Raw genomic sequence first — 72,089 nt, 5'->3', positions numbered from 1 at the left:
AAAATGTAATAACAAAAAATAAAAGTAATTTATAGATAACTTATTACTTATGGGTGACTTTTATTTAAAAAAAAGTTTTAAAAAATGAAGTCACTAAAAAAAGTCTATCAAACTTGTTAGGAATATGTGATGCTTGATGATACAAAGTTATTTTATTCCGTACTTAGAATAAAATCCAATGTAGCTGATCAATGGCTAGCATGCTGATGCAGTAGCAATTGATTAGATTCACTCATTAGCGGCTGATGTGGTACTGTAACAAAGCTGGAGTTCCTTAGCAATTGATAGGCTAATAAAGTAGTAGGACAATGCTTTTGCAGACTATCCCAGTTTGTATTAGTATATATTCACATTGTAATTTTGATTTCAATGTATTCAAACACCTAGAACTGAATAGCAAAGCAATAGAGATAACAAGAAAAATATTGTAAGCTTCTGCTTTTCATTTCTCTTTTGTGAGCAGCCAAGTATTCTACTTAAAGAGTTCTTAATATAAAAATCTCTCAGGTGGATCAAACAATCCACCTGAAAATTTTAAGATCCTTGTTCTATTAACTTCTGTTTAGTTTTTAATATCTATTGTGTTTGAAAATAATCTGTTAAGCAAAAAAATTAGTGGAAATTTTTTGCAGATTGTATTCAACCCCCCCTTCTACAATCTAACTTATTGTTTGCATTGTCAAATAACAAAACTAACATCTGATTTTAAGTTAGGTTCTAAGTTATCTCTAATTTAAGTCAATTTTTGACTTATTACACAAATAGACATTTTCAGTGAGAAGACAAGTTGAAAAATAAAATTTGAGAAAACTAGTGGAAACATAAAACATGAATAAACAAGAAGAAACAAGTAATTACCTTTTGTTGGTCAGATATGAAGGTGTAGCCATAACCCTCTCCCAAGTTCAAGCCATCCACTGATAGCATTAGAAACCAGTTCTAACTATTATAACTTTCAGTCTCCATCCCTTCCAACTATACTAAGCAGTCGTCCACCATAAATTGTTTCCAAAACCCATCGAGACCTAGAATAGGACTACAACCTGTCTTCCAAGATTTTTTCAATCCATCATAGCATACACAAAACCTTTAAAATGAGGGGCATCTTCTTCATTATGTCTTGTTGTACATATTTTGATAGTGTTCTTCTTGTTACTACTAAGAATTTCATCAGTAAACCTCCTTAAACCAACATAATGCTTGATCATCTGTTCTTGCACCCTTTATAATGCCCTTTGGCTGATCTTGCAAGCTTCAGCATCACAAATATGAACTTTGAGAACTTGTTTAATTTCTTCTTGCATTCTGCCAATTTCTAATTAATTAGGAATTCTCCTTATCTTTTTTACCATACAAGTCTTCCAAGTAATTCACTGTCACAAACTTATTATCAAAATGTTAAATGCAATTGTGTTCATCATTTAGTGTCTTGACCTGTCAACCCTCCAACTCTTTCATGTATAGTATCCACATTTTGAAAGGACACCCATTAGCACAGACAACTTGAAGTCTATGTAGGTCATCCGCACCATTGTTAGGAATATGTGATGATTGATGATACAAAGTTATTTTATTCTGTACTTAGAATGAAATTCAATGTAGCTGATCAATGGCTAGCATGCTTATGCAGTAGCAATTGATTAGATTCACCCATCAACGACTGATGTGGTACTGTAACAAAGCTGGAGTACCTTAGCAATTGATAGGTTAATAATATAATCTTTTTAGATTAGTCGTTGATCTATCAATGGATGAGTAGATAGGGTGACATAATTGTAAATATTTGAAGTCATGTAATCTATTCAAGTGAAGTGAAGATCGATCGCTAGTCAAGAAACATCAATGGCTGAATAAACATACCATCGATCGCTACATCAATTCCATCAATGGCTAATCAAGGAGAGCTATCAACCGATAACTGGAAGTGCTATCAACGGCTGATTTATTCTAGAAGTTGTGACTACCAATTGACAGCTACAAGTCAAGTAAAGGACAAAATGCACATGGGTTGATGTGAAAGGTGCTGCACCAGTTTTGGAAGCTAAATTAAAAGCAGTTTAGTCAAATATTGAGAACCTCGAAGCCTTCCATTTCTGGCAAAGCAACAAGAATTTCAAGCTGCCAAATGTACTATCAAGTCTAAGAAATTCTATATTTGTAATAGCTAGAAAAGGTGTAGGAAAATACTTTTGCAGACTATCCTAGTTTGTATTAGTATATATTCACATTGTAATCTTCATTTCAATGTATTCAAACACTTAGAACCGAAGAGCAAAGCAGTAGAGATAGCAAGTAAGAAATTGTAAATTTCTGCTCCTCATTTTCTTTTTGTAAGCAGCCAAGTATTTTACTTGGAAGGTTTTTAATATAAAAATCTCTCAGGTGGATCAAACAATCCACCTGAAATTTTTAAGATCCTTGTTCTTTTAATTTCTGTATAGATTTAAATATCTCTTGTGTTTTGAACATAATCTGTTAAGCAAAAATTAGTTGAAATTTTTGTAGATTGTATTCAACCCCCTTCTACAATCAAACTTATTGTTTGTATTGTCAAATAACAACCATATTTCGGTACGTAGTCTCCCAATAGCTACTGAAAACTCTCTCACTGCACCATTTGTTTCTTTTTTATCCTCAAATACCAAGCCAACTTTCCATTTGATATTCTTTCTAGCTATGTTTTTGTTAAAAACCTCATTTATTTCTACTTTATTCTTTTGTGCTAGTGTTGGCTCTGCGTAAGCATAGTCCTCATCTTGCTTTGACTCATAAAAATAAACTAACTCTTCAAGCAAACTAGAGTCAGTGATCTTCCCCTTACACCCTTTTAAAGAATCTCTTATAGATTGACTATTCTCTTTCTCTAGTGCATCATTTTCTTTTCTAATTTGTGCTCTCATTCTTCTCAAATCAGCTAGCTCAATGTCACTATACATGATATTTCATCATCATCTTCTTCCTCATAGTCATTGTCATCATCATAATCATCATCATCATCTTCTTCTTCTTGCTCGTCATTCATTTCAACAACATAGTCTTCATCACTATCCTCTTCTTCAGTCACTACTATTTTCCCTTTCCCCTTTTCTTGATTCTTCCTTCCAGATGGCTTACAAACTTCTCTTCCTTGTGCATTCTGTGTTTCTCTTATTAGAACTATTTGGTTTTATCATCAACTTCAACATCCTCAAATGGCTCCCCAAAGCTCATATACCTCCCTAAAAAGATCATAAACAGACTCCCTCTTCTATACTTTCACCAACATTGTTACCCTTTTGTTACATACTCTTCCTCCTTCATCAGTTCTAGCTACACTTGCCCCTAGACTTGGACCTAGATAAGCATCATATACATATATATAACTTAGCCATTCCAGTGAATTTTGAAACCCTAGCCAACTCTAAAATTTGTTCATCAGAAGTCAATGATTGATACCCTTTATCTTGAGTTTTCTCATCGTTTATGTAATTAATTATCACCTACAACATCACTAGCCTTAGTTCTAATTTCCTCAACAATCAATGCTAGAATATTAACATTATTCCACACATTCTTAAATTTTCCACAGTAAACAACTAAGTCGGTGGTAACGTGGCACATAATATCTACCCGTTAATGTTTACCGGTTAAACTCGAAGGCTACTTAATTAACGGTGTTGAAATGTTTTTTAAGATTAATCTCATGATTGTAAATTTTTGGACGTTTAAATTATCTGATTGAAAACTTTTATCACTCCATACACTAAACGAAAATTTTGATCAAGTACAGTGATGAAATAGATCATTAATCCATTAAAAAAAATGGCATACGGCTGCGCACAGGTTGGAGCTTTTCATATTCGGTCAACTTAAATTTGATTATAAAATTGTGTATGAAGATAATGTTCGAAATTCGATCACGTCTCAGACAATATGAATCGAGTCATGCTGTCATGGACAAATTTTCATAGTTATTATGTGCATTGTACGAATGAGTTTGTGCTATTGATTAAAATTCTTCAATAAAATATCGCCGACAAATTATATTTGTAGATTATTCATATTGCCCAAATAGAATCCAAGCTAAATTGAAAAATGGCGGGAAGAGAGGAGAAATTAGTCCAACATATGTAGAGCACGTAGTTTAAGTTTTTTGCGGGTTTGCGGGAGCCGGAAGTTCCGAAGCTTTCATCCACGAGCTTAATATGATAGCGAGTTTAAGATCAATACTCATGATCGCTGTTACAGAAATCGGAAATCGGACCTAATCGGTTAAGCTACTGATTCAGGGATTAATCGGAAATCGACGATTAATTGAATTATCAGAGTGAAAATCGAATTTATTTTAATATTAAAATATTATTTAATATTTAGTTATTATTATTTTAGCTATTTAGTAACTAATATATTTACTATATTCATCGACTCTATAATTATTCATATTTAAAGTAATATATATTTTAATTTTAATAATTTATCATATATACTTTGATTAAGAAATATATATAAAGATTAATCGGATTTCAAAAATGGAATCGGTGTCCGACCTTGTAAGTAAGAAATTTTTAAAACACTGCTAGTGATTGTTATAAAACTGCAAAGTAAAGATCAATATAACTACTAGTACTTAGTCTAGTAGAGATCACACCATCGTACAATCAATTATATTTACAATATATACTAGACATAATTATTTATGAACAAAATTCCCATGCAATGATAACATTTTTACATCAATATAACTCCCCATTTCTCATCCCAGAGTACAATTACCAGAACTAATCATGTTTACCATCCATCCATAAGATCATACTCCAAAATTTTAGTAGAAATGGCAGCTGCAAGTGCTTCAGTAAAACTAGGGTTTCTCGTCAAGGACGAAGCCATTTTTTCGACCAAGAACTGTTGAACTAATGGTGCAGTACCTTCCGCGACAACATCGGTACATAATTTAGGTTGATGCATCCTATCAATCTCTACATCTTTGTTGTGCCCTGCTGACACAGACTTCGCCCTGGGGCTCGAAGAAGACGTCGTTGATACCAAATTTTGGTGCGGTTCTCTTGGCGAAGACGAGCTCATGGTATGGTTATGCTCTCCTTCGTAAGTAGCTACTATAATAGAGGCATCTTCGACACTTCTTTGAACCTAAATAATTAAGCAATAACGGGGCGTTTGGGTTAGCTTAAAAACTAAAAAAGTGGAGTAGAAGTGAGAAGCAAGTTAAGACTTGTAAATTATTAAACTGCTTGGAAAAAAAGTAGAAGCCGTGAAAGAGAAGGTATGATTCTCAACTTTTTGTAAGTGTTTCTGGTTTTTTAACACAGTCAGGAGAAACTACTTTTAAGCTCCTGCTTCTTGTAAACAAACAGGCACAACATTAACATAACTTTGAATCTAACGTGTGTTCTTATAATTTTCTAGTCCAGGGTTGAACTAATTAACAAAAAAATTGGTTACCTTCTTTTTGACAGGGCAGTTGGGGGCGAAGGAGCATTTGTAGTAAGCTCTCGGAGATGGATTATCTCTAGTCACCTTCTGACCATACTTTCTCCACTGATAACCATCCTTCACCACCTGCGATTAGGAACCCGAATGAAATGGCAACTCGTAAGTTCACTACAAGAAAAACGACTATTTTCTAATCAAGACATTCAACTTACCAGGCTCTTGTTAGATGGATCAGCTCGCACAAGCACTCTGGAAACATCTGTCTTGATTTCTTTGAATCTCTTATACGAATCTCCCTCAACATAATAATTAGTAGGGAATATATCGTCCTCGGCCACTCTCTTCCTATTATTATCATTCTTCTGCATCACCAAATCTGCGAGTTGGGTTTGTGTGGTTTTGTAATTTTCACAGACCACTGTTAGCAATTTTGTCAGCCTCTCGTTCTCCGTATTCATCCGGTTTAGCTCTTCGACCAAGTGATCTGTCTGCTAACAAATCACACCACGCATCATTAACATCGAAACAATATATAATTTATATTCAGATTGCACGGAGATTACGATATGCTATTGATTTGCATGTAATTGTTATACTCCCTCCGTCCCATTTTAACTGTTTTTGACTTTTCAGCACGTATTTTAAGGTGTTAAAAAAATCGCAATCTCACCATAATTATTCTATATAAAATTTATATCAGATAAAAGTTTAGAATCTACGGAATGCGAGAGTTAAAGAAACTTACCGGATCATCATCTGGATAATGGGGAGGATTGGAGTTGAGATTGATTCCAAGAGACAAGTTAACCGTAGGGGAGTCCATTTGTGAATTAATCTAGTGATGAGTTAGCAAGGAAAGTAATGAAAGGGGATAAGAATGAAGTGGTGATATTATATAGAAAAAGAAAAAGAATGGAGGAAGTAGTAGTCTACAATTAGTCAATAGTCATGTGGTGGGTAAGGTGGAAATTACCAGGAAATTCAGATGGTTGAGTTTTTGGCGTAGCTCGGAGATGCACGCAAGATAAGAAAAGCTTCCAGTTTTAGGGCCGGGGCAAGATGATTAATGACTAGGACCACTATATTAAAAGGATCGGATGAAATTGAACGCTAGCTAGCTCATCAGAACGTTCAATCTTTGTGCAATAATATTAATTGCTGATTGACTTGACTTCTCCTTCAGATTACTAACATGGATTCCTCATTTTTAATTTGGCCTTCCTCATCTCTAAATACAGTATTATTTATTAATCTACAAATTACATCTATATTAATATCACATCGCTTCAAAAAAAAATCTATATTAATATCACATTAATATAATGATCATAAATCGTACTTTTTTTTTAACGTAGGAATCCGCAGCCGCTACCCGACAGGCTCTGGCCAGGATGTATAATCACAAATATCGCTCTCTTCAGGAGTCGAACGCGTGATCAAGAGGATATAAGTCTTTAACCAGCTGAATAACCCTTGCGGGCATCATAAATCGTACTTGAACTGTGATAAAATTTGTAAATCTTAAAAGTCTGACCATTGCAAGCATAATTCGTAAAATATAATTTATAATTTTATAAACTTACATCAAAATCCAAATCAATATCTTATTATCATAATAATCATATACCATCTATCAAAAATATATATATATACTTAAGAGAATGTGGGTGCTCTTAACTCATTATTATTGTATATAATATTCACTTCATCATATTTCTATTCAGTCTCTATCATTTTCTCTCCGATTTTTCTCTCAAACAATAATAAATATGAATATCAAGATATTTAATGTATTAACATATTTAAAAATATGTATTAACTTGTTGAGAATCATATATTATATTAAAATTTTTAAAAAATGACTCAAGAACACCAGAGATGCTCGAACTGTGGTTTAACTTCCCATCCTATTAAACATGTCACTCTGAAATGTTTGTACATGTCATTATTGGGGCAACATATGATGTTATAATCGTGAGCTCATCGAGTTGTTCACGTTAATATCATGAATACATAATATTCTTATGTGTGCAAAATTTCCACAGACTTGAAGTCTTCTGCCATGTTGGGCCGGACAAGTATTAATGAATTCCAAGTAAAAATATACCCGTCTCGGTCCTACATATATAGGGTAGCACTCCATAGCATACCTCTTATATGGAGTTACGTAGCACACCATTATAAATATATACATAATATATATTCTATTATATTTTTTATGAAATATAATTGCAAATTTTGATTATTAAACCGAAAACGAAGTTATACAATTATTTTTTTCCAAAGATCATCTAAAATTATGCAATATCTCAACATGATTCTACAACAGAATAATAATAATCCAGAATTATTCTGTTGTAGAATCAGTTTCGAAAATATACTTTTTTTAATCAAATTTTAAGTGTTAAATTACTTAATATAGATTTATTTTATAGTATTCTATATTAGAATCACGTTTTATATGCATTCTATAAGAGAAATTATGATAAAATTGATTATTTATAGTGGCGCACTATGTAACTCCATATAAGAAGTTTCTCCCTGGAATGTTGGCCTACATATATATATCCCCACCTGTTTATTTATATTGACTAGACAAAACTTAATAAAATTATATATTTTCATCCCTCTATTAAAGTTGTAAGTTAATTTTTTGAACACGTATTTTTAATTATATCTATAACACATAACACCATAACAAAATAAACAGATGTATTTACGACGGACCTACTGGGTGACTAGACTTAGGACGGAAAGTAGGATTTCATCGTAAAAGAAAACACAACCGGCGTAAGTTTTTTTTAAAATATTTTCCTTCAAATAAAAAATAATCAAAAATATTTCAGTCCTCAAAACGTTGACGTTTTGGTATTAGAACTTACGATGACAACACCTTTAGTTGTAAATTCATTTGCATAAATTATTTTTTGATAAAAATAATTCAAAAAATTTCTTTCATGCGAATGACGTCCTTTAGTACGGGAACTAACGACGGCACTCACATTCGGTCGTAAATATATCGTGAATTATAGATAGGGGCGTACATTAAAGCAAAAAATAAACATACGGTGCATGTTTCTATCTAAAATATACAAATGAGTTTCTACCAAACTTTTACTGAATTATTTTCTATGTATATTGTAGGTCAAGACTATCGATGCTCGGGATGAAGATGACGTTGATAAAGACGGAAGTAGTAATGAGAGCACGAACTCTAAAGACCGTGACATGAGTTCTCCCTATGTTGTTGTCTTTGAGGGAGGTTTGTTATTAAGAGTTTATATATATTTGTGTGAATGTAATTTAAATTTGTGGGGATGTTTATGGATGTTTTAGCCTTTTGTTTGTGTATGACTATGTGTGTGTGGGAAGAAAATTATAGTATTATAGATTGATTTATTTGTTTGAATTGGTTTAATTAGTTAAAATGTTTGTTAGGTATTGAATAGTGAATGCATGGATGGATAGGTTTTTGACCATTCTTGAATGGTATAAAATGTCGGAAATATAGAAAACTGGAAAGGGCTAATTTTAAATATAAATCTAAATTTACGATGCATATATGTCGTAATTAGTTTCAGATTTCTCTATAATTTACTACAGATGTTCATAATAAGCTCAGTCGTAAGATAATTGTCGACAAAATTTTTTGTCGTAAGATCAAAACCAAAATTATGAAATTGTGGGTCCACAAATATACATACGTCATAATTTTAACTATAATTATAACAAAATTGTGGGCCCTACTAGGTCAATTTACGACACTTGTTTATACATGCGACGGTTGACCAAATTTACGACACACGGAGAAAAATTGTGACAGTTTTTCGAACTTACTATTTGAGCAAAACCACCAAAATATTCTGTCGTAAATTTATAACTTACTACGGATTTAAGGCTTAATTTCTGTCGTAAATAGCTCAGTTTGTTGTAGTGATACACTTATAAATTTTCTAAAAAAGTTATAAAATAATAGCATATTTGGCAACTGCTCCGCAAAAAGTAAATTCTTATGATTAAACAAAAAATTGCATTTTCTTACAATTTTTTGAATATAAATATTAAATATGTTCTGCATATTCGTTATTTAATAAAAAAAAATAAAGACTTATTTTAAAAAAAATAGAGTTTATATACTATCAAGAAATAAGCGCTTATTCGTGAAAAATAAGAATACCAAACATCGCCTGAATAGTCTCTTTACCTAAACATGTGTATATTAATTGTCTCATTTAATTTTATATGAATGAAATAAAATTATGAAAAATAAAATAAAATTTGTGTTAAATAATATATTCAACACTTTATAGATTTGAAATGCATAAAAGTATAAATTTTTATTAATTTAAAAAAATTGAAACGTGAGTTGAGAAGGAAAAAAACCGGTAAAAATAAAGGTTGGATGTGGTAGCATACTAGCATGCATATATAAAAAACAATAATGTCTTGATCATTTCCACTAAAAAGTTGTTGAAAAATTAGTATTTCTGCACCCACTAGCAGAAATGTTGTATTGAATTTACAGGTTAAAGTATATGCTACCCCTTGGAACAGCCTATCGGGTAGCATATTATCATATATCCCTTGAGGCTGCAACTGATCATCTTTTGTAGTACGCGTATATCAAACTCTCGTTATGAAAATTACTGGGTTAGTTAGCTCCTATATTCAATTACAGCGGCAGTGTTCATTTCATCCTGCCAACAAGTCTAAAGATACACTACAACAAAACATGGTTTTTTAATTACGACCGTCTAATTCATACCAAAAAGAATACTGAAGAGAAAAAGATTTTATTTCATTAAAATCACATACTCCCTCCGTCCCACCCATTTCTTTACACTTTCTTTTTTGGGATATCCTACCCAATTCTTTACATTTCAAAACTTACCAAAAATAGTTAATGGGTCCCACCACTTCTCCACTTTTCTTTCCTTTTCACACTACTTTTACTCCACTATCTTCTTTTTATACATTAAAAATCAATGGGTCCCACCACTTTACCCACTTTTCTTCCTTATTTCTTCTTAACCTCCGTGCCCAACCCATTCGATAAGAAATGGGTGGGACCGTGGGAGTATTATATAATACATAAAATAAAATAATTTTTCAATTTCACTAAAATTCGGGAGCTATAGCCCCTTCGTCCCTTGCCATGTTTTGTCATGTATTAACAATAATTGCTACTCTCTCGGTTTCAATATCGGATCGCAATTCTTTTTATAAATAATTTCAGATACACAAGAGATGTATATTTATATAAAAAAACAATTTTAGCTGTAAACTTCAATATGGAACAAAGACTATATTTATCCAAAAATATTTGAACAAATTTATTAGGTACAAGTAAATAATGAATAGTCCTCGCGGAGAAGCTAGGAATTGTAAAACTCGGGGAAACCCAAGTGTGGATGAAGTGCAGAGAATTACGTGATGGTGGTGACGAGAAGAAGTGATATCATCGCAGATGCATGCAGAAATATATTAGTCTAACTTGACCAAGTGTACCGCGTGTGTGTTGTCACATGAATATTTGAAAACGACGACCAAGGACTTTTAGTCAGTGTTCTAAAAATCCCCGATTTAACCGATAAATCCCCGATTAATCCCCTGCAAGGTCGGTCACCGATCCGATTTTTGAAATCCGATTAATCCTTATATTATTTCATAATCGAAGTATATGTGATAAATTATTAAAATTAAAATACTATATTACTTTAAATATGAATAATTATAGAGTTTATAAATATAGTAAATATATTAGTTACTAAATAGCTAATATAATAATAACTAAATATTAAATAATATTTTAAAATTAAAATAAACCCGATTTTAATTCCGATTAATCCTTCCGATTAATCCCCGATTTCCGATTAATCCTTGAATCGGTAGCTCAACCGATTAGGTCCGATTCCCGATTTCTGTAACACTGCTTTTAGTAGTGTTAATCTCTTCTTTCTTTTCAAAAAACAAACTAATGACGAGGAGAATAATATTTGAGGCTGACGTAGTACGGATGACGGATGTAGTTTAGTAGACAAGAAACGTAGGCTGGTGTAGAATTTTGTGTCTAACCACCTTTGCTTGTCTGTCTCTCCGCTATTTCTATTCATGCACTTATGTGACATCTAAACCATACCGATACCAACCAAACATATCACTGTAAGCTGAGGGAGGATAAAATATACGCAATGCCGTTATTCTAAAGAGAGGAAGACTGTTTCTGTGAAAATCTCTAACTTAATGCAGAATAAAATATTATGTGAAATATATGTAAATAGTATCTTGATCTATAATTTCTAACACAGCTTTATCGCAAATTCATTTATCAATAAATGATACGAGCCTTTTCATCAAAACACAATATCATAATATTTAGAAATCTCTTTATCGTCAATCTATTTGTCAATCAATGATCTTAATCTTTTTTTTAAAACATTTATAATGTTACATCTGATTTCAAAACACTTATGTTAAATCTGATTTCGCCATTTCGCGAATCTAATAACTCTTCCACAGATAACATTTGCAATTGACCTCAAATGACAAATAAAAATTGTCATTTACACTATTCACTGTTCAGTGGTACAACTCAATTCCATCTATAATACCCATTCATTATGGTTAAAAAGATTGTTAGATTCGCAGGTGATGTCCACTTGCTCTTTTTTTTATAAGTTTTAGTCCAACTCATTGTCTATTACAAAAAAAATGGACAATGTTAAATCCATTTATCATATTTTAAAGGTCACATTTTGTTTTTATTATATTATATTAATAATAAAATAGTATTTTATAATTTAATATTTCAAAAACTTTTATCAAAGTAAAAAACATGTCCCATAACTAAAATGAATTCAACTAATTAAAAATATTGAATTTAAAACATCACACGAGAAAGCATTAAATATAAAATATTACAGTATAGAAGAATTAACGATTATTACACAACCACGCGCGAGATGTGCTTAACCAAGTCCGTTTATCACCCATCTGTAATTTATATTGAATATATGTTTCATATGTGACAAACGACTCTTCACCTAAGTTGGTTGTGATAAGTCATCTGTTACATCATCATAAATTGATGATGGGCTAAATTGAGTAGTGTATGTGTCCTTCTCATTTTCAATAATCATTTATGTATAATGATGCATGCTCTCATAATTCTCCCAAGACTTGCCTTGTCCCAAAAGTTTGCAGGATCACAGACAATTGCGAAACGAGACTATAACACATCAAAAGTGCGTTCGATAACTTTCTTAGTAGTTTGAAAATAGTTTTTTTTTTCACCTTGTGGATGTGATATTATTTTAAGGGAAAATAGATTTTTTTACCATCCAACTTATTATTTATTTAGAAACCTACCATTGAACTATATTTTTTTTTCTTTTTTGTCACTAATGTTAGGTTCGGATTTTTTTTATCACTAACGTTATGTTCGGATTTGATTATTAACACTGTATCATTCATTTTAGCATTATTAAAATATATTGGTAGTCTGCAGTATAATGGTGATCTGATTTGTGTCTATATCTTTATATGTAGTACTCCATAATGCTAAAAAAATAACATATTGTTAATAATCAAATCAAAGTTTAACATTTCTGTAAAAGAAAAAAAAATCAAAGTTTAACATTAATGATAAAAAAGCTAACGTTTTTTTTAATAAAAAATAAAATCCAACGTTTTTTTTTTGAAGAAAAAAACCAACGTTAAATTCAAACGTTAAATTTTATTCAAAAAAATAAAATAAAATAATTTTTGAAACCAAATTTTTTAGGAGTCTATAAAGTATAGTTTCGTAACTTTTTTTAAAAAATTTTTCTTTTTTTGAATAAAAGTTTAAACATCAATTTTTTTTAAACTTTTATTCAGAGAAAAAAATCTAAAAAATATATTATGGAACTATACTTTAAATGAGCGTGAAAAAACATATCAAAAGTAACGTAAAGAAATGAGGAGTACAGAGAAAGTATAAAGATAAAGACACATATCAGATCACCATAATATTGCAGACTAACACTATATTTTAATAATGCTAAAAAGAATAACATAGTGTTAATAATCAAATCCGAACCTAACGTTAGTGATAAAAAAAAATCTGAACCTAACATTAGTGACAAAAAAGAAAAAAATTATAGTTCAGTGGTAGGTTTCTAAATAAATAATAAGTTGGGTGGTAAAAAAATCTATTTTCCCTTATTTTAACAAATGTTATCCATTCTGGATATATTTCATCCGTTAAGTAGTACCCATACTATATTTGTTTTCATTTATAGTATAATTTACTTATAGAGCACATTTTTGTAGCATTTCATTATATATTGGTGACTGATCTAACACATTTATATCATTATTTGATCTTACAACTTCAAAAAAATAGATGTCATATCCATAAATCACATGAAGCAATAGCTTTTAATATAAGTGTTGCAACGTTTTTGTGACCACTCATGAACATTCTCTTTCATGCTTTAGGATAAATTTTTAATTGCGAGTGCATGCAATCAATACTACCTATCAAATCAGGAAAGCCACAGTCTCACCCATCTGTAATAGACGTTGTATGTCATTAGAGTCCAGCTTACACAAGTATTCACTCTCAAATGAAAATGACATTAGAGACAAATTTTTTTAAGCAATCAACTGCAGTATCTCTTCAATACGAACGTAGTCATCAACAGTGTCAGCTGATACTCCATATGCCAACATACGCATTGCCGCGGTGCATTTTTGTAAAGACAAACCTTTTCTTTTCACTACATCGACCCTCTGTTGAAAGTATGGATCAAAATTGAAACAACACAATATGCTGAAAAAGATGCCTTCCCATACAAAATCTTCTTTAAAATATTTATTCGAGATAGACTGAATTCGGTGAGAAAGTAATCATTCTCTAAATAATGATGACCTGTCTCATGGTCTCTGAATATACTTTTTCGAGGCATGGATCTTGATCTCTATCCATATATTTCATGATAGAGTTGGAGACGATGATTGTCCTCGGTAGCATCGAAGTAAAACTCATTAATAAACTCTGCAGTTAAATTTGTGATCGCAAAAAACCGATACATGTAATTTATATAGAAGGTAAAACGAAATATATTCTAGCTTCCAATATTTAGATTACAAATAAACAAAGACAAATGCTAGCTTCTAACTGCTAGATTACAAACAAACAAAGACATAAACTAGCTTTCAATTGCTAGATTATAAACAAACACTAGCTTACAACAACCAGATTCCAAATAAATAAAAACAAACACTAGTTCCAATGTTTAGATTCCAAACAAACAAAGACAAACACTAGTTTCTTGCGGATAATTTTCTCAAGACATTAAAATAAGCCATCCACTGAGCATCATTCATTTTAGTAGTATCTGTTAAAATGACTTGTAAATCCATATCAGCTTGCTTTGCCTCAATCTCTTTTTGTAGAGTCTCAATTTCTTTTTTGATGAGTTTCATTTGATACTTCCATGAGGTTCAACTTTATGTTAGTATGTGTGTGTCCTAGATACAACACTATATTATATATTTCTGTCTAAAGATATATGGTTATTAATAACATTGTTCTATTGATTATTCCTTAGAATTTATCATGTCTTTATTTACTATGATATAAATATTAAATTAATAAATGTCCTTGGAATATGATATGAATTCTACATTTCTATGTACGTGAGATAGAAATGAGATTCTAAGAATAATATTGATATTCCTAAACATCACTGGTCGAGTATTATTATTATGGGACGATGATAATACATTATACTAGTATATTTTGTTGACTGATATCGCATTGATTATAGGTATAGTGATAATAGAGTTAAGAACACAAGCGCATGTTTAACCTGTCATAAAAATATAAAACCCTGGAAGACGAGAGTCACATACAGAATCCTATCATACGAATATAAGACACATTCATAAAAATATTCTTATATGGGTTATATAATTAATATTTTTATATATTTAGTTTAGGTATTTTTATATTTTTATATATTTAGTGTTGATCAATATTATAAATATTTTTTACTTTTATAATTATTCTTCCCCTTTTTCTCCATGCATATTTTATCTACTCTTCATTAATAATAAAACTTTCTTCTTATTCTCTATTAAATAAAATATTTTGTTTAGTTTTTAAAATAAAATAAATTATTTGTTTTCATAACAATATATAAGGGTAGCACCCAAAATTATTTATGTCGAAGAGTTATACAAACTTCACCTTTATCTTTCATTAAGTATTTTGTTAAGTGACGAAAAAAGCGAGCACCTGGAATTGTTATAAATTAATAAAACTGTACAACTTTTTTTAATATTTTAATATTAAACCGAAACAAACCGAATCAATCCGTTAAGTATCGGTTTGGATTGGTTTTTATAACATCCGGTTTGAATATGTTTTGTAAATTTTCAAAACCGAAAAAATTCGGTTTAGACCTCCAAAACCGTCCAAACCGAACCGTGCTCACCCCTAATTATATATAAAACCCTCCCATGTAAATACAAAACAACCAAAAAAATCATACAGAGCAGAATTTTCAACATCCGCTACCAGACCAAAATCTTCCAAACATAAAATTCGTCAAAATCTTGAACATAAACCATATCACATCAGGCTCACCAATTTTTCTTCTCATATATGTGAAAATCATTATATAAAATATTGTTAGTATCAAATATATATGTGTTGGAGAGATAAAAAAACAACAAACGGGTTAAACGGCGTTTTGATCACTCAACTGACCGGAAACATGCAGTTGGGTCATCCAACTCAAAAGGCTTTCAGTCACATCATTATACTCTTAAAAATTTTCATTCCGGTCACTAACTGTTACACTACGTTAAAAATTTGACGGTAAACTGATTAAGCTTCGTGACTTGGCTTAAATAAATCCACTGTGTCATGTATAGTCACTTGAAATGGCGTTGTGATCAGTCAACTAGCTCGAAACTTGCAATTTGGTCATCAGACTGATGAAACTTTTATTCTGGTCACTGACCATTATATCTGTTAAAAACTGAAAAGAAACCGGATGAAGAGCTCTCCTACAACAATGTCAAGTATTCTCATACAACACCTCTTTACAACAAAATACACACATTATCATCAATGATTTCACTCACAAAAACTTCATAGTTATCATTCCATTGCCATTTTTTATATCTTTTGGTCATTGTGGAAAAGTCCATTAAATTTAGTTTTTCCAAAAATGGCCTTAAGATATATAAAATGATAAGGGATAAATAAAGATTAAGTTTTTGTGGGTGAAACTATTAATTTTATGTGTGTGTATTTGTTTCATTTGTTAATAAGTTTCAAAAATTTTAAGAGAGAAAAAAAAGTGTTGCATGATAGCTTTTAATCCTATTTTTTTCAATTTTTAACGGATATTGTGATAAGTGACATAAATGAAAGGTTTTTGAGTTTGATGACCCGATTACAAGTTTGTAGTAAGTTGAGTGACCAAAATTTTTAAGATTATAATGATTTGACTGGAAGCTTTTTGAATTGGATGACCCAATTGCAAGTTTCCGGTCAGTCGAGTGACCAAAACGTCATTTAACCCAAAACAAACATATGATAGTTAATAAAAAATATGTCAATGATACATAAGATGATCAAATAAACGATGTCGTGACAATAAAACAGTGCTACTAAATAACACGAAATAAAAAATAAGGCGTGAACCAAAGGACCAGACAAAGCTTAGTACTGCACAAGTAGTTCTGACTTAAAAAAATATTATTTCATATTTTATTTTTATTTAATTATATGATTTATTATTGATTATTTTCAAAAAAAATGATTTATTATTGATAAATATTTTTTTCATCATTTAAGTATATTAAAAATAAAAATTTATAAAATAAAGGTCATGTACATAACACGGGGCTATATGCTAATAATTTTTTAAGATAAATAATATGTTTAGTATGAAATACAAATACATAACCCCCCGCAATTACACACCAAAAATTGGATCAGAATACTAAATAGAACCGTTTGGAAATTTATAATTCATTCGAGTTTTAAGAATTGATCAAGTCTAACGATTAGTAATTACATAAGAATTTGAATTTGGAGTTGATAAATTCCATAGTAAGAAAATTTTAAGTAATTTTTTTGAATTTGAAATGACATACAAAGATAATCATTTGAATATAGCTATAATTTTTCCTTCACTTTCCTTCTCCCGTCAACCTATAGAATCACACTCATTCTTTGTAAGGAAAATTTATCGGATAACTTAGTTCCTCAAAAATTTTATCGTGAAAATTTTTTCGAGATAATTTTTTTACTAAAGATAAATTTTGGAGAAATCTTTTTTTAAAAAAATTCTCTGGAATTTTCCCCCCAATAAATTCTGGAGTTCAAATAAAATCCATATTTTCAAACCACATGATCTTAAAGAAAGTGCAAATGTAAAGTAATAAATCAAATAATTAGCAGTTTAGATATTATAGTATTGCAAAAACATAGAGTGTGTTCATATCTCTTGAAATCTAAAAAGGTTCCTTTTTATGTGTGGTTTCGAGACCCTTATCCCATATACTCTGTAAATTTCATACATGTGGAAACAATCCTGAAATTTTGGTTGTTTTATAGTTGAGGTTCCTTGACGCAAGTCTTGTCCGCCTGATCTCGACCATCTATTCTTAATTTGCATGTCCTATATATGCATGTTCAGAATATTTACACTAATCTGCATCGGGTTAATATGTAAAAAGATAACTGAACTCATGGTCAACTTGCAGTTGGGTTACCGAACTCAAAAAGTTTGCAAACGGATCACAGAACTAGATTTAACTTGCGGTCAACTTAGTGAACTAATAAAATGTTGCATTTAGGTCATTGTGCTGTTAAGTATTAGTTGACTTTAACGGAATCCGTTAAAAAAATTAAAAAGAAAAAACTTTGAAAAAAATTAAAAAATTTTGATTTTTTTAAAAAAACTGAAAACCTAAAAAAATTGAAAATTTTGAAAAAGCTATAAAAAAATCCGATTTCTTTAAAAAACTGAAAACGTAAAAAAAATTGAAAATTTTGAAAAAGCTATAAAAAATATATGGAATTTTTTAAAAATATGAAAAAAATGTTAAAACTTCGAAAAAAATCTAAATTTTTTGAAAACAATCAAAAAAATATGGAATTCAAAAAAGAAATACCTAAAATTTTCAAATTAAAATTATTTCAGAATTTTATCCAATTTTCAAAACTTTTGAATTTTTGAAGTTTTTTCAAAATTTTCAGATTTTTTTCAAAAAAAATCAATTTTTAAATTTTTTTTATTTTTCTTGACGGATTCCGTTAAAGTCAACTAATACTTAACGGTGCAGTGACCTAAATGCAAGTTTTTATTAGTTCAGTGAGTTGACTGCAAGTTAAATCTAGTTCTGTGATCCGTTTGCAAACTTTTTGAGTTCAGTGACCCAACTGCAAGTTGGCCACGAGTTCAGTGATCTTTTTGCCCATTAACCCAATCTGCATCTACAATTTTCACATTATGTTATAGTACACGCACAGAACAGACACAAACACATTTTATAGTTGAGGTTCTTTGACACAAGTCTTGTCCGCCTGATCTCGACCATCTATTCTTAACTTGCATGTCAGAACAGACACTGTTATAGTACACGCACAGAACAGACACACAAACACAAACACATTTATATTAATAATAGCATTAGAGAACAATGTTTGTCATGTACAAGCTACACTAACAAGGAAGTTGATTCCTAAACTAAGTGCTCCCTACCTAAAAAACATTTGCAGACTATCCTACAAGTCACCAGCTTCATCAAATTCCATTTTCCATCTCCTGCTTAATTATATTAAAAATAAATCAGATCATCTAGTCGCAAGTAATCTACATCAGTAATTAAGAAAGACTTGTAAAGAAATCTTACCGCTGCAACTAGTCGCTTTCTTGGTTATCCTACAAATTGTGTTGATTCCATCCTTAAGGTTCTAATTCATATCGTCATACTTCCGAGATCTTGCTATTCCCAGCTTGTAACCGAGATGTAACAGCTTGTGGATATCATCCACTTAGCTAACTGTGTTACGACTACGTTTTAATCAAATGTTCTGCGCACTCCTTGGTCTTCATAGTTTCCATTTCTGGTCTTTTTCTAAGAGTGCTCGATTTTTCCTTCTCCTTCTCCTCTTCTTTCTGAGATTTCTTTTTCTCAAGCTCAATCTGCTTGCAGTTTTCCTCATGTGCTCGCACAAACATTCTCACAAAATTACGTAATGTTGAAACAACTGCAGATTACCATATAAAAGCAAAAACAAAGGTACCCAATTATTTTCGTTATACAATAACCTGTGAATATAAATGGCATTCAGGAGCTCCGTCATATGATACTGTATAAAGATTGCAGAAAAATGGCATGTGTTTTATGTTGCAATTTATTCAGCTGATGTTTCTTCCATGTAAAAGACACATAGTCCCATATATGGCATGTAACAGGTGATAAGGAATAGCTATTGTCATTTCTCCTTAGTTTCTGGATACAAATCTAGATTGATGTAAATATGTAACATTTACCCCGATATTGACTGCAGTAACAAGTATACTTTTGTCTGTCTTATATACGAGTAGCTATTGCATCAGTGGCTAATTGATGCAACAAGAAATGCTTAGATGGACACCAATAAAGGAAGTTACTTTCGAGTCTTTTATATGAGTAGCTACTACCTACTATACTAGAGGCTAATTGATGCAACAGTAGATGATTGGATGGACTCTTTTATAGGCATAAAAGAAAGAGCAACAAAAGTCCTATCTTATGACACAAGGCATATAGATACCCTATTATCAGGTCGCGATTTTCAGAAACCGCTATTTCTACAGAAACCTTGCATCTTGTGTAGGAGAATACAACTAAAAATCAGATACTGCTGCGTCAATCCCAATGCTGGGAAATACGAAAATGAAAAACTTTCCTTCAGCCTAAAGTGGCTGAAGAAAAATTGACTGAATACCAGCATTGCCTTGCCCCAAAATATATGGAACTTAAAAAGAGGCCTAACACTGTAATAGAATGGCAGAACTAGGATGAGCCGCCACTAAAATTCCCTATATGCTCTGTTTAAGTATTCTTGGAGCTGGCCTTTCCCTACTTTATGGAGAGGAAGAAAAAAGAATCCCTAGTACATCCTACCATTCAGTGAAACACCAACCTACCATGTTCAATCACTAAATGTATCTTTTTCATATTCTTATATATGTCCACTGAACTAAAATCATATTAATCCAGGTACACAATAACACAAGATTGACTGAAGTTCTTTCTAGTTTGTCACAACAACAAAACTAACCTCCTGTCACCCCTTTAACATATATTAAAATTGCATCCAATAACTAGAAGAAACTCCCCTACGTAATAACATTCTGACAATGCTTTCAATAACTAATTTACACACTCTGTTTAGTTTTATATTACAGTAGTATAACTTTGAGCGGAACAGAGAAGAATACCTTGCTCAAATGGGCAACGGGCAGGATCTTCACCAAAATAAAGAGCCAGCGCATCAGCATTTTTTCCCTTTAAACAATAAGAATTTAGTTAGCAGGGCTGTTAATTTTTACTATCAGCCATAACAAATGTTTCTGCATACTTAGATACACACCACTACGGAATAAAGAGATGCCAGGGATCTCACTTCAGCTTCAGCAAAACCAAGAAATTCCTTCAAAATCTGAACATGTGAAGAGAATAAATTAAAATTCCTCTTATAGCCACTGTTTCTTTCCAAACAGGAGCCTAAAATGAATGTGGATAAAAGTAGGGTTCAGTTATTAGATCATGAGACAGCAAGATTTTATTGCAATCTCGTATAATGGGTGTAGGATAAGTTTTGTACAGGAGTGTAGGAGCATGACATAAGAAAAGGAGCATGACATGAGAAAAGAAAACATGAAAATTCAAAGCTGATAAAGTTTTCCTTTTTAAGAATTTATGTTCCCCTCCATTTATTCTTATTACATTCTCGATAACATAAACAAGACAAATGCAATCATTATTTGTAAGTTCACAAAATTCATAAAAGCTTAAGCACTAACTAACCTGGCAAAATGTTTCTGAAACAGGACCATCGCCTTCTGATGCAGTAAGTTCCTGAACAATTTTCTCCAGGCCTTTGCTAATGGCTTGCATTTCTTCAGCTAAATATTTCAACTGTATCTGCATCACAGTCAATAATTATCAGAAAGAAAAAAAGAGACGGAGACGATGTTTCTACCAAAATAAACAAATTATAGTACCTTTGTTGATATCTCCAAAGTCACAAGGTCTTTGTGAAAATCTAGAAGTTCGGGAAGCTTCTCAGCTAGCACCTAACAGATAATAAGGTACAAGTTTTTCAGCCGTAAAACAGCTTGAAATTTTCAACCGCCAACATAGCAATTCAAAGTCCTAGTTAGTATTACTGTGATAAAACGATAGCCATGTGGAGACGCATTCAAAGCCCTAGTCACAATTTATTGGCTTGATATTCACAAGAACTTGACATGGATTTAGACCACCACTATTTTGCCAAAGTCAAAGTATTCTTTTTGGAAGTATGGTGACGTCCCGATCAGACAACTTTATGGCGATGACCTCCCTCCCTCCCTCCTCCCTGTGTGCCATGGGTATTAGTGTAAATTCTAAGGTTGAAGATGGCGCTCGTGTGTGTGCCGTTGGTGGAAATGAAAAATTGGGACTTGATGTTGAATATAACATATTTTTCCCAATTTATATGTTAATTGTGTTGCCTATATGGCTTCTCTTGTACTGGTTTATGTCTTCTGCAGAAGAGATATCCAAGTACAGTTGTGAGAGGTGTATTAGATATAGATATTAACAATTTTTAACAGATTAATAATAATCTATAGATTTTAATAGATTGTAGTTGATTCGCCTAGCGGACTTAAGGTAAAATTTCGTATACTTGAAGTAGAGTCTAGCGGAGTTAATGTAAAATTTCGTAGACTTGAAGTAGAGTCTTTAGGATTTAAGCACAAATATTTTAGAATCTCATTAAATTTGGAGAGATTACTAAAAACATAAAAAACACAAATGAATCCCTCAGACTCTATCATTTTAGAAAATCCCAAAAAAAACCATCATCTTCGATCACCATCAAAATTTAATGGATATAAATAATCATAGTTGAATACCACAAGATTCTTAAGAATAATTTAAAATCATGATAAAATTCCCCCAGATTTTCAAAGATATATTAAAATCTTGATTGAATACGTCTAGATTTTAATGTAATTTTTAAAATTTATTGAATACTGTTGGATTTCTTAAATATAAAAGAATCCGGATTGAATACACCCCCATAGCCTTGTGGAACTTAGTAAGTGAAGCATATTTATCCAACAATTCTATCCTGAATAATTCACTTACTCCCTCCACCTCTTATTCCATCCCGTTGTGCCCATATATAATCTTATCTACACATTCTTGGTGCTATGCATCATATTTATGAAGATTACTGCACTTGTAAACAAAATTACTTGATGTTCTTAGTCATAAATCTAGAGGCTGTCGGGCTGACGGACATCATGGTGCTATAAATCAATATCCATGAAAATTAGTAGTGTACTTGTAAACATAATCACATTATGTTTTGTATTTATTAATCCACAGCTGTCTGGCAAACTGCTCCTCGAACAGCCTCTAGATATTCTTAGTCATAATTACTTGATGTTCTTAGTCATAAATCTAGAGGCTGTCGGGCTGACGGACATCATGGTGCTATAAATCAATATCCATGAAAATTAGTAGTGTACTTGTAAACATAATCACATTATGTTTTGTATTTATTAATCCACAGCTGTCTGGCAAACTGCTCCTCGAACAGCCTCTAGATATTCACGTGACCATGTCACAGGTTATCAGCTACACAAATGATATTCCTAGTTCCCCTGAACTTGACTTAATATTTAGCAGAAAGGTGACATAAAGTGATATTCTAACTTTGTACCTTGCAGAGGTAGTGCATCAATGTCAGCTTGTTGTTTCGTGCTCGTGTATCAGTCAGCTTGAGTAGGCTATCCAGTCGAAATCCAACAGCAGAACCTAAGTCATGGATTTATAAATTACTTTGACATATGTAACCAGAAATGCCTTTTTTTGATGTTGGCCTTAAGATTCAGAAAAAGATAATATAATTGAATAAATGAATATAAGATGGTGACAACGAGTCTACAAACTAAAATCTGCAGTGAGTGTTTAGCAATTATAGTGTTTGACAAGCACCAGTCGTTTACAATGTTTGACAAGCACCAACTTTGAAACACTCTATATTCTCTATCGCAAATTGACTTGGTTTAAATTATTTTTGGTCACATTGACCCAACTTTGACTTAAGATCAACATATATTTTTTTGTAAATCTATAAATCTGATAAGTTCATACTAAAACAGATTAATATAGTTTTCTTATAACACATTTTACAGAAATAATAATCCGTAATATAAAAAAAATCCTATAAGATTGGTCAGTTTGACCACAAAAATTCAAAGAACACAAAAGATTTGGAATTGAGGGAAGCATATATGTAGACACAGAGAAACCGATATCACTTCAGTAATGCTCTTAGATCAAGAAGTCTAGTCATCGCTGAATGCAGTGTCTACGAGGTAGAGTGGGGAAATGACTCATTTCATCTTTTTTAGTACTACATGTAGAATAAGGCATATGGTAGATGTTGGGTTTAATGATTGGTTAGTGGAATACTAGTCTCTACCTTCCTATTTATTTATCCTTAAACTGTATTTATGCCCTTTGTTTTTGCTAAATCTATATGTGTGCTTTAGGGTTTACAAAAAATATTGTTGGGCATAATATTAAAACCTTTTCTCTGGAATAGAATTCAATTTAAGAAAAGAACTGTTCATGTACCTTTTATAAATACTAGAGGAATAAAAGAAGCTAGAGGAGCAGATGAAAAGAAAATGACGAAATATATAACATAAACAAGCATCATAGAGATTCCTTTCACATGGGTCTGTATAGTGTATATAGATAAAATATTATAAAAACCTTTCGAAAAAATACTAACATATTTATAAAATCTTAAATAGGATTGGTTCGATTGAACATGTATAAGTATATTATCATATAATTAAATCATACGCTCGAATGGACATATATATAATTGAAGTTGTTTTAGAATTGAAATTATGTCAAATATCAATATGTCTGATATACTGTCAGAGCATCCCCAATGCTAATACGTAAAGTGGTTGTTAAATATTAAAATGTAAAAGATTAATTACGGGGAGTGGTGTGTACTCCAGTGGTGTTATGTATAATTATAGTAAGGTAAAACTATACCCAAGGGCTTTGCTAGTTCGACAAAAACAACCAACCAAGGCTCTTTTTGGCATTGTTGTTGCATATGGCAACAATAGTTTTTTGCTGAAAAATAGGTGAAAAACTGTTTGGTAAATCTAAAAACAGCTTTTCCGAACAGCAGCTTTTCCGAATAGTGGCTTTTAGCTCAAAGGCTGATTTCAGAAAAAGCAGGTCCCCCATGGTTTTGGAAAAAGCTGTTTTTTAACTTTTGCGGGGAAGCCGTTATCAATTTCACTAGCAAACCTCACCAAAAACTTTATTTTTTTATTTTATAACTCAAAATATGAAAATATCAAAAAAATTACCAAACAATAATCTGATTTCTACAAAAACACTTTTTTCCAACAGCACAACATATTTTAACCGCACTTCCAAACATAGTTGTCTACATTTATTGCCAAGGAATTGCACGGTTGGATTGCTATATTTTTTGCATATTCTCCAAATAATGACACATAAATGCCACCTATACTAGTTTAGCTAAGGGTATTATACGCTTGGAGATGCTCTTTATAGAAGTCAATTTTATTTTATACTCATTCCGAAATAATATCCCATCCATATTATAATTGTCTAAGATTTATCTTAATCCATGGTTTATTAGGCCTAATGGCCAACGACCGACTACCAAACCTTTTTGGTAGGTTTATCATAGTATAGAAATGACCAAATGGATGATGATAGAAAAGTTAATATGTATTACAATAGAAGGTACAAATGATATAAGCAAGGGATACTATTTTAAATTTTTAATGAAATTGAATGAAAGGTACATCACGATGTTGTCTTTGCATGTATTTTGAACTTGTAAACACTCAGTCACATCCTTCGAATATTTTTAATCTTTTGAACGGTCTTACATACTTCTAGAGATGTCACGGATTATAATTAGAATTTTAACTCTATAATATAAAGATAGTAATACAACAAATGACATAGTACATATGATCTATCTGAATATTTATGTCCATGATCAGCTATAAGCCAAAAGTTAATGTCATGCTTGTAATCTTATTTCAGTTAAGCAATGGCTAATGTTTGAGTCAAAACTCCAACATTGGTTTACTGTCAGTTATAAACCTTTCAACTTGTATTTTTAACATATTCTTGAGAATAGACCTATAGTGGGATCTAAGTTATATAGGTATATACAAATTGTATAAACTAAAATATGGATGAGGTATACCTATATGTCACGACAAAATAATAGAGGCGCACTTGCTAAAGTATAGATGAGACTAAAAGAATATCCACGTACCCCTTGCAGTTCCCTGATTTAAAGCATTTCCAAGTGACAGAATAGTTTGCATGATTCTTTTTAACTTCATCGAATTTCGGACCTGAAAAAAAAATTGAGAACAATTTATGTTGTTAATTAAGTTCTCAGTAGATAGATGAATGACAAATCAACTAGGCAGATTGCTAATTAGCTTGCCTCTTCCGATGTAGAATTGACAGCATTTAAACTCTTTCTGAGGTCAGAAACCTAAAAAGGAATTGCACATATATTATCATATTGTAAAAAAGCAAAAGAGGGAACAAAAAATACAAGGGTTAGTATATCTTTACCTGAGAACAAAATTGTATCTTAAATGCAAACACTCTTAACTTGGCCTCGACCCGTGGCACTTTCATCAATTCGAGAAAAAACTGTGATAACGATACAATTATTATATTAATATCTCGTCCTTTGTTTCAGGATATCACGACCAAAAAATGTGAAATTGTATATCATACAATCTAAACCAACAGACAGTTGTTCTTTTTCAGTAACAAAAGAAATAAAAAATCTAGCCATATATCCAATCTGATAAAAAGATGCAGCCGCGCGACAAAAATTTCTTCATAGTTGTATCCAATGAACAAACTAATTGCGTAAAAAAAATTATATGCTAGGCAGTGTGGGTGCGGGTGCGGGAGCGGATGCGGGGTACAGGAATTCGGAAAATCCAAAAATATGGGGATTTGGGTGCGAGTCAGCAAATATTAAAATATTACAGATATATATTATATATATAATTCAAGAGTTTGCATATTAATCAAATTAAATAAATCAATAAAGAGTTCACCATGCTTTGTAATTAAAAGACATAATATTATTTTGAAAATAAATAAAATAAAACAGGGTAAGCAACGTAATTCAATCATCTTACACTATAAAACTTTGCGAAATCAAATAATCAAACTAAAGGTTCAAGTCAAAGCAGCCAACTGGTGTGTGTGTGTGTGTGTGTGTGTGTGTGTGTGTGTGTGTGTGTATTAGCATTTACATGCATCAAACTGCATATACACAAAACGGGTGAGGAAAGGATGGGACTAATTGATACATACACATATATACAGATTGATTACAACCAACTGAAAATAGCCATAGATTAACAAGGGCTACTTGTATTGGGTAGAAGTGTTTCAATCATAGTTCCAGTTGTCTGTTTTATTTTTGTTATAAAACCATTTAAAATTACATATCTTAGCCCTCCCGTACCCCCTTCCTGCATCCCAGCTAATCCCTGGGATGAAAACTGTGGAGATGCCATGTGGCACACTCCGTGGCATATCCACATTCCCTACTTAATAGAGGCAACAACCTTTTTAGAAATGTCAGAAATGATAATGAGATGGATGAGACGAACGATTAAAAGGTAAATTAACCAACCTGTTCACATTTTCCAAGATTTTCCTTGTCACCTCTATAATTCTGACAAAAGAAAATTATAAATTCAAAATTAAGAAGCAAACATTAAGGAATCGCTCTTATTAACTAACAAATTATAGTAAATGTATTATTGCAACTTTCTTAGTACGCAGAGGATAACAAAATAATAGATAAAAGTTTAATAACCGGACAAAAAAGAGAAAGAATATGTCCAAAAAAATATTGTTTACTCACCTTGAGAACTTCCATTTCTTCTTTGGTCGGGCAAAACTTTATAAGATTTTCAACCTGATCAATATCCAAAGCGGAATCGTCCAACGCGAGGACTGCATTCTGCAATTCAGATTGGAGTTCGAGCCTTATCTTTAAACAATAATTTGGGAGTAAATTTGATTTCTATGGCATCCAAAGACCTCTCATATGTAAATACATCCTAAAAGTAGGCAATTATAATAAAACAAGATGTCCGGAATCCCACCGAAGTGCATCATGAAACAAATTACAGTGCTCAATGAGAGCATTTACTACATCAACTAAAGAGAGTTATTAATATATTGTCACACTTCCGTTAAATATTGCCAGCATAATTGCCAATTGACCAGTGTCCCATATGTGAGCTTGTGAGTAGTAATATAGCCTATACAATATAGTAATGCCAATTTGGCTAATATAAGAAAATTATTCTCCAACGGAAACGTGTATGTCTACGGGGCCGTTTGACTGGGCTTAAAAGAAGTGACTTATTGCTTAAAGTAAGAAGTGGATTAGAAGTTAGAAGTTGGTTTGGACTTATAAGCTATTATAAGTGTTTGGATACCATAACTTATAAATTTTTTAAGTGTTTGAATAACTGAACTTATAAGTTGGTATAGTTTCGTAATTTTGTAATATAATAATTTGTTTCTTTTAAAAAATAAAGTATAAAAATATAAGACCTTTTATTACTAATAAATAAAATATTTACAAATACAAAATTTTAAACTTTGCATTAAAAGAAAAAATTAATAAATGCAAGAAAGTTATTACAAGACAACTATAGACCAACAACTGTACTACCTAACAGAAGAGCAGCAACGAGAAGAAGAGAAGCTGAGTTAGCAAGAAGTTGAGCCCCAAAAAATAACTAGGTTTAGTAGCTTTTTTCTTGAGCTTCTTTTACTTTAATTAAGTGATTCTCTGATTTTGCCAACGGGCATGAAATAAGTGGAAGTGGGCTTTTACCACTTTTAAGCCGAGAAGTGCCTTACCCAAACACCCATTATATATAGAGAGAGAGACTAGTGATCAAATACAAACCAACTCTTAAATACAAACTAAAAACCAGTTCCACAATCACTGTTTACAACTATAGGAATCACTAGTTTATATTGCATTAATCACTATTTTATACAGTAAAATCAACAATTTCACAATCATTGTTTACAACTACAGGGATCACTAATTTATACTACATTAATCACTATTTATACAGTAAAATCAGCAATTTTGTTTTTCATAATTAAGAAAATATACTTATGTTAACTAATGGCGGTTTATTATTGATGGTCAATTGTTGTTGTAGGAGGTCCATGGAGATAGTAACTAATGAGAGGTGTGTTATGGTGGTAAATAGTTTCTAGTTGTGGTAAGTTATGGTGGCAGGCGGTGGCTATTAGTGACGGTAGAAGATGGTGGCAAGTCATAAAAGATGTTGGTAATGGTGGCAGGAAGCCCATTATTGCCATACGGATGAAGATGATGATCATATACATTATATATATATATATATATATATATATATATATATATATATATATATATATCTGTGTGTGTATGTATGTATGTGTATGTATATGTATATATATGTATGTATTTATATTTGAGAGATATGTTATATATAAGATAGTGATAATGACGTACAAACTAATAACTGGTCAGGGACAAGTATTTAGTTTGTACGCTAATTTGGTTTGTATTAGAGTAAAACTATATATATATATATATATATATATATATATATATATATATATATATATATAATGTCACTGTCCATGGATAACCATTTTAGATAGAGTCCAACAGAGAACACCTCTATATACACACAAATTACATGTATCAATCGCATTATTCATCAAATATTTAGTTAAAAAATAAAAAATAATAGTTTCATTATTTTGTCCAAAAAAGTCGTTGAAAATTATTCATAATATCCCAACTGATTCTACTGTAGAACCATATTCATCCAATGTGATTCTAAAGTAGAACCAAATTGAACAATCAAAATTTTTATTTAAGTTGTAAGTGATTAATTATTTGTCCATGTTATGAATGATTAGTATTTACATTAGAATCAAATTTTATGTATCGGTATGATTAATTATAAAATTATTTATGTTAATTTCAAGTAGACCGAAATGGTTCTCTGCGAGACTCTAAATAAGATTGTTCTTTATAGAACAATGATATATATATATATATATATATAGAGTCCTACTCCAATAAAAACCAAATTAGCCTAAAAACTATAAACCAGTTTCCGGACAGTTTTTTATCACTACTTTTAACTACAGAAATCACTAATTTGTACATAACATATCACTAATTTATATATAGCATATCTCGCGGATATAAATATATAGAGTCATGTTCCACTACAAACCATCTTATTCTACAAACTGCAGCCCAACCCAAACAAATTATAACCCAGCCCACTGATTTTTGAACAGCCGCACCTTTTCTAATGTTACAACCTAATATACACATTCTATACATACAAAACAAACACATGCTGTCGTTCATCTTCTTCATCTTCAAGGTGCGATGACATCCTGTACACCATCACTTTCCATTCATCTCACATTACAATCAGATTATTAATATATCCGAGCTATCTCCAATCATCAATAACACTAAATACAAATCACTAACTTATCAGGAGGAATCACTAATTTCTGTAACACAAATCACTATTTTCCAAACCAAATATCACTAATTTTACAACATATATCACTATTTTCTAAAGCAAATATCACTAATTTGTACGGAAGACATCATCAATTTTTATAAATATATTAACAGCTATATTAGAATTTTAACAACGTTAAAATCCATGAATGCGTTCTAATCATTCTTGAGAGAAAGATTGTTCGAAAAAGATCGAGGAAGGGGAACATAGATGAGAGAGATAGTCATGACGGGAAAAGGAAAAAGAAGCTGATGACAGAGAAAGGATGAAGATGGTGATGGCGAAGAAAGGATGAAGATGGTGATGGTGAGGAGAGGTTGGGCAGAGGTAATAATGGTGATGGTGAAGTCAGGAGCAGTGAGGTAGTGGCCATTGATGGCGGATGTGGAGTTGGAAGAGGGGGAGAGAGAGAGAAAGAAAGAAAATGGGGCTGGTGAGAGACATGTGGCTAAAGTAGTGGCGGTGTGGAATGAGGGCAAAGACCTGGGCAGATTTTGGGGGAGGATTGCTATGCTGGGTTGAATTAGTGCAGGTGAGTGCCTTTAGTAAATTAAGGAGTTTTAATAGTGGTTTTTAGTTTTTATTTTAAGATTGGTTTGTATTTGATCATGAGCCTAAATATATATATACACACATATATGCAACTTATATGACCATCATCTTCACCCAAATCGTAATAATGGACCTCTTACCACCATTACCAGACGTTTCTATGACTTGCCACCATTGTCTATCATTACCAATAGTCACATACACTTTCCATCATAACTTACAAAACTAACGACTACTTACCATCATCATACAACTTCTCTTGCGGCTTCCTACCGCCAAGAACCTTTCTACGGATGAAATTGATCATCTATAATCGATTATCAATAGTTTAGATAAGTAGATTTTCTCAATTTTGATAATAAAAATCGCTGTTTACATAATGTATAAAAACAGTGATTAGTGCAGTATAAATTAGTTATAAATAGTGGTAGGGAAACAGGTTTCTAGTTTTTATTTTAAAAGTGATTTCTATTTGATTATGAGCCTATATATATATATATATATATATATATATATATATAGGGGAGGGATCAGCGAGGAACTCAAGTATCCGGGTAACTTAGGAACTTTTCATCTCAGCCGTCCAACACATGTTTTAGTATAACTGTAAACACTGCTACCCTAATGTAACTCTATATATATATATATATATATATATATAGGATAGCACTCCATAGCATACCTTTTTATATGGAGTTAAGTAGCACACCATTATAAATATATACATAATATATATTCTAATATATTTTTTATGAAATATAATTGCAAATTTTGATTATTAAACCGAAAACGAAGTTATACAATTTTTTTATTCCAAAGATCATCTAAAATTATGCAATATCTCAACATGATTCTATAGCAGAATAATAATCATCCAGAATTATTCTGTTGTAGAATCAGTTTCAAAAATATACTTTTTTTCATCAGATTTTAAGTGTTAAATTACTTAAAATAGACATATTTTATAGTATTCTATATTAGAATCACGTTTTATATGTATTCTATAACAGAATTTATAATAAAATTAATGATTTACAGTGGCGCGCTATGTAACTCCATATAAGGAGTCCCTCTATGGAATGTTGGCCTATATATATATATATATATATATATATATATATATATATATATATATATATATATATATGCTCATGATCAAATAGAAACCATCCTTAAAATAAAAACTAAAAACCAATTCAGTTTAGTGATATTCTCAGTACAATTTAGTGATATTCTCTTTAGAATTTAGTGATATGTGTTGCAAAAATTGGTGAAAATTTCCAGAAATCGGAGAAAATCAGCATATCAGTTCTTGTACTTGAATCTGGTGGTGGTGGCGCTGGTGGAGATGGTGGATGCGGGGGGTGGAGATGAAGGTGGTGGACATGGAATGGTTAATGGAGCAACAATTTCAGCAGATTCAACGGGTTGCTCTGTTCTGTAGTTGTTGATAAATAGATAGAATTAGGTCTTTAAAATTGGAGTAAATCGGGGAAGATGATGGAGGTGAGGGCGACGGAGGTGGAGGTGCCGCAGATGGAGGTGGTGGAGAAGAAGATGAAGAAGGAGAAGGTGGAGGTGGGTTGGATTCGTTGGTTGTAGATACGGTGGAAGCAAACATGGAGAGGCGACGGATTTGGAGGGGCGGTGGACATGGATGGGCGGCGGACATGGATGGGTTGGCGGCATGAAGTTGCTGGAAGTGAAGGTGGAGGCAGGCTGGGTTGGAGGAGAAGGTGGGGTTGTGGGAGAATTTAGTGATACTCTCCTTAGAGTTTAGTGATAATCCAGTTGGGTTTTTAGTTTTTAGAATAAGGAGGTTTGTAGTGGAGCATGACTCTATATATATATATATATATATATATATATATATATATATATATATATATAGAGAGAGAGAGAGAGAGAGAGAGAGAGAGAGAGAGATGACATATACTGATAAATATGTATAATTCAGGTATATGTATTTCAAATACTGATGATAAATTAGATGCTAATTATGAGCCAAAACAGTTCGTGCATATTTAATCCACTACATTGCCCTGTGTCTTAGTTGACCTTGATTGTCCACTGCTTTGTTTGGTGCCTTAGTTGTCACCTTAGTTATCAGCACCTAATATTTTATTGAACTCAAGCGATGACATTGCAGAACTATTGTATTATTTTTGTTTTTTCTTTTGCTATTTTAAAATATAGTCACATTTTGTGTTTAAGGTCTACACTAATGACAAGATTCGACATGTGTGTAACTTACAGGATTTAAAAAGAGATGAACCTCTGGGTTTTTTTTGTTTTTTGTTTGGTAGTATGAACCTCTGGTTTATGGCATTTGATAATGTAATTTAAATACTAAATCTTTATTTTTAGAACTATTACTTTATTATCAGTTGTTCAACAGATTGAATGACTAATATGTCTAGCTATGTAATTATCTTCTTTTGCATATGTTTGGTGGCATAGGATACACAGTCAAGGTACCCACAATGTTTAATTTGGCTAAGGATTTAATTATCATGCCAACAATGTAGTCAACTCTGCATACAATTAGCTTATCAAGATTACTACTAATTGTTCATGTTGCTAATTCTGCATATTCTTAAACATGCAAATTCCAGTTTTTGGTCCTTTTTGTAAGTGCCAAATTTTACAGCCTTTACAGTAAATTGGCATTAATTTGCATTTCCATGTAGTAGTGTTTAGGTGTTGAAATCTAGAATTGTGCTGCAGGTACAAGTGCCCTAGAAAAGACAAATTATCAGTCCAATTTTTGATGATCACACAAAGTCATAAACCTAAACATATTAATATACTGGGTTTCACAGAAACTGATACAGAATTAGTATTTTTCACAGTAGGGGTGAGATAAGTAAGTTAAGCTGCAAATAGTTTAGCTTACCATCATATCAGGCAGAGGGATCTTAACTTTTGAGAGCATGATTTCACAATTATATGCCCTCCTAAAATCAATCTGCATGTATAATGCAAATTTAATCAGGAGGTATAAAAAGTGATGTTAATACAATGAATAATAATATTATATAGAATAATAGCATATAAAGACTCTTAACCAAATCTAATTCATTTTATCTTCATTAAACAAAAGATGATTCCATAGGTCTACTAGCAATAGCTGAATTTTCAGAATTCCTAGTTGCACTGAACTAGAGCACTGATTTTGTGATTGAAATTAGTTAACATACAAATTGCAAGCCATTGAATCTTCTGAAAGAAAAAACCTTAAGAAATATGCCCCCATGTCTGATTATACCAAAGCGCAAACTGGTTGTTAACTAAACAGATTCAATAATTGAAAGAAATTAGAGGACTTGTGTCCTGGATTGCCTGGTGTTGTGAACTGCTATCTAGTGATATCTCAACGACCATGCCCTTCATCATCTAAGGCTATATCTCGACTATTCACCAGATTTGGTGCGAAGAAACAAATTAAATAATATAAGAACCCGTTGGCAGAATGAAAACAACAGAAAAACATGGATTTTTTTAAAAAATTAGAACAGAGATACCGTGAAAAGGTTAAATGGATGTAAGTGTAAGAGAAGAGGACTACTTTACCAGGCTAACTTTCTCTGGCTTGGCTGCTGAGGCCCGACGGTTTGATTTTCCTCTGCTTCCCGTATCAGAATTTGGAACAACTGAGAAAAGACTCTCAAGTTCAGACATGTCAAACTCCGCAGCCCTGACAAAGATATAAGAAAGAAAATATAAATGGAGAAATGTATGTGCTAAATCAATGATAAGTGAGAATAATTGGGAACAGAAGACATCAAGAAAATGTCTACATACTTGGAAGCTTCATCGGACTTCTGTGTTTCAGCCCATAGGCTTCCTTGCATGGCCCTTGTTAACTTTAGCCAGTGATAGGGTTTCAAGTTTGACTTTTTGGAGGATTGGACCTGATTTTTTGAACCTGGACGCAAGTTCAATCTTCCCTTTGCATTTAATAGCGGTCCAGGAATCGGAGGTATGTTTCCATTACTAGAAGCAGTACCGCCGGGGCCATTTCCAGTTGGAGATGGAGGTGGTGGAACTGGTGCTGGAGGAACTGGTGCAGTGCTGGCTTTCAGTAAGCCGTTGGCAGTTGGAGATGGAGGTGGTGGAACTGGTGCTGGTGGAACTGGTGTAGTGCCTGCTTTCAGTAAACCATTCGCAGTTGTAGATGGAGGTGGCGGAACTGGTGCTAATGGAACATCAAGAGAAATCTTATTAGGAGGACCCTTGGAAGCAAAACTGGGAGCTGGAGGTGGTAGTGGCGCTGTAGACATGATAGGTCCGGCTGGTTTCGAACTTAAAGGAGGCAGAGGAGGTGGACGAGGGCAAGCTATATCTTCCAATCGTTTTACAGGCAATGGTGAGGAATCTGATGAATTAACATGATGTGACACAGGAGGCAGGGGAGGGGAAGGGGGGATTGGGGATAGATTATCTGTAGATTGAGAATCAACATGTAGTGACACAGGAGGCAGGGGAGGGGAAGGGGGGGAAGGGGATAAATCATCTTTAGATTGAGACAAAACAACCTTTGAGGTAGGTATAGGAGCGGGAGGACGCATTAAGTTCCTTCGAGTGGCAGACGAATCAGCGGAAGGTTGAGCTATAGTGGCCAGTGAGCTTAAACTCTTGGATGAAGTAATAGAAGATTTTTCTGAAACAGATGAGGGAGGTGGGTGTGGCGGAACAGATGAAGAACGTACTCTACCTAAGACGGAGGTTCCAGAATGTTGAATAACTGAAGTATGCAATGGCTCTGGATCTGGAGTAATATCAGGACGGTGCGGTGGTTGAGGAGCAGTTGCAGAAAATTTTGACAACGTTGCAGTCTCAACCAGAGGCGTCAATGAGGATATAGAAAGTGAAGAACTTGTGTCCATATCTGAGGAGGATTTTATAGAAGACGGGCATAAATCCAGTTCAGAAACAGCTGGAGGTGAATTCAGTTCAGTTTTATCATTTCTTATAGTTGTAGCCTCCGAAGGAAGCAGCGAGAAAGGTGAGCGGGAAGACTCTAGATTTGAAATGACACTAAAGTGGACAGGGGTAGACATTTCAGGAGACGAAGAGCCAGAAGCGACTGGAGATGTTTTTGCTGATAGGTAGACTTCTTTAGCTTTCGGCTCATCATGATCATGAAGTAGAGCTGTTATACCGAGGAAGGGTGCACTGTGGTATCTAGAGAGAGACATGGGTGAAGCTTGCTGGGAACTACTATGAACGGTTGGAGAAGATAAAGAAGTTTGAAGAATCCGCTGAGTTATAATATGTAGTCCACGGGACTCACTCTTCTTGAATGCCAAGTTCAAATCTGGAGATGAACTAGTTATATCATCTTCCAAAACCTTTGGACTTGGTTTCTCCGCATCCTCCGCAAGATTTTGATCATCCCACAAACTGTCGCAGCTATTGATCCGAGAAAAAATATTAAATTGATTATCCGCAGTACCCTTCAGCAAGCTGCTGTCTAATTTCTCTTGCAAAAGATTTGCTGATGTGATCTTCTGGAGCACATTTAGCGCTACATCTTTGCTAGTGTCCACCCAGTCCACAGAGCTAAAAATCTCCTTTACTTTTGCAAATGCTTCAACGGGGAGACCTCCATCCCCATCGATATCAGGCACATGAAGCATAACAGGTGAAGATCTTGAGTCCATCTCTGAAAAGATAACCTTCATCCAAGAAAAAACAGAAAGCCTCTTACAAAATCAGAGACGGTTGTATAATAATATATCACCAGACAAGGCAAAGGATAGGATACCTCTGCTCTGAAATCCTTGGGGAAGCAATCCTTGTCATTCCATGATAAATCAACTTCATCAAGGTTAAGCATCAATATATTTGATCTAATAAACGCTGTATTGAACATGATCCTAAACATCAGCCTTTCACGTTCTAGATCACTATCTAAGCTTATACACTCAAGCACGACATCACCTTGAACATGACAGTTGATGTCTATTTTAACAAGTTGGCAATCTGCCTGCAATGACGTATAGAGAACGATATAATACATAGATTTGATTGTAATGAATTCAAAATATAACACCAGCTTAAAACAGGAATGACTTATGACATGAAGACAGGACACAAGCTTTTTGGGTTCTTTTATATCCACGTATGTCTTCTTCATACAAGACGAAAGTATTGGTGTGATGTTGCAAAAGGTAATACATTACTGTCTGCATCTGGGGCCTAAATAAGTAGAGTTTGATGGAAATTGTGCTTAGAATGGATACAGAGATAAGATCACACAGCAGTGTCTTTTAATTTAGCTTATTATATAACCATTTAAAAATTCCCCGAAATAACATATGCTTAGGATAGTCCTTTTCTTTTGCCCTGTGTTAAATCTTTTATTAAAAGCGCCTTTTATTAATATATCAAATTTTTTGTTTATTTGAGTGAATTGTTATACATATATTCTATATGTTACGACTGCTACACTTGTGTTACACAATCCTACATATATGATAGTTCTAACTTTGGCTTTTTTAGGATTACTCTAAGCTAAGCTAGCAAAACTGGATCTAACATTATATTATCTTTCTATCTGTCTATAGGCCAATACAGATATATTTTAATTTTTACTTTCAACATGTATGCTAACCATCATACGTTGCAGTAGTTATTATGGCTAGATTTTCAGGAAATGATGTCCAATTTGAACGTTTGCACTATGAAACTAAATGAAGAAGCATCTTCATACATTAAATGGAGATGAGGTCAAGACATAATTAACATATCTATGTTTTATCTAGGCAAGCAAACAGATAACTGTTTTACATTAAAAAAAGAACAAATCATATGATGAAGAGAAATAGATTATTTGACCTGCTTATATTGACGGACAACTTTGCTCCTCTTTGGTGTTGAGAACAGCACCTTGGGAGTGGGATCAGCAACCATAAGAGGATCTGGTCCATATATCCTGAAAATGGGACGGCATCCACCCTCTCCGTCCATATTAGGAATAAATCTAAGAATGATGCAATCCATGGTGAGAGCTCTATCTAGAGGAGGCCATTCAGAACCCAAATTTCTTCTCGAGATGTACTGTAGGTACCTCAGCTGTGAAGGAGATGGATCTACAGGTGACATCAGTTGCAAAAGCTCTCGAGGTGCCTGCTTGTATATCATTTCTAAAGTCTTCTGTTCCCCAGTGTACTGCTTCCTATATATTAACAGTGCAGCAAGCATGAATGCTAAAATAGGCCATCCTCCACGCTCACAATGCATTAAGAGCACATTGCGCTGACCAAGTAAGATCCAGCTTTCACATGATCTGAGGAAATGGTGGACCATTTCCATTGTAAGCAATGGGCAAGTTTCATATTGCCGAGGATAATCCATTACAGTCATATCATATTTAGAGAGTATGCTGGCAAGGTGGCTTTGCTTATTTCCCTCTCGAAAATTGAATGCCATAAACGAGGCATCGGTGTAATATTCCTGAAGTTGAGTGACTATGCCTCCCAAATACTTTTTATATTCATCATCATCCATAATATCCGCAGTGAAGCAACAATCGAAGACTGCATAGTAACAGCAAGAACCTTAGAAACTTTGTGTTAAACAAACTACAGCATGATGCATATCTTTATTCTCTTTTTTAAGCAAAATGCATGTTAAAATGCTCAAGTCACAGATAAAGCAGAACTGGAGCTTCAAACAGTTCCACGGTCATGGAAACAGAATTAGGGATCTTCACACAATGATCAAGAAATTAAAATTCCAAGACATGTGGGATGGGAAGAAACACAGCACTCACCAAAATACAAGAACTTGACGAGTAGCTGAATGTATTTATCCATGTGAACGGTACACACACACACACACACACATATATATAATATGTAACAGCATTTAATATTAAATGGCACTTTAGTACTTGAAAACCATCTCAAAACAAAAGTAGTTGAAGACCTTCAATATATATAGTAGTATACAAGCTAGACATGTTCTAGAAAATAAGTTTCCTCATGCATAAATTGGCAGTTACCATATATAATCAGGTAGCCTTTAGCATTGTCATACTTATACGTAATCATGTTGATGTTTTTTAACAGATTAGTGACCGTTAAGTCTCTCTCGGACATTCTTGCAAGTGAAAGGAGAGTTGCGGACACAGGGAAAGTTTATAATTATGCAATTAATGATAGAAACCAGTATCAAACATTAAAATATGTGGATGAGATAATGAAGGGTCATGGTCTAAGAGTGATAGGAAATCTTAAGAGAGAACAATAAACAAAAATCAAAATCTAGCTTGCCTTTATTTTGAGGACAAAATCAATACAAACTCCTTACATTCCAAATTAGAAGCCAATACTATCACACTATCGTAACAAGCTCAAATCATTTTGTCCATCAAATCACCAGCTAAAATGTCGTAATCGAAAATCTTGAACAAAAACAATTACCATTCACAGCAAACTTCATCAAACACTACAAAGACATCCCCCAATACTATAAAAGCAAAAAGATTGAAACTTTAATGTGAAATGAGGAATAATATACATACCAAAGACCCTATCCGAAATCTCCAAGAGCCCGTCTGGCGGTTTTCGATAAAAGAACCTTTTAAACAATGCCATGCCTCCTCAAGATCCAAAGCAATCAATCAGCCACTAAAATTACTCCAAGAAACCCCACATTGGCAATACAACAACCAACCCAACTCAAACACACAGATCCATGACACAATGCTATATATGCAAATACACAAACACGTTATATGTGTTTTGCTGGGGCAGCAAGTAACACTTTATTATACCTGAAATAAATGTAAATGTATATATGTACCTTCACATTTACACTTATACAACAGACTTGCCTTTCAATGGGAGAAATCAGAGCATGTGGGGAAACAGAGGATAGAATATTCTTGTGTCTATATGTGTATGTATCTGTCTCTGTAGATTTTGTTGTTGTTTGAGCTAGTTAAGGTTAGGGATTGTGACGTTTGTTCCTGTTTGTGTCTGTGCCTGTATGTATCAATCTATATATGTGGATCTATACCTGGGTTGGTTTGGTTGTTAATCTGGTAATAAAAACAATTGTTAGGACTAATTAAATAGGTCCTGAAAAAGACACACGTGAGCTCCAGAATTTATCAAACAGATATCTTCAGTTAGGACAGTTTGGTAACTAAACTAGTAGTATGTGGGGGAGAATCTGGGCCCGTCCACATCGCACAAGGTATTTTTGTCATAAAGGAGTGGAATTGTTCGCGAACAAACGCGACTAGACTCGTTTAAAATTCGGTTCGACTCGATTCCATTATTATCAAGTTCGAATTTGAGCAAAAAAGTTCATTAAAAATTTGAGCCGAGATAAATGTTATTAGTGTTCGACTTATAATCGATTCGAGCTCAACTTGTTACTCGATTTGGCTCATTACAAAGTAATATATACAAAATTTTAACTTTTAATGTTTAAAAAATAAGAATAATAAAATGTAATTTTTATGTCATTTTTAATATTTACCTAGCATCATTAAAAAAATCTAGATACTAACTTTCTTAAGGTTAAATCTTCAAGAATATTTTTTTAAAAAAAATATAACATTAATTTGGGGGCACACTTGTTTGAATAAGAGTAATTTTACTTGTTATTTATTAAAATTTCATATCAAATATAGATCTTATTTTTTCGATATTTTTTAACATCATTGAAATAAGTAGATCCCAGCATCTCTATGTTTGGATCATCAAGAAATATTTTGGAAAAAAAAAATCAGTTCAAGACCAAAATTGTTTAAAGTAGTAATCAAGAAATATTTTGGAAAAATTAAAAAAAATCCAGTTCAGGATCAAACATAGTTTAAAGTAGTAGTAGTTTAGTAGTTGACTATTAAAATTAGACATCAAAAACATTTTTTATATTTTAATACTTTTGTAATATTATTAAAATAAGTATATAGCAACATCCCAATAGTTGGGTCGTTAGGAAATATTTTTTTAAAAAAATTAAGAAAACACCTTAAATATTTATGAACTACTCAACTCGAAACCAAGTCAAATTTGAATCGACTCGAATCATTCACGAACAACTCGAACTTAAGTTGGTTATTTAAGAACTCAATTTTGAACAACAAAAGTGTTCAATAAACTTAATAACCAAATTCGACTAGTTAAGAAACAACTTGACTCGATCGACTCAGTTCATTTACGGCCTTATTTTTTCTTTACTCACCGTAAAATCATCTTTGAAAGCTTGTGATTTAAAAATCTAAATTTGGATCACCAATTTATCCAAATTCTCAGCAATTTTTGTAGTCTGGTCTGTTGATCTAAATTATTATTTACATATTATATTACATAATTATGTAAGAGTATTTATTATAAAATTATATGTTTAAGCATTATGGACTATTATTATTATATTTGATAAATTAATTAAATTAAATATAAATTATTTAATATATGTAAATAACATAAATATTATGCTTAATTAACGACAAGAACATACATTTCAATAATTAACATATAAAATATCTTTGATACATATGGTTATTAACTAAATAATTAAACAATCATAAAATCAAATTCAAGTATAATAACCTAAAAAATAAAAATAAAAAACTTTATTTTAATATTAAACCAACTGATTCGAATTTGAATCATTCATTTATCCAAATTTGGATCAATACTGAGGAGAAATTGGATAATCTATTTTAGATTTGGATCTTTGTATAACTATTGGGTCTGTTGAAGTACACGTAACTCTTTTCAGGTATGTGTCTTAAAATTTGTGTAATATAACCTAATTTAATGGGTCATTTTTACAATATATCTACCTTAATTCAATAATTATGTGTGTGTTTTATAGTTCTTGTCAAAGAATAATAATAAATATGTTTTATAATTCATTTTTATCTCATTTTAATAAAAATCATTCATATATATATATATATATATATATATACATATATTTCTTATAATAGAAACTCTGGTTGAAATGAAAACTAGAAATAATTAGAGCATTCTTTTAATTTCTAACTCCATGAGATGTTGAATGATTATTAATTGATATAGTTTGGATGATGTAACCTACTAAAGTGCTTATTTTTCAATTTTGTTTACTGCTACAGTGCTACTAGTGTATTTCATTTTAATTTTTGGATTTCAGATTTCAGATATCAATTTTCGGATATTCCAGATGTTAGATCTAAAAAATCTGGGTTTTGGGTATTACCCAAATACGAACTAAAATCCGTCGGATCAGGTCCAAGTATTCATTTTGGGGTTTTGTTCTGTTCGGATCGGGTTCGGGTTTGACGCCCCCAAAACCCACATCTCGTAGTTTAGGCTACCACACCATCTCTGGGATACCCATCTTCACATACAAACTCTCGCCCCACAAGTCCAGGTTCGATCGTGTTCTAAAAACTCTATCTAATTTATTATTATAATATAATATACATAATCATATATTACAAAAATAACTAACTTCACCCTCATAACGGGAACACTCCAGCTAACCCAATCCTAGCTTACTTGATGCGCCTTCTCCTTGCCCTTGCTGCAATTCATTTTTGTGTCGTCTTTCGGATATGTGTCATGTTCATTCTTTATTGTTCACATATTATAAATATATACAACAATGAACAATTGAATGATCAACAAGTCCACTAGATCGTTGGAATCAAAACAATAAAATTTATTATAATAAATTCAACAGAGTAACAATCAATGCAGATTCACCAAAAAATGCAATTAAGAATAATTAACACGATTAATAAAAAGGAAACCTGATCATCCAACCTGGTGCTAAGACTATATGGTTAGATCACCGCCATATACTGATCCTTGTGGTAACCTCGCGGTCTGATCCCAATCGTTCAAAGATATCACACACCACTCTTTTTTTTCCCCTAGCATAAAGCTTATCACTATTAATCCTTAAGTTGTCTAATCTTATAGACATTAAAGTAATTCTCTTTTCTACCACGAATATTATCATTCGTGTTGTCCAGATATAGGAGTTCCTCAAGCATAACAAATTCTTTTATGAACAAATAAATATCTTCTCTTTCATCAGATGCGAACAATACATCAATCAATTGAGAATCAGTGAAGAGGTTTGAATACGTCACTACCAAATTATCATTTTAATTTAAATTGTGGAATGTTCGCTTTGTTCATCGTTAATCGTAATTAATAACTACGGAAAGTTTGGGGAATATATTTGTATTAATATAAACATTGAGGGTGCTACAAATCTAACTTATAAGTTAGCGACAAGACAACGGTCACTAACCACATGGTCACTCAACAATTTTTATCAATATATATTGCTATTGTTGCCCAAGTAACAATAAACTGTAGAAGGGGATTGAGTACAGTTGTATATAATTTTCGACTAAAAATTAAACACTTAACACAAGTATGAAAATATCAAAACAGTTTCTATTGATCTTTGATAAAAACTGTTACAAAACTCTCTCAAGAAAAACAAATGTTCTTGAGAGCTGTTAGGTTACAATGATACTCGGGGTATAAACTTACATTTGTAAACCTAAAACTGTGTTTATGTAGCACACAACTACACTATCAATTACAAGATATGCTTAAACTAATTTCTATCTGTTTTCATACATATCCTAACTGATAGTTGTGATCCGATAAAGCAGTATAACAAATCAATCCATGTCCTGTTTTCCAACAATAGAATATATCTCATTAAGTATACTGATACTCATCAGATCATGACATACTTACAGTTCCTGACGAGATCAATTACTGACTAGTTTCACATCCGGACCAAGATCAGATCCTGATATCTCCATCAAATCCTGACGCATTAACATTTGTCAGACCTTGATCAGTCTTGTGTTATCGATTCGTGATCATCATTGAATCAGTATTTGTAAGAATCTCCCTCAAAATTATGCCTCATGCAATAAAGCATAAATTCCTAGACTCAATGATGTAAAAAAACTTTCAAAGCACTTGATTTGTTTATCTTCAAGGACCAAGCTCTTCTCCTTCTTTAATAGTTTCAAAACACAGACTTTGACTCAGAAATTTTGTTAACTTTTCATCCTCCTTTGACTGTAAAAGCTTGTTTAGCTTTTCTTTCACCAACCTTTGTTCTTCATCATCCTCATTAATTTGATGCAGAGATGCTCAAATATTCCTGACAACACTTAGACGCAGTTTGTCTTTATCAAGACTTATATAAGTAAACATTAAGCCTCCAGGATTGAGGTCCAATTGTTTTATTCCTTGAAAGTCTATGACCTTTGCGGATTTCTCTTTCATCAATATTTTATTCCAGTGAAAATTAGCAAAACTGGGAACATACTCACCAGTATAAGAGCTTTCTCCAACCATGATTCTCTTCTGGATGGTACTGGACAAAATTATGTCAGACCAAAGGTTAGCTATTGAATTAGTAACTCAGAGTAGATAGTGAATGTATTTCAATTCATTTGTAGACATGATCAGCAAATCTTCCATTAATAGTATTATTGTAGTTCCATCGTTAAGAAAATAAATCATCATTCTTTTAGCTTCATCATAGCTATTTGTGGTAATACTCACAAATTTAACTCTGTTGAGATGATCAGGTGTCAGAACTTCATTAAGAGTTTCAGTTAAAGGACATGGATCTGTTAAATGCATTCTTTTAAATTCAATATTACTAGATCCAATGCCACCTTTGGTTAGGGGCAATCATCTTCAAATCACTTAGACTTTTAGTTTTGCTTGTGAAATAGATTCTCTCTCAAATTTTAGTTGAGAAATTATACCTCCCCACACAAAACGAGAAATAGAAATAGGATGTTTATCAGCAACTCGCAACTTGTCAGCAATTGAATTGTTAGGAACTGAGGTCATATTAGGAGTTGTAATGTCTTTTTTTTCTTCTTGAAATTAAGTGGTTTCTTCTTCTTCAACCACAACTTCATTTTAAAAAATGGCAGTTAATGGGGGTTTTATAACTCGATTTTGAGTAGATACATTTATCACATATTAAAAATTTAAATTATATAAATATAAGAAATTTTATTAATAAATAAAATTTATTACATATTAAAATTTTAAAAACTTAATAATAAAATACAAAATTACTGAAACAGAACAAAAAAAAACTAACTTACAGATTTTGACTTAAAAACCCCAAAATAAGTTTTTGACACAAAGAGTTCACAAGAAGTAGAAGAAATTAAAGTGTTAAAATAAGCCCAAAACCCCTTGTAACCCCTCGGTCATTGGCGGCGTTAAAGTGGGACTTAAAGGGGTAACAATGGAAAGAGGTGAGTTGTGTGTCGATGCAGCAATGGAAGAAGAAGTAAGAACATCAAGTGTAGAGTGTTATGTAGTGGTACACAACATAGCCAAACGACACAACGTCGGAACCCTAGCTCGTAGCGCCACCGCGTTCGGCGTTACCGAACTCATTCTCGTCGGCCGCCGTGATTTCAACTCTTTCGGTAGCCACGGCTCCACTTCTCACTGCCGCTTTCGACACTTCCACTCTCTCGCCGACGCTCGGAGCTTCCTCAAGGCACTTCATTTTTCATTCATTTTTTCTAATTATTATAATTTATTATTATTGTGATGTGACTATAATGTGTGCGAATTTGTTTACAGGAGAAAGATTGTGATATTTGCGGAGTGGAGATCACGGATGATGCTGTCGCGGTTAATCAGCATCCGTTTACCAAGAGCACTGCTTTTCTTCTCGGCAATGAGGTAGTCGTGATTAATAATTTGGGGGAATAAAGGATGTAGTATTATGTACTGGTTGCTTTATTGAGCTACATTCATTTTTGTTTATAATTTGTGTATGAATGGCTATTCATTACGTTCTTTATGTTTTTAGGCTTCGAGACAATAAATATGTAAATCAACTACTAAAATTAAACCTGAGCCTCTTACAAGTGTCTCGACTCATTTATAGTCTTAAGTTCGTATGATTGCTTGCGTGATAACATTTATTTTAAATATAAGCTCGTGTATCTGTTTAAAATCAGCCAGTGGAGTTGGTTTGAGCTGCTTCTTTTCCTTTATTATCTTCCCTCTTTCAATGTTGCTGATCCTTTGCTCATTATTTTAGTACAGTTGCTCATAACTGTGTACACCCCACCTCCAATCTTGATTGGAGCACTAAGTTACTTAGTTTAAAAGTATTAGATTTTTTATTTTTGCAAAATTAGCACCTGACCACTAAATGGTTCCAACTTCTAAATAGTCAGGTTTATTTGTGGTATAGCTCATGCTCATGAAATTAGTTTTTTTGTCTAATTATATTCTTTGTTGTACTCATGATATTAGTAGTGCTTGGGCTCATCTTATTTGTCTTCTTAGTGATTCCGAGGACCTGTTAACAGTACGTCAGTGCTTTGTCACTCAGAAGTCAGAAATTATATTAAAAGTTTGTTCAAATTATCTAGTTATTCTGATTGTGTTTTATTAAAAAGTTGACTAGATACACTAACAAAGAGTGTGACAGGAGTTCTCTTCAGTGCTGGGATTATGTTCTGCTAACCTGCCGGCTGCCACACTTAAATTTTCAAGTCCATAGAACTTAATGTGAAGAGGCTCCACTGGTTTTTGTACTCGCCTAATTGGTTTCAAAGTATGAATTATAGAGTTACTGAGAGAAAAAATCTAGGATAGAGAAAGATGGATAGAGTGTTCAGGGATCCTATCGCAGCTGTCCCATTTCTTTTACAATCTTTGATTGATATGGTACGAAATACGATTACAAGGTAGTAACTAAACATAGTAAACTATAAGAAGGTGCATGTACCGGGTCCAAGATAATTAAGGGTCAATATTTTTGGTACAATTTCTCCAAAATAGCTGGGAAAGTAATCTACTAATCGGTTTATGGTTCTTGTAACAACTCACAAGGGCCACAAATAGTTCATTATTTAGTTATTGTTCACCTTGTATATGGAAACCCATTTTTTTTCCAATAACTGATTGAGTCTTCATTAGATTATATTCTCAGCCTATAGCTTTTTAAAGAGTTGATGATCCATGCTACTGTATATTGTAGGGAACTGGGCTTTCTTCTAAAGAATGTGCAATTTGTGACTTTTTTGTTTATATTCCACAATATGGGTGTGGTACTGCTTCCCTGAATGTAACAATCGCAGCCTCCATCGTCTTGCATCATTTTGGCGGTAATCTTCTAATTTTTGATATTTTGTTCTTACTTTAGAATTTTGCGTACTATTATTTTTAAGTTTATTAATTCTTTCCTAATTGAGATAATTTTAAAGTGAAATCACTTCTAGTAAAATTGTATCACTAATCATTTTCATTTACTATAGTAGTCACAAGATTATAACACATTTGTGTTAGCCTGGGTTTGTATTGTTAAAATATCTTCAATATAGTCTGCCCTGTCTCCCCTTTCCACAGTCATTCAGTTGGTACACTCAACTGGTTGATGTGATTTCCTTCCTAAAAGTTCGAAATTTGCACAATAAGGGAAATACCCCTAGGTAGTACAAGAATACGAGATGATCAAATACTAACTGAAAATTGTCTCTCCATGTGCTTATGAGTGCATCAAAGAGAGAAGAGAAAGTATGAATATAAGAGTTATAAAAAGTTTTTGAAAGTGGATAGAAAAAGGTAATTATTTACAAATGAGAGAATCTCTTTAAATCATCTCGAAAGGGGAAGCAATCTTTAGGAAGATATGTATAAAAAAAATTTCCTCTCCTGTAAAAACTTAACAGCATGTCTTGAAATTTAACTTTTAATAAATTTTCTTCGTTTCTTTTCTTCTCTCTCCATATTAAAGTTTGGAGTGCAGTGAAAGAGATTCTTAAATGCACAAGTCTATGGATACGTGTATAATGGTCTCAATGATGCATCACTTGCCTCATTTTTCTAGCTAACTTCACTCACCTTCTCCTTTAAGTTCTTGTAATTTTGCAAAATGTTCTGGGTACCACAGTAATTTCAGAAGCATCTAATTCATTGTATTTGCAATTTCAGTCTGGGCAGGCTTTTCTGAGAGGTCTCGTGATGGAAATAAGTTTGTTGTGGCTGAGAGACCAGTGAAACAATCAGGACGAAATTATTGCACAGAAACAGCAGAGACAATCATTGAGGAGCGAAAATTAAGAAAAGAAAATGCTTTAAATGGGTTTTTTGATGAGAGTGTAAAACAAGATTCACCTTCTAATCTACTAGATGCATTGTTTGATGGAGAATGATGAAAAAACAGAACATGCACACCAATTGTTTACCTAGGTTTCGACCTTTTGTGTTTTAGTTATAAGAATTTTTTTAAAGGAAGATGTAGTTTGTCTAGCAAATTTGCTTATGTACTTGTCTTGTTGACAATTTATAAATTCTACTCCGACAACCATGAATGTAGATTTTTTAAAGATATATGTATGATTTGTTAGCCCACGTTGCAGCTCAGAGCATAACAAGAGTTGAATATTCTGAGAATTAAACGATATGCAAAAAGAAAAGTAAAGCTTTTGGAAGCTTGTTATCCAGAGACCAGAACATGCTGGCTAATGAAGTAGATTATATATAAGTCAGGTCAGTTTACATTTGTTGGAATTATATGTTACCAGTTATGTTTTATAATTTATATTTGATCTGGGGCTGCCTGTCTCCTCCAGATAATTGGTTCCTAAATTAGTGTTTGAATAGTGATCTGTACACAACTTAAATATGGTTAGTCTCTACTCTCTAGACTTTAGTTTATTTCTTTCTCTTTCAACCGTTGTTGACCTGATGCACATTGAGCAAGCAGTAGGCTAGTGAAGAGTCACCATCCTGAAAAATAATAAACGTTGAGCCTCGAGACCGGTAACTAAATGAATTTCTAGTTCTTGGGAGGCTTCTTCGTTGATAACGCGTTCAGTCTTAAATGATGCCATTTCTACATCTTGGTTCTTAACCAATGTTTTGATCCACTGTGTTCTCACAGTTTATTAGGGGGTGATTTCGTTGATACTATGATGAATCAATACTCGAGATAATCTTGTTTGGTATATAACATGCTTCACAGAAAGCCAACTTATATGGTGTTAAAGAATCAAATTATGTTTTACTATCTTCTTTTTAAACAGTTTACTATCTGCTTTTGTTTTATCAGAAGTCCGAGTTACATAGGTGAGTTATTGTTGTGAAAAAAGAAGCTCAACAAATACTAAGAGATTGATTCATTGTGAACCTGCACATGAATTCTTGGAGCTTTTGTAATGCATTTTTGTCTTCATAACTACCTTTTGCCCTTTCTCTGTCCACATTTCAAAAGAACCCCCACCAATCCCATGTCATGATCTTTTTACATGCTATATAATAAACTTAGTTTCTTCTCATAAATGCTTACTAACTAATGTAATGTAGAAACAAGTCAGTTTCTGTATCTGCACAAGTTATTAAAAAGTTATACACTGTAAACTAAAGATTATCTCCATGTTGTGTCAATTCAGGAAGAAGCTTTCTCATCTGTGCTTGAGGATACGATGGTTGATATGGAGAAGGCCAAAATCTAAAGTTGTTATCAGAAGATTCGGGAAGTTGAATTCTAAAGGGCAGCTTAAGAGGAAACCAAGCAATATAGCTATAGGTCGAAAAAATGACCATATGGACGGTGCTCTGCGGCCAAAATCTGTCCGTGTTGCCACTTTTAATGCAGCATTGTTCTCCCTTGCAGTTGCTGTTCCGGGAGCTGAGAAGTCGGTTGTTTTTCTCAATGAAGATGACCTCTTTTCAACGAGGAGAAGTCTGCGAATAATCTTCCTAGATGTACACTGAAGCAATCACCATTGAACTCTTCTTTTAGTGGCATTGCCCGTCCTGAATATCTATCTCATTAATTGGGATAGAAAATAATAATTGTGTTGATTCGTATTATATAGGGATACTTGATTTTAGATATTTTCAAGTAATTGTTTAATAAATAGTATTTATTTTAGTATAATGTTAGTTTAATAGTCTCTCCAATTTTTATTGCGTTACTTATTTAGTTGAGTAGAATAAGAATAACTAGTGATTTTGTAAGAACGACTCTAACTTACTTTACTGCATAATAAAATGTTACGTGACAGTCTTATCAAAACAATCTTATCAAATATTCCTCCCTTTAATCTTGTGCGGCGATTACATGTCCCCTAAGTATGAACAACATAAAAGTGTTAGAACTTGCAACAAAAAAATCCGGCTATAAAAGGATGCAAACAACCGAAGTGATCATAATTTTCAGGGCCTCCTAATATTTCCAACCCATTTAGGGATGTACACCATGTATAAGCGAGAATTAAAAGAACTCATATCAATACTCTTATCTTCAAAATTTATGCATTCTTTATGGAAAAATTTATGCATTCTTTATGGAAAATACATCTGTCAAAACTATGAAGCATAAGAGTAGAACTCATTCTATCATTGATATGAAAAATTATATACAGAGTTTGTTATAAAAGTTGTTATCAGCAAAGCACTACTAAAGCTATATTTATATACACAACTGAGAGCATCAACTTGCACTATACTACAGCTGGCACTTGCATAGTTGACCTAAGTTGACTTTATATATGTGTAACAGCCCCCCTCAAGTTGGATGGTTGAAACATATCACAAACATTCAACTTGGAGCTAAGCTCAAGCAACTGTTTAGCACCAAGGGCTTTAGTGAACATATCTGCAGGTTGAGCAGATGTTGAAATATGCAATGGTTGCAGAAACCCTTTCTAAATGTTCTCTCTAACCAGATGACAGTCTATTTCGATGTGCTTGGTGCGCTCATGATATACTGGATTAGAAGCAATGTGAATAGCAGACTTGGAGTCACAATGAAATGCAATAGGTAATGGAGGAGATACCAACAAGTCTTTAAGAACAGCTACCAGCCAAATAACTTCACAACAAGTATCAGCCATGGATCTGTATTCTGCTTATGCAGAAGATCTGGCTATAGTTGTTTGCTTTTTGCATTTCCAGGAAATCACAGATTTTCCCAATAAAACACAATATCCAGATAGTGAGTGTCTAGTGATAGGATCACCCCCCCCCCCAGTCTGAGTCACAACAAGCAGTTAAAGTGAGAGGTGAAGTTGCAGATATCAGCAGTCCCTGACCTGGAGATTGCTTTAGGTATCTGAGAACCCTGAAGACAGCATACAGATGATCCACCCTTGGACAGTTCATAAATTGTGACAACACATGTACAGTGTATGATAAATCGGGTCTAGTAATGGTGAGATAAATGAGTCTGCCCACAAGTTGTCTATATGTGGAAGCCTCTGAACATTTGAGCAAAGCAGACTGATTGTCCAGTAAAGAATGATTTTGCTCAATTGGAATAGTAGAAGGCTTAGCAACTGTCATACCAGTATCTCTGAGCAAATCCAGCACATATTTTCTTTGATTCAAATAAAAGCATTTAGCAGATCTAGCTACCTCAATCCCAAGAAAATACTTCAAGGGGCCAAGATCTTTAATCTTGAACTTGGTTAACAGATAGGCTTTGACTTCAGCAATCAACTTGTCAGAAGAACCAGACATCAAAATATCATCTACATATACCAAAACTGCCACAAATTGATCATTCTTATGCAGAGTGAATAGACTGTTATCACTGTGAGATTGCTGAAAATTGTATTCCTTTAGAGCAGTAGAGAATTTAACAAACCACCTTCTAGGAGCTTGTTTAAGACCATAAATGGACTTAACTAATTTGCAGACATATTCATGAGAATTAGATGGACACTGATCAGAAAGATAAGCATACCCAGGGGGAAGTCTCATATAGACAGTCTCAGGCAAATCTCCATGTAGAAAGACATTGGTCACATCAAGTTGAGACACTGACCAATTTCTCACAGCAGCAACTGAAAGAAACAATCTGACAGTAATCATTTTGGCCACATCATAGAATTCAATAGCCAAGACAGAACCATATCATTACATCTTGACCACATCGCAAATTGAGGAGCAGTAACAAGTGGTGTAGGTACAGTTCCATTGATTAAACCTAATTTCATTTTAGCATTAAGTGCAATCGAAACAGATCTACTCCATTGATGAAAATTCTGATCCGTAAGAAGCTGTGTAACTAAGGGAATTCCAGGATTATCAGAATTTTGCAGATAAAGAGGATGATTAGCATCAATTGCAGATGCAGCATGAGATGTGTTACCAACAGTAGCAGCAGCATAAGTCATGATGAAACTAATAGATGTAATTGCAAGTAAAAAATGAAACAAACTTGTATCGATGCGATGAAGATGCGATGAAGCTCGAAATAACACCAGATCGAGAATCAATCAGCAACTTGATGAAGCAAGGACGAAGATTCAGCGATGAATCAACAAACTGAGCGATAAATCCAAAAGATCAGCGAGAATAACAACGATGAATCAAGGAGACGAGCGAGAAGAGCGAAGATCACAGCTCTGATACCATGTCAAAACTATGAAGCAGAAGAGTAGAACTCTTTCTATCATTGATATGAAAAATTATATACAGAGTTTGTTATAAAAGTTGTTATCAGCAAAGCACTACTAAAGCTATATTTATATACACAACTGAGAGCATCAACTTGCACTATACTACAGCTGACACTTGCATAGTTGACCTAAGTTGACTTTATATATGTGTAACAGCATCGTATGTGTGTATGGTGTATGTGTATATCGAATTCTATACTTTTATTACTAGAATCGATCTTCCGTTTCGATTACTTATGTCTATTAACTTGATTCTCAAGCATACATTTTTTTATTGCAATAATTATTTCTTACCAAGCTAAATCTCTAGATAAAATTTATTATTTTTATAAAGAAAAAAAGTTGAGTTTTCGATTTTTTATGTAATACAGGACCCGTAAATGTCAGATAATCTTATGAAATCCATATTTGTCTTCCGTCATGTATTCACAAATGTAAAGACTTATGTACAAGCTACTTTTATGTTAGGCTAATCATCAGAAAGTTTGGACCCCTAATCCCCCTGTAAACCTAAATCCAAACTTCTCCATACAACTGGGATGTTTTAATAAAACGGTAGCATGTGCCCATGGGCACACCATAGAAAAACCGTTAATAAAAATCTACTGTCTAATAGTTATAGAAGTCCCCAATAAAAATATCAAGTTGCCTTCTATAAGGTTAAAGTGAGTCTACTTGCAAAAACCATTCATAGGCATTTGAATAAACTATTCACATTATGCATTCAAAATACAACTGAGGTCTCAAATAACAGTCTTCTTGTTTTCTGGTAGCTGGGTAATGTTTATAAGGGTCAGGGGCTAACTGGAAAAGGATTCATACTCATGGTTTCCCCACGTGAAATGAGCCTTTTGATGCCCAATAAATTTCAACACAACTGAGTTTCGAACTTCAAAGATATGCCCATGCTGAAAAGCTCCTGGGAAAGTAGCTTCGCCCCATAAGGCACACTCACCTTGACAATGGATTCAGCAGACTGGCAATACCGGCAATATGGGCCACGAATCTTGCGCCCACCCGTCACAGGCCTCAGGATAACGTTTGCCGGGTGCTTGCATCTCCGGCAAATATGCATCTGTGAGCAGTCACTGAGTGTGAAGAGACGGTCATGCAAGTTAGCTGAGGCACCATGAGCCATCAGGCAATCTCGCTCCATCTCTCCAAACTTAATTCCTCCGAAACGCTTCCTATCAGCAACTGGTTGTCTAGTGAGGGGATGAACAGGCCCCGTGTTCCTAAACTTTACCTTGTCTTCAGCCATATGGATCATTTCACCATTTCACCATTTCACCAGTTCGACCATTGTAAACTCTTTCATTTCCCCATCTAGAAAAGCCTGCCCTTCAATGCATATACAGAGATACATGAAATCAGAAAACAGCCTCATTCTATTTCTTTGTTGACAATTCAAAGCAATTATATTCTAATGTCACTGTCATCAAACGCATACCCAGTTAATGTATATTACAAAAAGGACATAATAGTAGATACCTCCGGTTAGCAAAATAAATAAAGCAAATACTTCCAGCTGCAGATTCGACTTGTCACTTTTTTCATAGTGCTGATGGTACCCTTTCGATATTAAAGAACTTAATTCAAAGTACTATCCCATGCAGTGACAGAGGCAGAAAGATTTTTTAGGGAGGGGGGAATATGAATACTATTTAAATTCAAAAATTTTATATATCAGATTATCAACATCAGTCATAAAAGTCCTTTTTTTTGAAGTTTTTATGAGGCAGTTTAATCCATGTTCTGATCTTCCATTGAGAAAATGTAATCATTTAATAATCAAGCCTACACGAGTTGCAAACAGAGAGACTCATAGACACGACGACACAACAGTGAGAGTTAAAAAATAGTTTCCAACATCGAAACTAGTAATGTCTCCTGGGCATCTTATATTATTAAAATTTATAACAAATGATATCGTTTTCTTTTATAAATTAAATAAATACAAATAATATAGTATTATGTGTAATGCTACATTCACAAAACTGGATACAAAATTTTGTACAAAATGACATCACAATTGAAGTGGTTTTAATTGATGCTATTGATACATATATACGGACTCATTCCAATCAAAAGTTAACACATATTATTTATTTGTACCTAATGTGTGGATGGAGCACTTTTATAAATATTATATCGGCAAAAAAATCAAATATTACAGGAATTTAGAGACAATTTCAAAAGGTCTGCAGTACTGTAGTGTGAGGCCTACTTCCACTACTTTTAATCTTTAAGCGCTCATTTCTTTTATCTCTGTTCCTTCCATTACTTTCCTAGCCATAATCAAATCCTAAACGAAGAACAAAGATGATGCATCACTTTTCTTTTTCTAGCCTTCACCAGTTTTGTGAGCAGTGCAGAGAAAGATAACATAAGTAAGGCAACAATACAATTACTCATAAATATTGATTGATATTGTATTACTCTCATGCGTTGTTGCTTGAGTATGACATTTTACCTATGAAGTTGATTTGCAATGGCGTCAACAGATGCAGTAGAGAATGGGGTGGCATATATTTCTTTACCCCCAAGAGCGATCCCTTTTCCCAGAGCGGCCTCCAGAAGCTGGCCAGGAGTTTGACGTGAAGGAAATGCATGTGGATTTATGACAATATCCGGAACTATTCCTTGCGAAGTGAAAGGGAAGTTCTCCTGAGATTCAAGAAACCCTAGAACACGCTTCTGCCCATGCATGCTAGAAAACTTGTCTCCAAGACATGGGGATCGAACCTACACAGTTATAGTCAAGTTTGTAAGCCATGGAAATTCAAAATATGCAATTGCTTTTGTCCATGTGCAAGGAAGGCATTTCAAACAGGTGATCCAAAAGGGTACAGGGAAATCAAAGCCACGAGAGAATTATCATTTATCTTTGTCATATTTACATATTTTAATATGCAAACATCTAATATTAGAGAGTGCAAGCATGTTGAATAAATTCAACCATCTTTGGCAGCTATAAGCTACAGAATGCATGAGAACTGCATACAGAAGTGAAAATGATTGGTTAAGCATGTAATAAGACAGCAAGAGTAGCACCAAAATAGGCGTCAGTACAAAAAGGTTTCAGGAAGAATATTAAGAAAAGGTGAATAAGTATATAGTATATACATGTATTAAACTGAAACACTCTCTAATGAACACATACTCACCTGTCTCAGAGATACTACAGCAAAGTTTTTTCCTTCATCATTCGAAGAAAGTATTACTTTCTGAACCATGCCCTTTTCAGTATGCTTCAGTTTAAACCTCTGATCCACCCCTGATTCTGCATGCTTTCCAATGACGATATCACCAGTCTGCAGGTTTGCACCAATGAAAGGAAAACCATCCTCATCTAGGCTGTCAACCCGACCAATTTTACTTGGGATCTTTCCGAAGTTTATCGCATCCTCTACTTTCTGCTTCTTTAAAGTAGCTTCGTTGTTGTTAACATCAGCCTTGTAACTTCTAACATGCTCCGATCGAAACATGCCCCGCTCTAGCGAAGAGCGATTCATAACCAAGGAATCTTCCTGGTTGTAACCAAGGTGAACATTTACAGCTACGATAGCACACTGCCCATGATAAAATTCAGGCTTGGGAAGCATCTTGCTGTTTTCTGATTTTCCAAGACATTCAGAAAGCATTGTCCGGAAAAGTGGTCTCTGAGGATAATATAACTGATTAGTACTTGTGTCTACTCTGATACTTGAGTTGGTGGTGGAAAAACCAATGGCCTGATGCGAGTGCTTTTGTGATTGGTAGAGAGCCCTTCTTGCATGGTCATGATTACAAAAGGGTGTGAGTCCGGCACTTAAACCCAGAAGAAATGACATGTCAAGTTCACAATGTGTGTATTTCTTGGGTGCATCTCCGCTGCTTTGCTTCAAGAGATTTTTAAATCCCCATGCAGTGCAACAGTCTTCCTCCTCTTCAGTCCCAATCAGCTCAATTACTCCTGCATCCAGAAGAGACTGAAAAGAGTAATCTCCCCCTTTAAATGATTTAATTTTTCTCAAATTACTGACGACGAAAAGAGGTCGTAAAATCCTTCCAGCATCACAAAATATCCGTACTTCTCTATTTTTCTCATCTCTTTTAATCTCCACCTACAAGAAATATCCAGTATAAATATAAGCAAATATTATAGGTGCAGAAAGATGATGTGCAGACCATCATCACTGTCCTAGTGACCTACAGTATTATACTTGTGTTTTCCAAACCAGGAGCTACAGAGTTATAAAAGAGAACCTGGTGAGGAAGTTCCATTGTGCGTCTCTCATATTTCGTAATTCTGTGACAAATAATGCAGGATCTGTACAAGTTCCAACCAGTTCACCATCAAGGAATATATTATCCTTCCCACGAAGAGAAGATGAAGTATCATCTACCAATTCATCCATGCCACAATTGAGTAATTTATCCAGAATCGAATCGTATACATTTGTACTGACAAGCCCAGTGCTGGTAAGATTTTTTATGAGCCCACAATTTTCTCCATCAGGAGTAGAAAGAAAACACAACTTCCCCCAGTGAGAAGGGTGCCTACAACAGCAGCATTATACATTATTATAATAAGATTCCTCGTTTCTACTCTGTACACTAGAAATTTTCTTCAGAGTTTTGATAAGATTACGTTTAAGAAAGTTGTAGGCATAACCCACCTACAGGAAGATACCCAATCATAAGGCAGAGAAAAATGCAGCTTAATAAACCATCAAACTGCAGTATCACACACAGCAATGTTTTTAAAAAAAAAGGATCTATTGTCTGCCTCTGCTATCAAGTAATTTTCAGGTGCATAACTCTTTTTGGTAAATATCCAATAGGTAGATATATATTACAGTCAAGATAAAACTTGCTAGTAATTACATTGAGCTTAAAACTTGCTAGTATGTGATAAGGAAATAAAAAATCTATAAAATCAAATTTTAAGTAGACATATTTCCCAAATAACCTGAAAGAAAAGCAAATGATTTCCTCCCCACATCTCGTAACCTGTCTATATCAATATATTACTACCATGTTCAAGCAACATTCCCATTGTATTTCAGTATCATTGATATAATTGACTAGGGGAAATCATAGATGCCACGATATATACAAACAAATAAGCATGTGCAACAAAATTTCATAGATAGAAGTACTAACGGGTATCTTGCGTCGCCAATTCTCCCCGTGTAATCAACATGCTGACGTGTTCTCCTCATCTCAGCTATCATTTGCAACGGATTTGTTCGACCGAGATTTGCCACTACACCGGAGGTCCTTTCCCCTCTTTTGTATGGATGAGACCAGGCCCCAGTGGAAAAAGCCCTTGAAAGCCCATTTGTAATGATTGATGAATCCAAATAGCGTTCGATAAACTCCACTTTATCATTGTAGAGATCTCTCTGCATAGTCTGGACCATACGTCTTTCAGCATGTTTAAGATGAACTTTAAGCTCACGCTCAAGTAACTCACCAGCCAACTCTAACCTCTTATTTCTGAAGTCATCCCTATTATCAACTTTTCTACGACCAGTATATGCCTGCAAAAGGCACTTCGTCATATAGGCAAGAACACGAGCCTTCTGCTTGAAGCCGGTGAGACTGGAAAAGAGATATTTTTTAATGCAATCTTCAACAGATTCTTCAGGGGGGAATGTGCAATTTTTGAGTTTCTTTTCAAGGTATTTAAGAGCTATTGCCCTTCTACAGAACTTCTCACCACACTCCTCATCACAATCTTTGTCAGCATGATGAATTGATGCAATCATAATATTAATAATTCTGCCATCTTCAAGATCAACATCAATCAGATCAACTACTTCTTTGTCAGAAGATACTCCAAGGGCAAAAAACAATACCCATATTGGAATCTCTATCCCCAAAAATGACACGGTAAGAAAATTTTCAACACCTCCAATGTCATCACTTTTCGGGTCTAATAGGTGTACCTTGACCCTTTTCCTTTTAGTAGCATGAAGGTATGAAGCTTTCCAGGGACTACTAGTCACCCAAAGCCTCTTCAAACAGATCTGTTCCTGAGCAACAAATGTCTGCAGGGGATCAAGGAAAAATTACTTCTAACTACACATGTACAGTGCCATATTGCAACCAAATTTACCAAAGACTTGGGACGAGCATTAATTGTCCACAAGCTGAAAGCAATCACTTATTAACATACACTAATCTTTACTGACACAATATTAATAACAAGATATTCCATTCTTAAGATAGTTACTGGTTTAACAGTTTTTATAAAATCTAGGTAAACTAACTAAAATAAGCTACAGACAACATCAATTTTTTAAGAGATCTATCAGCAATCTGAAAGCTAAGCAGCATTAATCTGAGAGTCCAACTATGTGAAAACGCTTATATGTTTAAGGGTCCTAATACTCTGATTTCAATTTACTTCGAGCAGGCTTCTTCACAATACAAGGATGCATTAATCACACATTCAAGGTGTAATTTGTCTAGAGTATACTTTTAGTTTCATCTCTGTTGATTAACTCAGATGTAGGAGGCATATTCCAGGTTTTTTCCTCACTGTACCAATCTAATCAGCTAAAAATCTCTTTAGGAATGAGATTTATTATGTTAAATTGTTCACTAAAAGTATGGGTACACCTGTACAATTTTCTGTCTCCCTTCATGGCAATTTAGAGTAGCCTTTTGAAATAAAATCACTCATTGTGGGTGTTTGTTTCCTGTTTAATCCGAGAATAAGTACTTATCATGTTAAAAAACATCAGTTTAGTACTTTTTAGCAAGATAAGTGTTCAATACCTTTTTAAACACTAATACAAACAACCATCTAATCTTGTAGGTGTACTTAAATAACTGGACGATTTTAGAGAACTGCAGTGATTCTGTATGTTTTTGGGTAGCAAAAACAAGTTCTTTTGGATAATAAAGTAATGATGTACATTGAACAAATCTTGAGCCAATAAATTTTTACTGCACTCTAAATCATGAGCCAATAGTTCATATAATGAAACTCAAATCTGTAATACAACATAAACACCCATATTAATGTATTTCCAGTTGACCTATATGACCACTGTACAATTTTTAGAAACTAGTTTTAATCAGCATGTAAACAATGTTCCTTAAGTAAGAATTATATACTACAAAAAAAATTAAGAAACTCTTAACCTTCTCAGCTCCTTTGATTATGAAATAGCCTCCTTGATCAAAATCACAATCACCTTGCTTCGCTTTTTTCATCCAGCATAAATCGGATTTAACCATCACTGGAAGCGTTCCAATAGGAATCTCCTCTCGAATCTCCTTACAAACAGTTTTGTCTACATACTGCTCTTTCCCAGTTTTGAATTTGTCACTCCTAACCATCCTCTGAGTATATACCTAAATATTTACACAGAAACACAATAATATATGAAACTAATTACAAACACTGTGAGGAGAGTGTTTGAGTCTTACATATATAATTGAATGTTCTCAATGTTTAGCAACATAATAATCAAGCTGTCAGCATATTATCCAGGTGAATTAGCTGGTGCAACTTGTCAGGAAATAATGTTTAATTGGTGACGACAATCATAGAATACAAAGTGCGAGCGAGAAAATAATCAAACATATACATAAAGTAGCAAAATTTAAACCAAATACTGTAGTCCTTAAAAATCCATAAATTTATCCAAGCAGGCAAGCTTCATTCGAAATGATCATAATTATAAAATAATAACCTGTATATTTGTGTTGCAACAAAGCATTATATTCAATTTAGCATGTACCACAGTCAAGGAGCAGAGAATATTCTGATTAATTATATACTACATGTAAACAGTTAAGTGTTTACATTTTGCAGAAAAAAGTGGCTACAAAATCTGGCACTGCAAAACTGGTGATTCAAGTTGCAGCATTTACCAGTTAATTTTGTACCAAGTCAATAGCTTTTACAGCCTTTTAAATCATTATTAAAATGCTAAGTGTGCTCTACTTTCCCGAATTAAAATTTTAGTACTAAGATTTGCACTGGAACAAAAAGTTCACAAAAAAATTTCACCTTTAGATTCCATAAAATCAACACTTTATTCCACAATTACCAATTTCAATAAAGTAGTCGAATGAACCAAAGAGACCAAGTCACTTCAAAATACCGGTAATTACCCATATAAAGACATTAGAATTAAATATAGAGTATATAGCCAACATATATTCACCTGTTAATGGTAAAGGAAAAGAAAAAATTAGTTAACACTGTTTCAGTCTTACCTGGAGATGAACCTCCACTTTCATTTTGGACGAGTATGTCATATTCTGAAGGCGAGCATGTCTAGGATAGAAGTCCACGAAATCTATACCATTATCATCGTAAAACTTCTTGCCAGTAAAAAATGTTGGCGGGGCAAGCTTGACCTTCCCAAATTTGAAGGAGGCATACCTCCAGTGACTATCGCCCTTTTTAGATGGATCATAACCAGGCTGGACTGTAATCTCACCAATGGAATCAAAAACATTCTGAATACCATATTTAATAAAATCATTATACGAGTTGAGTTGGTGACTGATGAGGCCGTGTTGTTGGAAAAATGAGGTTGCTGCCTTCTTACAAACACTGTTTAAAAAAGGCTCCCCGAGATCCCCTAAGTCGTCCTCAAAAGGATCATCTATGTCTATATCCATGTAACTCGAACGACCCATCACCTAGAAAACACATTAACACAAAAAGTAAAGTAAGGTGACCATTCTCAACTTCATAACACCATCATATTCATTCACTACATAATACACAAAGCACTTGTCAAATTCATTCCTGAACAAAACTCTATGATCCCACTTCCGAGTAATCATGAAATCAACCCTAGACTGGAAACTCCAAGAAAAATCAGTTTCATGCAAAAATGCAAAAACTCTATGATCTTCAGGGGGGAATGTGCAATTTTTGAGTTTCTTTTCAAGGTATTTAAGAGCTATTGCCCTTCTACAGAACTTCTCACCACACTCCTCATCACAATCTTTGTCAGCATGATGAATTGATGCAATCATAATATTAATAATTCTGCCATCTTCAAGATCAACATCAATCAGATCAACTACTTCTTTGTCAGAAGATACTCCAAGGGCAAAAAACAATACCCATATTGGAATCTCTATCCCCAAAAATGACACGGTAAGAAAATTTTCAACACCTCCAATGTCATCACTTTTCGGGTCTAATAGGTGTACCTTGACCCTTTTCCTTTTAGTAGCATGAAGGTATGAAGCTTTCCAGGGACTACTAGTCACCCAAAGCCTCTTCAAACAGATCTGTTCCTGAGCAACAAATGTCTGCAGGGGATCAAGGAAAAATTACTTCTAACTACACATGTACAGTGCCATATTGCAACCAAATTTACCAAAGACTTGGGACGAGCATTAATTGTCCACAAGCTGAAAGCAATCACTTATTAACATACACTAATCTTTACTGACACAATATTAATAACAAGATATTCCATTCTTAAGATAGTTACTGGTTTAACAGTTTTTATAAAATCTAGGTAAACTAACTAAAATAAGCTACAGACAACATCAATTTTTTAAGAGATCTATCAGCAATCTGAAAGCTAAGCAGCATTAATCTGAGAGTCCAACTATGTGAAAACGCTTATATGTTTAAGGGTCCTAATACTCTGATTTCAATTTACTTCGAGCAGGCTTCTTCACAATACAAGGATGCATTAATCACACATTCAAGGTGTAATTTGTCTAGAGTATACTTTTAGTTTCATCTCTGTTGATTAACTCAGATGTAGGAGGCATATTCCAGGTTTTTTCCTCACTGTACCAATCTAATCAGCTAAAAATCTCTTTAGGAATGAGATTTATTATGTTAAATTGTTCACTAAAAGTATGGGTACACCTGTACAATTTTCTGTCTCCCTTCATGGCAATTTAGAGTAGCCTTTTGAAATAAAATCACTCATTGTGGGTGTTTGTTTCCTGTTTAATCCGAGAATAAGTACTTATCATGTTAAAAAACATCAGTTTAGTACTTTTTAGCAAGATAAGTGTTCAATACCTTTTTAAACACTAATACAAACAACCATCTAATCTTGTAGGTGTACTTAAATAACTGGACGATTTTAGAGAACTGCAGTGATTCTGTATGTTTTTGGGTAGCAAAAACAAGTTCTTTTGGATAATAAAGTAATGATGTACATTGAACAAATCTTGAGCCAATAAATTTTTACTGCACTCTAAATCATGAGCCAATAGTTCATATAATGAAACTCAAATCTGTAATACAACATAAACACCCATATTAATGTATTTCCAGTTGACCTATATGACCACTGTACAATTTTTAGAAACTAGTTTTAATCAGCATGTAAACAATGTTCCTTAAGTAAGAATTATATACTACAAAAAAAATTAAGAAACTCTTAACCTTCTCAGCTCCTTTGATTATGAAATAGCCTCCTTGATCAAAATCACAATCACCTTGCTTCGCTTTTTTCATCCAGCATAAATCGGATTTAACCATCACTGGAAGCGTTCCAATAGGAATCTCCTCTCGAATCTCCTTACAAACAGTTTTGTCTACATACTGCTCTTTCCCAGTTTTGAATTTGTCACTCCTAACCATCCTCTGAGTATATACCTAAATATTTACACAGAAACACAATAATATATGAAACTAATTACAAACACTGTGAGGAGAGTGTTTGAGTCTTACATATATAATTGAATGTTCTCAATGTTTAGCAACATAATAATCAAGCTGTCAGCATATTATCCAGGTGAATTAGCTGGTGCAACTTGTCAGGAAATAATGTTTAATTGGTGACGACAATCATAGAATACAAAGTGCGAGCGAGAAAATAATCAAACATATACATAAAGTAGCAAAATTTAAACCAAATACTGTAGTCCTTAAAAATCCATAAATTTATCCAAGCAGGCAAGCTTCATTCGAAATGATCATAATTATAAAATAATAACCTGTATATTTGTGTTGCAACAAAGCATTATATTCAATTTAGCATGTACCACAGTCAAGGAGCAGAGAATATTCTGATTAATTATATACTACATGTAAACAGTTAAGTGTTTACATTTTGCAGAAAAAAGTGGCTACAAAATCTGGCACTGCAAAACTGGTGATTCAAGTTGCAGCATTTACCAGTTAATTTTGTACCAAGTCAATAGCTTTTACAGCCTTTTAAATCATTATTAAAATGCTAAGTGTGCTCTACTTTCCCGAATTAAAATTTTAGTACTAAGATTTGCACTGGAACAAAAAGTTCACAAAAAAATTTCACCTTTAGATTCCATAAAATCAACACTTTATTCCACAATTACCAATTTCAATAAAGTAGTCGAATGAACCAAAGAGACCAAGTCACTTCAAAATACCGGTAATTACCCATATAAAGACATTAGAATTAAATATAGAGTATATAGCCAACATATATTCACCTGTTAATGGTAAAGGAAAAGAAAAAATTAGTTAACACTGTTTCAGTCTTACCTGGAGATGAACCTCCACTTTCATTTTGGACGAGTATGTCATATTCTGAAGGCGAGCATGTCTAGGATAGAAGTCCACGAAATCTATACCATTATCATCGTAAAACTTCTTGCCAGTAAAAAATGTTGGCGGGGCAAGCTTGACCTTCCCAAATTTGAAGGAGGCATACCTCCAGTGACTATCGCCCTTTTTAGATGGATCATAACCAGGCTGGACTGTAATCTCACCAATGGAATCAAAAACATTCTGAATACCATATTTAATAAAATCATTATACGAGTTGAGTTGGTGACTGATGAGGCCGTGTTGTTGGAAAAATGAGGTTGCTGCCTTCTTACAAACACTGTTTAAAAAAGGCTCCCCGAGATCCCCTAAGTCGTCCTCAAAAGGATCATCTATGTCTATATCCATGTAACTCGAACGACCCATCACCTAGAAAACACATTAACACAAAAAGTAAAGTAAGGTGACCATTCTCAACTTCATAACACCATCATATTCATTCACTACATAATACACAAAGCACTTGTCAAATTCATTCCTGAACAAAACTCTATGATCCCACTTCCGAGTAATCATGAAATCAACCCTAGACTGGAAACTCCAAGAAAAATCAGTTTCATGCAAAAATGTAAGGGTCCATGTCCCTGGCATATGTATGCCGGGGCCTCTTAACCAACACACTATTTTCAGGATGAATATTCTACAGTCAGGATTATAACAAAAGTTTAATACAACCGTCCGTTAAAAAACCGCCAGACCGTCCGGCGGTTAAAAAGCGCCGGACAGACCTCGTCCGGAGGAAGTAGGTTACAATCCTGTCAGCTGGATACCAACGCACTATGGGTCCCCGGCATACGTAGGCCAGGGACCGCTGCCCAAAATGTAAATAGCACGTTACAGAACAAACTTTCCATGCTTTTATTTTGTAACGTAAAGATGGCGATAAAAAAATGTGAATAAAACATAAAAAATAGGGACGGTGTCTTTCAACGATAAAAAGATGGTGAATAAATTATTGAAGATAAATTGATTATCAGAAACCGGTAGCCATGTAGTAGTGAAAAATGAAGACGAAAAAACCAGATAGATAGAAGCTTACATTAACAGCAGGAGATTGGAGGAGCTTGATCAGCAGTATCTCACATTCTCACTCAGTACTCTGGCTTTACTGATCAGCAGGCAGGCCTTTCTTGTGTGTTTGTGTTTGGGTAAAATACTTGTATCAAATTGTTGAACTATTTTACCCCTTTTGTCATATAAATCTTTTTGAGTCATTTTTGTCAAACCGTCCATATTCCAGCAACGTTTATGGAAATTTTTACTGCTCTACGTTGGTTTCGTAAAAGCTGGAAATCAAAATTAATTGGACAAAATATCAATAAAAAACTGTTTCGGTGCGGGCCGCGAGAGGGGTACCAAATCAAAGCAAACTCTGAATACTGGATATGATCTCAAAATAAGGTCAAAATCGACCAATACGATGATGAGATAAGCTTCATCGTCGAGAGGGAAACAGCCCGGATAAAGGATGTAAGGGTGCAGAGACAGCCAGTATTATACTACTCTTGATTTCAAGAGTGCTCTTGCGCCGAAGATGAACGGCGCTAAGAGATCCGCCAAAGACGTGGGATGTAAAAATACATCAGTAGGGGAGCATCGCCTTAGAGGGAAGCACCCGCGCGAGCGGTATTAATTAAAATAATTAATTAGATCATTAATCAGTATTAATTTAATATTGCTGTTGATTTAATTATATATTATATTATTTTTAATTATAAAATTTAATATTTTAACTGTTTTTTAACTAAATAATAGATTTTTGATCGATTAATCATCATATCGAATTGGGAAAATAGATTTTTTTTACCACTCAACTTATTGTGTTTTTAGAAATTTACCACCCAACTAATTTTTTTTCCTTTGTACTCACTAATGTTAGGTTTGATTTTATTTTTAGCCACCAACTTGGGTTCGGATTTTATTTTTATTTTTTGAAAATGAGAATAAATCTCAACGAGCATCGGCAATTCACCGTGATAATTCTTTCATTCAAGAAAGCTTATTATCTAACCGTCGGACATGCAAGATGACCGGGGAAATTTAGACAATAAAATTTTAATGTCCGAAAAGAAAAACCGGTCTTCTTCCAATAATCCTAAAAATAAAACAAGAGAAACAAGAAGAATATAAGTCGATATATTTAACAGATTATATTAAAATATTCCCACAATCATGATAACTCATGATTGAGACAATTAAGCTCTTAATTAAGGCATAATAATAAAATATTAATGTCCTTAATTAAGGCACAATTAAAACCCTTAATAAAGAGGCACAATTTACGCCCTCAATAAAGAGGCACAATTTACGCCCTCAATTACGAGGCACAATTAACGCACTCAATTAATGCACAATTGGCGCTTTCCTTTCTGAAATCGGATCCCGTCCCGAAACTACCGTCACCGTCACCATCGGCCTCCACCGGTTACCTCGTCGTATGCGAAATGAACACCAAAACCAAACAAAACACAAGGATTAAACAAACAAACAAGATTAAAGTCAACATCTTTTCACAATTCCACTCAAAATATATCAGAAAATGAAAGTAACAAACAAAAAAACAAAAAGATATCTGAAAAACAGAGTTGCAATAGCAAGTATTATCAAAATTCTCAAGACCAAAATAACGTTTGCCTTCGGGAAAGTGATCGCCGAGAGTTTTTTCGAGTTTAGAACCCGTAGCAATATAAAAATGTCATTAGTACAACTTTATGTTTGATGTTATAACTGATATATCTTAAGCTATATATCAAAAGAATAAAAGTAGAGAGAGGGGGAGGCCGGGAGGGAGGGGCAGATGGTGATGATTTGCAAGTAAGATGATCCCATTGTTTTTGCTTTCCGAGAACGTCCTCGACCTTTACTCTTTTTTACCTCGTTTACTTTGTACACCCCTCTCTCAGTTTTGTGCAGCCTGGAAAAACGTTTGATTCATCTGGAGAATAGGATTTATTTATCAAAATTTCGCGACATATCATCTCGATGCCACTAAAATGAATACGAAACTCGTTCTCTCTAGCCGACTCCTCTTTTCATCTCCGACGGGGCTTCCATCGGTTTCCGGTGGAAAGCCCCAAATCTTTTCGTTTGATTGCTAGTTTTTGATTGTTCTTGCTTTTTCATTGAGTTTCTTAATAAATCTCCATCTTCGGGGAAAGTTTTCTTAGATCTATATCACCGAAACTTTCGATTTTCGTTCTTATTCGCTTCCAGAGGCCTTTCTGGATTTGTGAGTGGATCGATTATCTCCTGAGCGTCGTGGTGCAGATCTAATTGTTTTAGTTTGTTTTGATTATAGTTTGATTTCTCTCCTTGGTGAGAGCGTGTGATTTTTCTCTCCTTTTGTGAGAGTGGTTTGGATTCATAGATAAAGCCTTTCGGGAATTGCATTTGTGGTCGATAGCTCAAACGGAGTTTTTGGAAAAGATGGTGAACACAGAGCAAGGATCTATACATGTACCATCGTCAATTTCAACATCGCTTATTTGTCTCATCTTGGGTATGAAGACAGGCATGTTAATTTTTTCTATGTTTGTTCGACTCGATCATTCTTGTAGATGCCGTATGGCCATTATTTATTGAATTATCTTCTTTTTTTTCAAAAAAAAAAACATTATGATAATTTTTTGTGGTATCATTTATACATAGTGATAGTATGTAATATTTTGATGATGTGTCGTATGTTTATATCTTCATATATAGCAATAATAATATAAAATGAGCTGATGAAAAATTAAAATCAGGAAAAAACGTAATTAGAATTCTAAAAATTTAATAAATCATGAATATGAAATTAATGATTTCAAACAATTCACCTTCTCTTATAAGATAAAGTGTATTTGAGTGATATGATGCATCATCTTTCGTTATTGTTATTTAAGTTTCAATCGACTAGCTCAGTTTAAGATTTCTCTTAAATTTATCTTCAAAAATTTTAATAACTTTATCTTATTACAATTTTCAAGATAAATAAACAGAGAATAAAACTTAATTTTCGATGATTATTCTCTATAATGCATCATTTTATTTTATTATTAATCCATCATTCCCTCTCATTAGTTTACAGTTTTTTCTACCGCTTAGCGTTTATTTAAGACTCTTATGAAACATAGTTTCATAACTTATTTTTGTGTGTAAAAATTTAAACGCTGACTTTTCATTCGGAAGAAAAAAAATTATTTATGAAACTACATCTTTTAAAAGCTATAAAATGCGTGTAAAATTTTTATCACCCAAGATAAACGACCTTGGAGACATAAAAAGTATTATATATAAAGATACAAACATATATCAAATCATCAAAATATTACAGACTTCCACTATATATTTTTTTTATTTTTTTTTGACAAATTCAACTACCACTATATTTTAATAATGCTACACAGAAAATGTAATGCTAATAATCAAATCTGAACCTAACTTTTGTGGCAAAAAAAAGCTGAACATGACATTAGTGAGTAAAATAAAAAAAAATTATAGTTGAGTGGTTAGTTTCTAAAGACGCAATATGTTTAGTGACAAAAAAATTATCATAATGCTAATAATCAAATCCGAACCAAAGTTGGTGTCTAAAAAAAAACCCAAACCTAACATTAGTGATTAAAAGAAAAAAAATTAGTTGGGTGGTTAATTTCTAAAAGCACAATAAGTTGAGCGGCAAAAAAATTTATTTTCCTATCGATTTTGGCCAATTTTTCATCAATTTTAATATTAATCAATTTATGACCCGTTTTTTAGCAATTGTATCGGCACCTGTCGGATTATTGAATCGGCGGTGATCAGCCAATTTTTACAGTAATGATCTACGCATGTTGTTAGAGCAAGTCCAACAGTTGCCCTATTTAGTGTCCTAAGTCATAATATAAGGCATCTGATGAAAAAATTTGATCCAACAATGTCCTAGTGATGCGCAAGCAAGTCTTACCTGCTAGATGAGCTTGACTATGTTCTGGTAAATCAGTGGAAGAATCAACCTTATGATTGGAAATCATGTGCAGAAGAGTATTGTACTGATCAGGAGACAAGGCAGATGAAATATCAGTAAGATTTCCTGTATCTGAAGAAGTAGTGACTGCTGCAGCAAGTTTTCTTTCTTTAAACTGAAATCCTGGAGGATATCCATGGATCTTGAAACATCTCTCAATACTGTGTCCCTGAATTTTGCAGTGTGTGCAAAAATAATTGGCTCCTGGTTTAGATTTTCTGGTTTGCTGTCCTGAATTGCCAGTATTGCCAGATGACTGATTTCTTGAATTGTTGTTGTAGGTTGGCCTTTTGTCAGCAATGAAAGCCATGCTGTTTGTTTGAGCAACAGTCATTTCCTTATGATTCTCCTCCTGTGAAACCATGCTATAAGCCTGTTGAACAGTTGGTGTTGGAGTCATAAGGAGAATGTGTCCCCTAACAATAGAAAACTGATCATTCAGTTTCATCAGAAATTCAACCAGTCTGTGCTTTTGAAGCCTTTGCTCAACCTGTTGACTCAAATCACAATTGCAAGCAGTATTCTGAGGAATTGGATCAACATCATCCAGACGATCCCAAATTGCTTTAATAGCAGTATAAAACTCAGATACAGTCTGTTTACCCTGAGAAATATCAGCTAATTGCTGTTGAAGAGAATAAACTTGTGTAATTGACACAAGTCCAAAACGAGCTTCAAGATCTTTCCAGATATCTTTAGCAGTCTTGAAATACAAGACACTACTAGCAATAGTCTCATCAAGATTGAACAAAATCCAGGTTGTAACCAGAGAATTACAACGTTCCCAGAGAACATAATCAGCATCAGTAACATCAGGTTTCAAGATAGTGCCATTAACAAAACCGAGTTTATTTCTAGTGGATAAACTCAGTAACATTGATCGTTTCCAATTCGCAAAGCCAGATCCATTAAATTTCACAGAAACTAACTGATTTGTTGTTGCTTCACTAGGATGAATGTAAAAAACGCTTGAAGGATCTACTACAGGAACTGTATTCGCCATATGTAAAGCAAGAAATGCAAAGAGTTTGTATGTAAAGAGAGAAATGCAGAAAGTGTAGAAAACACCTGATCTGAGAAGAACAGGTGAACACAAAGCTGTAGAAATCACAAATTGAACAGGGAGATTGCAATCGCGAGAGAAATGATTCAATCTCCGAGCGGAATCGCCATAGAAATGTTTATCCGAGATCGTACTGCTCTGATACCATGTTAAAATATGCACTGGAAGCCATGAAAACACAGAGAAGCAAGCTCTTGTATATTGTTGAAGAAGAAAACTATACAAAACTGTATTGATGGAATGAATAATTGACTAATCTATGAGTGAAGCTCTGTATATATACAAGCAACTATCTAACTAACTCCTATACATATATCTCATCTAATGCTATATGTATCTATACAATTTGTAACCAACTTATACAGCTCAGCAGGTGACATGTCATTGTACAGGGTGGATATATCAACTATATGCGATGTACTGCATAAAGCATGATGCTGTGGTGGTATATTCTCAACACCCCCCCTCAAGTTGGAAGGGGATGAAGAATACACTCCCAACTTGGATAAGAGAGTATTAAACTGCTGAGAAGGAAGAATCTTTGTGAAAACATCAGCAAGCTGGTGAGTAGTTGGAAGATATGTCAGCTGTAAGAGACCTTCTAAGACTTTGTCACGTGTAAAGTGACAATCAATTTCTATATGCTTTGTTCGTTCGTGGAAAACAGGATTTTTAGCTATAGCAATGGCAGACTGGTTGTCACAGTGAAGTGTGACTGGTTTTAAGTCTGTGATGCCTAGTTCTTCCAATAAACGAACAGTCCAAGTGACATCTGCAGCAGCTGATGCCATCGCGCGATATTCACTTTCAGACGATGATCGAGAAACAGTGCCCTGTTTCTTTGATTTCCATGCAACTGGAGATGAGCCAAATAGTAAAATGTAACCGGTAATGGATCTTCTTGAATCAGGGCAGGATGCCCAATCACTATCTGAGTATGCTTGTAATGTAAGAGAATCAGATGCTTTAAGCAAAATGCCCTGGTGTGTTGAGTGATTAACATAACGAAGAACATGTGTTAAAGCATCTAAATGTGGTGTGCGTGGTGAGTGCATAAATTGGCTCAGGACTTGAACAGAATAATTCAAGTCAGGTCGAGTGTGAGTCAAGTAGTTTAGTTTCCCAACTAAAGAACGATATAATTCTGGGTTAGGTAATAAAGATCCTTCTGTGGAATCAAGTTTGTGATGCTGTGGGAGAGGAGTGACAGCAGGTTTAGATGTATCGAGTGGTATATCTTGGAGTAGATCTTTAGTGAATTTGGACTGTGTAAGAACAATACCTTCTGGTACATAATCGACTTCTAGCCCAAGGAAATAGTGTAGTCGTCCAAGATCCTTGATACTAAAAGTATCATGTAAGTGAGTTTTGATCTGCTGAATTGAAGCAAAATCAGTGCCAGTAATGATAATGTCGTCGACATAGACGGCCATGATAGTAATATGTTGCTCTGATTTTTTAAAGAACAGACTGTAGTCATTCTTTGACTGTGTGTATCCTTGAGTTATGAGCTCATGCAGTAATTTATCGAACCACTCTCTAGAAGCCTGTTTAAGGCCGTATAGAGATTTCTTGAGGCGACAGACAAGATTGTGTGGGTTTGGGATCCCCTCAGGAACAGTCATATAGACTTCTTCAGACAAATTACCATGCAGAAACGCGTTGTTAACATCAAGTTGAAATATGGACCATTTCTTGCTTGCAGCAAGAGCAATAAGACAGCGTATGGTATTCATCTTTACAACTGGAGAAAACGTTTCTTCATAGTCGATTCCATATTGTTGGTTGTATCCTTTTGCAACCAACCGAGCTTTACATCGCTCAAGAGATCCATCTGCTCGTAACTTCACTTTAAAAACCCATCTGTGGCCAATGGCCTTCTTGCCTTTTGGTAAAGGAACAAGTTCCCATGTATTGTTCCTCATCAGTGCTTCAATTTCTTTAGTCATTGCCTCTTGCCATAATGGATGAGAGGCAGCCTGTTTGTAATTTTTAGGCTCTGAAATACGATCCAACTGTGAAAGAAATGCTGTATGATGTGAAAAGGCTGTATGACATTGGTAATCTTGAAGATACTGAGGTTGTTTCTTATTTCTAAGTGA

At 33.6% G+C, this 72,089-nt stretch overlaps 4 protein-coding genes and 1 pseudogene across 7 annotated transcripts; 1 reads left to right on the top strand and 4 right to left on the bottom strand.

Moving 5' to 3' along the window:
• Window positions 1-4,632: 4,632 nt before the first annotated feature.
• Window positions 4,633-6,433, bottom strand: LOC108225381 (probable WRKY transcription factor 40). 2 transcript variants are annotated; one of them, XM_017400225.2, is made up of 4 exons: window positions 6,176-6,433; window positions 5,643-5,921; window positions 5,440-5,556; window positions 4,633-5,127 (listed from the first exon to the last, which is right to left on the bottom strand). In XM_017400225.2, the coding sequence occupies exons 1-4, from the start codon at window positions 6,251-6,253 to the stop codon at window positions 4,768-4,770; spliced, it is 834 nt and encodes a 277-aa protein (XP_017255714.1). In that variant the 5' UTR covers window positions 6,254-6,433; the 3' UTR covers window positions 4,633-4,767. The 2 variants fall into 2 exon arrangements, with proteins under 2 accessions (XP_017255714.1, XP_017255715.1); XM_017400226.2 differs by having other exon boundaries at window positions 5,643-5,918; window positions 6,176-6,415.
• Window positions 6,434-19,092: 12,659 nt separating this feature from the next.
• On the bottom strand, window positions 19,093-39,976 carry LOC108192919 (formin-like protein 18). Of its 3 annotated transcripts, none has more exons than XR_010284617.1 (18): window positions 39,490-39,976; window positions 37,800-38,500; window positions 36,727-36,948; window positions 34,761-36,637; window positions 34,530-34,653; window positions 33,853-33,924; window positions 27,695-27,793; window positions 27,461-27,502; window positions 26,374-26,454; window positions 26,240-26,290; window positions 26,063-26,144; window positions 23,429-23,523; window positions 21,717-21,788; window positions 21,520-21,636; window positions 21,083-21,151; window positions 20,931-20,997; window positions 19,354-19,711; window positions 19,093-19,265 (listed from the first exon to the last, which is right to left on the bottom strand). XR_010284617.1 is itself a non-coding variant. In XM_064079789.1 (18 exons), exons 2-18 carry the CDS (start codon window positions 39,560-39,562, stop codon window positions 19,515-19,517), a joined length of 4,041 nt encoding a protein of 1,346 aa, XP_063935859.1. In that variant the 5' UTR covers window positions 39,563-39,673; window positions 39,771-39,908; the 3' UTR covers window positions 19,363-19,514. The 3 variants fall into 3 exon arrangements, 2 of the variants coding, with proteins under 2 accessions (XP_063935859.1, XP_063935860.1); XM_064079789.1 differs by lacking the exon at window positions 19,093-19,265 and having other exon boundaries at window positions 19,363-19,711; window positions 39,490-39,673; window positions 39,771-39,908; XM_064079790.1 differs by lacking the exon at window positions 19,093-19,265 and having other exon boundaries at window positions 19,363-19,711; window positions 21,520-21,630; window positions 39,490-39,703.
• Window positions 39,977-45,125: 5,149 nt separating this feature from the next.
• Window positions 45,126-48,355, top strand: LOC108224837 (uncharacterized). The gene is made up of 4 exons (XM_017399571.2): window positions 45,126-45,482; window positions 45,569-45,670; window positions 46,983-47,109; window positions 47,936-48,355. The coding sequence occupies exons 1-4, from the start codon at window positions 45,222-45,224 to the stop codon at window positions 48,154-48,156; spliced, it is 711 nt and encodes a 236-aa protein (XP_017255060.1). The 5' UTR covers window positions 45,126-45,221; the 3' UTR covers window positions 48,157-48,355.
• A 4,757-nt stretch (window positions 48,356-53,112) lies between these two features.
• Window positions 53,113-64,425, bottom strand: LOC108226794 (DNA-directed RNA polymerases IV and V subunit 2-like; annotated as a pseudogene).
• On the bottom strand, window positions 59,429-61,184 carry LOC135146763 (DNA-directed RNA polymerases IV and V subunit 2-like). The gene is made up of 2 exons (XM_064079269.1): window positions 60,637-61,184; window positions 59,429-59,766 (listed from the first exon to the last, which is right to left on the bottom strand). The coding sequence occupies exons 1-2, from the start codon at window positions 61,063-61,065 to the stop codon at window positions 59,470-59,472; spliced, it is 726 nt and encodes a 241-aa protein (XP_063935339.1). The 5' UTR covers window positions 61,066-61,184; the 3' UTR covers window positions 59,429-59,469.
• Window positions 64,426-72,089: the final 7,664 nt, after the last annotated feature.

Source organism: Daucus carota, chromosome 6 (genome assembly GCF_001625215.2).
Source record: "Daucus carota subsp. sativus chromosome 6, DH1 v3.0, whole genome shotgun sequence".
In the NCBI taxonomy this organism is placed as follows: domain Eukaryota; kingdom Viridiplantae; phylum Streptophyta; class Magnoliopsida; order Apiales; family Apiaceae; genus Daucus; species Daucus carota.
Note: the sequence above shows the minus strand (reverse complement) of the source record. Positions and strands in the feature narration are given on the sequence as shown.

Bases quoted from the DNA above. Each gene is read 5' to 3' on its own strand.
- LOC108224837 (XM_017399571.2), top strand. From the start codon at position 45,222: ATGGAAAGAGGTGAGTTGTGTGTCGATGCAGCAATGGAAGAAGAAGTA. The intron at 45,483-45,568 runs GCACTTCATTTT...ATTTGTTTACAG, and splicing joins ACGCTCGGAGCTTCCTCAAG to GAGAAAGATTGTGATATTTG. The intron at 47,110-47,935 runs GTAATCTTCTAA...TTGCAATTTCAG, and splicing joins CGTCTTGCATCATTTTGGCG to TCTGGGCAGGCTTTTCTGAG.
- LOC108225381 (XM_017400225.2), bottom strand. From the start codon at position 6,253: ATGGACTCCCCTACGGTTAACTTGTCTCTTGGAATCAATCTCAACTCC. The intron at 5,557-5,642 runs GTAAGTTGAATG...TCCTAATCGCAG, and splicing joins ATCCATCTAACAAGAGCCTG to GTGGTGAAGGATGGTTATCA. The intron at 5,128-5,439 runs GTAACCAATTTT...TTAATTATTTAG, and splicing joins ACTGCCCTGTCAAAAAGAAG to GTTCAAAGAAGTGTCGAAGA.
- LOC135146763 (XM_064079269.1), bottom strand. From the start codon at position 61,065: ATGGGTCGTTCGAGTTACATGGATATAGACATAGATGATCCTTTTGAG. The intron at 59,767-60,636 runs GTAAGACTGAAA...GTAAATATTTAG, and splicing joins AAGTGGAGGTTCATCTCCAG to GTATATACTCAGAGGATGGT.
- LOC108192919 (XM_064079789.1), bottom strand. From the start codon at position 39,562: ATGGCATTGTTTAAAAGGTTCTTTTATCGAAAACCGCCAGACGGGCTC. The intron at 38,501-39,489 runs GTATGTATATTA...GTTACTATGCAG, and splicing joins GATTTCGGATAGGGTCTTTG to TCTTCGATTGTTGCTTCACT. The intron at 19,712-20,930 runs GTATTCTTCTCT...GGTAATCTGCAG, and splicing joins CCGTTGCCCATTTGAGCAAG to TTGTTTCAACATTACGTAAT.